The following is a 72,089-nucleotide window of genomic DNA, read 5'->3' as shown; positions in this document are numbered from 1 at the left end:
CTTACCTTTGTTCCTCTATAGTTATGGTTATTCCTCCATCCTTCTTGTTTCTTTGAGTTTATCTTTGATTTTCAGCAGTTTGGCTATCATGTGTATAGGTGTATTTTGTTTTTTTTATTCTTCTGAGCTTCTTTGATAAGTAATGTGGGTCTTATAGAATGAGTTTGGAAGTTTTCCTTCCATTTCTATTTTTTGGAACAGTTTGAGAATAGGGTTCTCAATTTTTAAGCACCAGGTCTACAATACAAGATTCTCTTTAAAAATGGCACTGAATTCAAGATATCCAGAGAAAACGTAAGGGATATGTATTTTTAAATAGATATAAGAAATAAAGTTTGCTCAAGTGGACATATTCCACAAAAATACAAAATCAATGATTGTTAATCAGACAAAACCATTACTTCCTCAAAAATTGAAAGATTTCTGTTTTAATATATATCTTGTTCTGTGATAGCTCAGTGAAAATGAATATTATTAAAACAAGAAATGCTATGTTCAAAAATGTGTAAGGCATTAGCCTTGGATGCTACTGTGACCATGACCTTCTTTCTTTGAAGTCCTCTGGCAAAGTATATGATTTCTTGGGTTAAAATATAATTTTAGCTCTACTTACTTCCATTGAGAATAGGTTTATGTTAAGATTTCCCATCAGTTAAAAAATATTTTATGGTGCATCTGGGTGGCTCAGTTGGTTAAGCGTCTAACTCTTGATTTTGGCTCAGGTCATGATCTCGTGGTTTGTGAGAACCTGCCCCGCGTGGGACTCTGTGCTGACAGCACAAAACCTGCTTGGTATTCTCTCTCCCTCTTTCTCTGTCCCTCTCCCAGTTGTGTTCTCTCTCTCAAAAGTAAATAAATAAACATTTAAAAATATTTTATAAATTAATATATATTAAAATAGTTTCTTCTTTTGGTGTACAATTTTGTGAATGTACATGTGTGTTCATTCATATAACTACTGCCAAACTCAGGTTACAGAACAATTTCAATATTGCCCAAATTTCCCCTTACCTTTTTTTTTTTTTTTTTTTGCAGTTATACCCTTTCCTCATTCCTAATTACTGGCAGCCACTCACTGTTTTTGTCATATAATTTAGGCTTTTCAAAAATGTCCTATTAATAAAATCATATAGTATATTACCTTTGAAACAAGCTTCTTTTACTCAGCATAATGCCTTTAAGATTCATTAATGATGTGGGTATTAAGAATTTGTTCCCTTTTAATGCTGATGTGTCATTTTAGGGATTTACAGTAGTTTGTATATTCAGTTTTTTAGAGACATTTGGATTTTTTCCAGTTTTAACCATTATCAATAAACTATAAACATTCATGTATAGGTTTGATTTTGTTTTGTTTTGCTTTGTTTGCATTTTCCAGAGTCAATACCCAGAATTACTAGGTCATATGGTAGTGAATGCTAAAGCTAATAAGAAATTGCCAAACTTTTTCTAGAATAGCTGAATTTTTCCCAGTAGCTCTGGATTGGATTAGAGTTCTAGTTGCTTCAGATTCTCTCTATCACTTGTTTGTCAGCTTGTTGTATTTTAAACATTCTAATAGGTGTATAGTGCTATATGATTGTTGTTTCAATTTATATTTGCCTTGAAGATGATGATGTTAAACATATTTTTATATACTTATTTATCATTCACATAACCTCTTTGATAAATATATGAAAAGACACTCAATAGTACTTGTCTCAAGATCATGGTGTTCTAAAAATCCCACTCCTAGATATTTATACAAGTGAATTAAAATTTAAGGTGGGAGGAACTTTTACATGTGACAGTATGAGGATCTCCACACACCTGGTTTTCAGTAAAACTGGTAAAACTTATTTTTAAAATAACCATTTAAAATCTCTGGAAATCGTCCAAACATATATACAGCTAATGGAGAAATGTTTATTCAAAAACCTATATTAAAATTCAGTAATAATATGAAAACTTTGTAGTATTTGAATGGACACCCACACCCTTCCTTTCTCATCCCTACTTAGCATGACAGAAACATTACTCTAGATTGGTGTAGCCAGGAACACAGAGATTTCTCTTCCCCCAGCTCTTCTGCTAGAACGCAGTCTTCCCATTATGGGAAAAATATCAGCCTATCTCATTCTACCCCTAGCTACCAGTTGTTGAGATAAATTCCAGGAGATTGAAACTGGCAGGTGGAGGCTCCCTTCTTCCACCCAGAATCCTTCTCATAGAATACTGTCTTATAATGGCATCACTGTGAATAATGGGTCCTGATTGTTCTTGCCCTCCCACATGATGTGGACCTTGTAAGATGGTTCTTCCCTTCTGGAAGAGGCAAGCTAAAAGGACCTGAGGCTATTGCTCCACCCCCACCAAATACCCAACTTCTAAAGTGGTGGTGTTGCTCAGAGATATAAGCCATTGTCCCAACCCCCAGCTTCAGAGCTCTGGCCCAGAAGTTTTGCCTGGGAGGAAAACAGACTTTTTGTTTTATTTTGTTTTGTTTTTTAAGACAGAAATTTTACTTAATTTTTTTAAATTTTAATTTAATTTTATTTTTTATTTATTATTTTTTATATATATTTTTTAAATTTAAGTCCAAGTTAGTTAACATATAGTGTAATAATGATTTCTGGAATCGAATTTACTGATTCATCACTTACATATAATACCCTTTAGTGATTCATCACTTACGTATAATACCCAGTTCTCATGCCAACAAGTGTCTCCCTTAATGCCCATCACCCATTTAGTGAATCTCCCCACCTAACACCCCATCAGCAACCCTCAGTTTGTTCTCTGTACTTAAGGTTCTCCTATGGTTTATCTCCCCCTCCGTTTTTATCTTATTTTTCTTCCCTTCCTGTATTTTCATCTGTTTTGTTTCCTAAATTCCGTTTATGAGTGAAATCATATATTTGTCTTTTTCTGACAGACTTAGTTTACTTTGCATAATACACTCTAGTTCATCCATGTTGTTGCAAATGACAAGATTTCATTTTTTTATTGCTGAGTACTATTCCATTGTGTGTGTGTGTGTGTGTGTGTATACACACACACACACACACACACACACACACACACACACCACATCTTTATCCATTCATCAATAGATGGACATTTGGGCTTTCCATACTCAGGCTGTTGTTGATGGTGCTGCTATAAACATGGGGATGTGTGTGCCCCTTAGATTCATTATTTTTGTATCCTTCGGATAAATACCTAGTAGTGCAATTGCTGGGTCTTAGGGTAGGGTAGTTCTATTTTCCAGAGTGGCTGTACCAGTTTGCATTCCTACCAGCAGTTCAAAATGGTTCCTCTATCCCTGCCTCCTAGCCAACATTTGTTGTTTGCTGAGTTGTCAATTCTAACCATTCTCACAGAAGTGAGGTGGTATGTCATTGTGGTTTTGATTTGTATTTCCCTGATGATGAGTGATGTTGAGCATTTTTTCATGTGTCTGTTAGCCATCTGGATGTCTTCCTTGGAAAAGTGTCTATTCATGTTTTTTGCCCAATTCTTCACTGGATTATCTATTTTTTGGATGTTGAGTTTGATAAGTTCTTTATAGACATTGGATACTAACACTTTATCTGATATGTCTTTTGCAAATATCTTCTCCCATTACCTAGGTTGCCTTCTAGTTTTGCTGATTATTTCCTTCACTGTGCAGTAGCTTTTTATCTTGATGAGGTCCCAGAAGTTCCTTTTTGCTTGTTTTCCTTGCCTCAGGAGGCATGTCAAGTAAAAATAGACTTTGAAACAGGGAGCTTCTAACCTGTCCCAAAGGAACTGACTTCATTTGCAACACAATGTGGAGAAATTCAAACCTAAGGCTACTTTGAGGAGGGTGGTAGATTCTTTGGAGCTCTTAAACTGGAGGCTGGCTAGTTTGCTTGAGAGAGAACCTGGTGTAGAACCAATCCCTTCAATGGAGCTTAACTTCCATTTGTTTAGTTTGTAGAACAATTTATGCCCCAGGGAATTGTTGGGAACAACACAGCAATAAGCAAATGGTAGAATTTAATAGACAGGTGTATTCAGGGAAAGAGGCCATTAAACAGGGCCCTGCCTAAACAACTTTTGTCCCAAAGTGTGGACATACACTAGAGTGTGTCCTGTGAGAAACAACATCAGAGGTTTAACACTGTATGGGGATGAGTGGGAGAAGTGGGACAGAAATGGACTTCACTAAAATAATGCAGCCAATTACTAAATAAATAAACACACGTAATAATAACGAGCCCCAGAGATGAGAAACCAGTACCTACAGATACTATATGGTATTGTCTAAAATGTTTGGTTTCCAACAAAAATTTGTGGCACATGAAAAGAATCGGGAAAGTATAACTGAGTCACTTAAAGAAGGTAAGGCAACAGGTTGTAAGAGCAGCCAGATGTTAGATTTAACTGAAAAAGACTTCAAAGTATCCATGACAAATATGTCTAGTAACTAAATGAAAATATATGATTAAAGATGTAAAGAGGATATGATAACCATGTCAAATCAAATAGAGAATCAGTAAAGAGATAGAAATTATTTTTCCAAAAAAGGAAAATTCTGGAGATGAAAGTATAATAATTAAAGAAAATTCACTGGAGGTACTTAACAGTATATTTGAACTGCCAGAAGAAAGAATTAGTGGACTTGGAGGTAGATTGGTAGAGATTATATAGTCTAAAGGACAGAGAGAAGAAAGAATGAAGTAAAATAAACATAGGCTCAGAGAAATGTGGATCACTGTTAATAGCACAACATATGTGTAATGGAAAGGAGAAGGGGAGCAGAGAGAGGAAGGGAAAAGAAAATATTCAAAGAAATAATAGCTGAAAACTTCCCAAACTTAATGGAAAACAGTAACTTACATATCTATGATGTTCAAAAAAATCCACATAGAATAAACACAAAGAGATTGTCAAATGCTAGAGTAAAATGCTGAAAGCCAAAGTCAAAGAGAATGGTTTCCTTATGTGATATGCCCAGAAAAGGAAAAAACAGAAAATAGATCAGTGATTGTTTGAGGTTGAGGAAGGATGTACAGAGATAGGGAAGTGATTGGTAAATGGCACAGTTTCTTTTTTGAGGTCATAGAAATGTTCTAAATTGTAAATTGTATATGCCTGTGGATATACTAAATACGATTGAATTATGTACTTTAAATGGGTGAATTATACATTTTGTGAGTTATATCTCAGTAAAGTTATTTAAACATAATTACATTTATACAAAGACCTATACATAAATATTTATAGAAGTTCTACAGTTCATAATCTTGAATAACTATAAACAAACCTGTCCTTTAACATGTGTGTGGATAGACAGTCTATGGTTCATTCTTAAAATGTATAATTGTTAGCAATAAAAAGTAAGAGCTGTTGATTGACACAATAATATAGAAAAATCTTAAGAATATATGGCTGAGTGAAGGAAACCAGACCCAAAAAGCTGTATTTTATATGTTTACAAAGCAAAAACATAGGAATAGGAAAAAGCACATCAAGGGAGTCAACCAAGATAGTGACATAGGAGGCTTCTGAGTTTTACTTTTTCCACAGATGCATGAATACATGGAGCAGTTCCTTTGGAAAAGATTCAGCATAGGTAAGTGACTCTTGAACATTGGACAAATGAGAAAACATCCACATCAAAATGGATAGAAGAGTCTGAGACACACTCTTGCCATGAATTCCAACCCCAATACAGTACAATACAATACAGAAGGAACCCACAAGTACTGGCTTTTCCCTGAGGAACAAAAGATTTGGAATCCACATCTAGTTCCCTAACTAGACTTCCACTAGAGGGATGGGCACCCAAAGCAGCTAGATTTGAAAGTCAACGGGGCTTGTGTTCACAAGATCCGTGGTACAAACAAAGAAGTAGTTATTAACAAGCTTGCAACCACTCATTGCTATCCCCACAGGGCTCAGTGCAAATTGAGCAGGCAAAATTATCCATCTGCCTCTTTCCCTGAGAGAAGATTATCTGAATACTTTAAAAGCTGCTGCCTGAAGGCCAGCCTTCTAATTTAGCAGGGTCAAGGATATAACAAAATTACCAGAAAATAATTAACAAATGTCAGTGGTAAGTCCAAACATATGAATAATTTCTTTAAATGTAAATGATGACATTATCATATAGAAAAAAAATAGAAAGAAAGAAAGAAAGAAAGAAAGAAAGAAAGAAAGAAAGAAGAAAGAAAAAAGAAAAAGAAAAAGATACAACTATCTGCTGCCTTCAAGAGACTCAGCTTTAGGGGTGCATATAGACTGAAAGTGGAGTGATGGAAAAAGATATTAAAGGTATGCAAATAGAAACCAAAAAAAGGGGTAGCTATACTTATATCAGACAAAATAGATTTTAAGCCAAAGACTATAACAAGAGACAAAGAAGGTCATTTTATAAGGGTAAAGGGGCTAATTCATCACAAAAATATAAACATTGCAAATATTTATGCACTCAACAAATAAGCACTGAACTACATAAAATGAATATTAACAGATCTGAAAGCTAAATAGACAATGATACAATAATAGTAGGGGATTTTATTTACTTTCACAGTGGATTGATCATCTAGACATAAAATTAATAAGAAAACACTGGATTTAAACCATATCTCAGGCTAGATGCAACCAATAAACATAAAGCAAACATTCCAATCAATAGTGGCAAAATACACATTCTTCTGAAGTGCACATGAACATTCTATAGGATAGATTGCATGTTAGGCCATAGAAGAATTCTCAATAAATTTGAGATTGAAATTATATTAAGCATCATTTTGAATCACAATAGTATGAAGCTACAAAATATATATAAGACAAAAACTAGAAAATTCAGAAATATGTGGAAATTAAACAGTTATGCTCCCAGACAACTGAAAAATAATCAAAAGAGAAATAAAAATATATCTTGAGAAAAATTAAAATAGAAATAAAACATACCAAAACTTATAGAATGCAATAATAGCAATTCTAAAAGAGAAGTTAGTAACAATAAATACCTATATTAAAAAAGAAAGAAAGATAAATGAACAACCCAAACTTACACTTCAAGGAACTAGAAAAAGAACAAATTAAGCCCAAAGTTAGCAGAAAAAAAGAAAATAACAAAGTTCAGAGCAGAAATAAAATAGAGACTAAAAGGACAAGAGAAAACATCAATGAATTTAAGAGTTTGTTTCTTTTTTAAGATAAACAAAATATAGAAACCATTAGCTAGACTCCCCAAGAAAAAGATAAAGGACTCAAATATTATGTATGAAAAGGAGGCATTACAACAGATAACACACAAATGCAAAGGATCATTAGACTACTATGAACAATTATACACCAAATATTGGTCAACCTAGAAAATATTAATAAAATCCTAGAAACATGTATTTCAGTACTGAATCATGAAGAAATAGGAAATTTAAGCAGACCAGTTACCAGTAAGGAGATTGAAAGTAATAAAAAACCTTTCAACAAAAAGTTCAGGGGTGCCTCAGTCAGTTGAGCGTCTGACTGTGCCTCAGGTCATGATCTCATGGTTCATGGGTTCAAGCCCTGTTTTGGGCTCTGTGCTGACAACTTAGAGCCTGGAGCCTGTTTCAGATTCTGTGTCTCCCTCTCTCTCGGCCCCTCCTCTGCTTCCAACCTCTCTCTCTCTCTCTCTCTGTCTCTCTCTCTCTCTCTCTCTCTCTCTCTGTCTCTCTCTCTCTCTCCCTCTCAAAACTAAACATTAAAAAAAAAGTTCAGGATCAGATGACTTCACTAAGTGAATTCTTCCAAACATTTAAAGAAGAATTAATAGTATCCCTTCTCAAGCTCTTTCAAAAAAAATAGAATAGAATAGAAGGAATACTTCCAAACTCATTTTATAGGGCCAGCATTATCCTGAATGCCAAAGGCAGACAAGGACACTATAAAAAAGAGAGCAAGAGAGGAAGGAAGGAAGGAAGGAAGGAAGGAAGGAAGGAAGGAAGGAAGGAAGGAACGGCCAGTATCTCTGGTGAACACAAAGGCAAGAATTCTCAACAAGATATTAGCAAAACCAAATTCAGCAGTACATGAAAATTATCATATACCATGATTAAGTATGATTTATTCCAGGAATGCAAGTATGGTTCAACATCTGTAAATCAATCAATGTGATACCCCATGTTAAGAAAATGAAGAGTAGGGGTGCCTGGGTGGCTCAGTTGGTTGGGCAGCTGACTACAGCTCAGGTCATTATCTTGCAGTCTGTGAGTTTGAGCCCCACATCAGGCTCTGTGCTGACAGCTCAGAGCCTGGAGCCTGTTTCCGATTCTGTGTCTCCCTCTCTTTCTGTCCCTTCCCTGCTTGCTCTCTGTCTCTCTGTCTCTCTCAAAAATAATAAACGTTAAAAAAAATTTAAAAAGAGAGAAAAGGAAGAGTAGGGCACCTACGTGGCTCAGTCAGTTGAGTGTCTGACTCCTGATTTCGGCTCAGGACGTGATCTCAGGGTGGTGGGATTGAGCCCTGTGTCGGGCTCTGCACTAAGTGTGAAAACTGCTTAAGATTCTCTCTCTCTCCCCTGCCCTTCTCCCTCTGCTCATGCTCTCTCTCAAGAAAGAAAGAAAGTATATGATCATGTGAATAGATAAAGAAAAATTATTTCACACAATTTAACATCCTTCACAATAAATACTCTCAACATAGTGGTTATAGAAGGAATATACCTCAACATAAGACAAGCCCACAGTTAACATAATACTCAAGAGCTTTCTGGGATCAAGAACATGATAGGAATACCCACTCTTGCCACTTTCATTCAAGTTAGTACTAGAAGTTCTAGCCAGAGCAATTAGGCAAGAAAAATAAAGGCATACAAATTGAAAGGAAGAAGTAAAATGGTCTCAATTTGCAAATGACATGTTTTATATAGTCCACCAAAAGACTGTTAGAACTAATAAATGATTTCAGTGAATTTGTAGGATACAAAATCAACAGACAAAAATTAGTTGTGTTTCTATACACCAACATCAAACTATCAGAGTGAGAAATTTAAACATATCCTATTTACAATAGCATTGAAAAGAATAAAATACTTAGAAATAAATTTAGCCAAGGGGATAAAAGATTGGCATGCTGAAAAATATAAGACATTGGTGAAAGAAAAAAATAGGAGTCCTATTTTTCAGAAAAAAAAAACAGAATCTGAAGCAGGCTGCAGGCTCTGAGTTGTCAGCACAGAGCCTGACACAGGGCTTGAACTCATGAGCTGTGAGATCATGACCTGAGCTGAAGTCGGTTGTTCAACCGACTGAGCCACCCAGATACCCCTGGTGAAAGAAAATTTTAAGAAGACACAAATAAATGGAAAGATATCCTGCATTCAAGAATTGGAAAATTTAATATTGTTAAAATGTCCATATTACTCAAAGTGATCTAAGATTCAATGCAATCTTTGTCAAAAGTCCAATGGCATTTTTCATAGAAATAGAAATAACAATTCTTTAAAACAATTTTTTTTAATGTATTTATTTTTGAGAGAGACAGAGACAGAATGTGAGTTGGTTAGGGGCAGAGAGAGAGGGAGACACAGAATCTAATGGAGGATCCAGGCTCTGAGCTGTCAGCACAGAGCCTGATGCAGGGCTTGAACTCACAAGTTGCAAGATCATGACCTGAGCCAAAGTCGGAGGCTCAACCAACTGAGCCACCCAGGCGCCCCAGAAATAACAATTCTAAAACTTAAAAGGAACCACAGAAAACTGCTGATAACCAAAGCAATCTTGGGAAAGAAGAACTAAGCTGGAGGTATCCTACTTCCTGATTTCAAGCTGTATTACAAAGCAATAGTAATCAGAACAGTATGGTATTGGCATAAAACCAGACACATAGATCAGTAGACCACACTAGAGAGGCGAGAAATAAACCCATGCATATATAGTCAATTAGTGAATAACAAAGAAGTCAAGAATATACAGTGCGGAAAAGATGGTCTCTTCAATAAATGTGGTTGGGAAAACTGGTTAACCAAATTCAAAAGAATGAAACTGGACTCCTATTTTATGCCATATATAAAAATCAACTCAAAAACGTTAAAGACTTGAAGACCTGAAACCACAAAACTCCTAGAAGAAAATATAGGGGATCGGCTCCTTGACATTGGTCTTAGCAATGATTCATTTTTGGAGATGACACCAAAAGTAAAGGTGGCAAAAACAAAAATAACCAAAGAGAACTACATCAAACTGAAAAGCTGCTGCACAGCAAAGAAAATCATCAACAAAATAAAAGGGAAACCTATGGTATGACAGAATTGCAAACCACATATTTGATAAGGGGGTAATATCCAAAATATATGAGGAATGCATATAACTCAATAGCAAAAAAACAAAACAGCAAAAACAACAAAAAAAAAACCCACATAACCTCATTACAAAACGGACAAAGGACCTGAGTAGACATTTTTCCAAGGAAGACGTGCAAATTGTCAACATTTACGTGAAAAAGTGTTCAACAACTTTTCATCAGGAAAATGACAATCAAAAGCACAATGAAATGTCACATCTGTTAGGATGACTATTATCAACAAGAGAAGAAATAACAAATGTTGGTGAGGATTTGGAGAAAAAGGAACCTGTATACTACTGATGGTAATGTAAACTGCTACAACCACTATGGAAAATTGTATGGAGTTTCTTCAAGAAATTATAAATAAAGCTACCATATGATCCAGTACTCCCACTTTGGCATATATATTCAAAGGAAGCAAAATCATAATCCTGAAGATATAACTGTACTTTCATGTTCATAGCAGTGTTATTCACACTAGTCAAGGGATGGATTCAACCCAAGCATTAATTGGTGAATGGGTAAGGAAAATGATACATATACATGTATATATATATATATATATATATATATACATATACATATACATATATATATATACACACACATATATATGTGTATATATATATATGTATATGTATATATATACATATATATATTATAATACATAATATATATATGGGAAGGGGATGAAAAAGAGAGACAATAGAGATACAATGCACACACCTACACACACACTCAGTGGAGTATTATTCTGCCTTTAATAAAGATTGCAATTCTGCCATTTATGACAACATGGATGAACCTGGAGGGCATTACACTAAGTGAAATAAGCCAGAAACAGAATGACAACTACTGCATGGTGTCATTTGTATGTGGAATCTAAAAAACAAAACAAAACAAAACAAAACCAAACCAGAAACAGAGGTTAGTTAAGTGTTTGCCAGCAGCTGGAGTATGGGGAAATGTGGAGAGGTTGATAAAAAGATACAAACTTTCAATTATTAAATGAATAAGGTATGAGGATTGAATTTAGAACATGATGTCTATAGTTGATAATGCATCATACAACTGGAATTTGATATGAGAGTAGAATTTAAATGTTCTCACCAAAAAAAAAAATAAAAGGGTGATCAATGTGTTAATTAACTTGGTGAAGGAATCCTCTCAATGTATGCACATATCAAATCATTACATTGCATACTTTTTTTTTTTTTTACAATTTGTCTATTGAACATCAATTAACCTGGAACAAAATAAACAATTTGGTGACTGTAAAGTTAGAGAAAGGGTAATGATTGAGTAGAATGGGGCCACATGAGAGAGATTTTGGGGTGATGGAACTGTTCTATATGAAACTGGATTAGTGGACATATGACTGAATTTGTCAAAACTTTTCATTGTGAATTTAACTCTATGCATATATATGTCTTGGGATATTCCTGAATGAAATGCAAATTGTTACATGTAAATGTAACCTCAGTGGAGGACATAGGAAGAAAAGTAGCTGACAGGTTTTCAAAAACAGGAGATCATGAAGCTAAAAACAAAAAGAATTTTATACAAATACTGTATGATAATTGGCTTTTTTTCTCATAGGGATTACATATTAGCAATTTGCTAATTAATTTTCATGTATACTGCTATGAATAAACAATAAATTGAACAATATTGAACAGTAAACTATAGAAAATGGAACTCAGGTTTCTCACTCTCAGAGTGAACTTTTATATAAGTGTGTCTAAAACTCATGGTCAGGATTAGTTACTAAGGAAAAAATAGGTTAGTAAACTAATAATTTTTATATTGTCTTGACAATGATTAATGTTGTGGAGAAAAGATCAGGAGGTAAAAATACAGTATTTGTCATTATACTCTAAAATATGAAATTGTTGCATTTTTTTAAAATCAGAGTTAAAATTTGGGGAGCTACAGAAGGTTTTAAAATAGAAAGGGAAGGGAAAGGAGTCTGCAATGTATTAGCTGATTATTTTTTATTTCACATTTCACTTAGTGCTACAATGATATTAAATTATTCTGTGCTTATCCACAGTGACTGAAATACTCTGAAGAAACAGAAGCCATTTGGTTTTTGAGTAAGATTAGTCTACACTATACCTGTAGGGGTCACATCAGAAGAAAATCAGAAGTAAAATGACAAAATATTTTTGGATTACACCAGGAATTCCAGATACTTTGTAGGTCTAAGAGAAATGGACATATAGGAAATTGTGCTGATTTAAACAAATGGAGGAAGGCTGCTCCTGCTGGCCAGGTCATACTTAAGTGGATTGTTAATTAAGTGGCCACCTGCACCACTCAGTGAGTCATCACAGAGGATAGATACACTTGTGGATGGAAACATCTTAATTTTATAAGTACCCATTGAAATTTTCTAAGACATTTTCAGCCTCCTGTGAACTGGCACAGTTTCTTGTGAAATTGAAGAGCAAAGCATACACAGTTAATAACAGAAGAAAAGCAAAGAACACTTAAGAACCAGTGCTCTACATTTAAGGCACCATATTTCCATTCTCCTTTTCAACTTAATTCTATTAGAATTATAGAGCTCTTGTAAATATCAAAAGGACCATTCACTGTCTTTGAGGGGAAATGTGCTTTGTTGGAGCATTACACTTAGGTACAAAAATCAAAGACTTCTTATGCTTCAGCTTTCCCGTCAAGAAAATAGAAACAAGTTAAATAATGGTTATCTTCTAGGGTCTTATTAGTAAAGTATAAAATTCTTTGACCCTTATGGAAGAAAATATGCACATCATTGTATAAATAAAAGAGGGAGAAATTAGCCATTTATGCAGCCCATGCAAAAAAATATTCAACTTCACTCACTAGAATTACATAAAATGCCCTGGGGAAGTTATCACAGAAGCTACAGAGGAGATGCACCATGGCTTAGAAAAGGAGCTATGCCCCTAGATATTTGAAAGGATAAAATTTAATTCTAAAGTACTGGAGAGGTCAGGAAATGGAGTTAATAGATATTACTTTAGCAGGCTATTTTTATTTGTACTTTTAAATCCCGTTGAACAACAGAAAATTCCCACCACACACTTTGTTGTGTCTTCCTGATGCTCCGACTATGGATATAAATGTTACTGAAAATTATTTCTTTAATCCACTATCCCAGAGGTGGAAGCAGGAAAGAGACAAGGCTGTACAAAGTTGGCACAGCTCTCACAGTAAGTAGTGTTGTTCTGTGCTGCATGCCAAAAGCTGGAATTGTTGCTGCTCTTATGAAAGGGAAAAACAAGTGGCTGCGCTTTCTTTGAAAATGAATACACCATTGGCCCCAGGGTGGATGTGGGATCACAGCCATCAATACACAGTGTTACACAGAGAAAGCATATTGAGTGAGCCCACCTTTGTGATGGGCAGTAAGAAGCCATGTGGGAAAAGGCTTTTGAGCACTGGGGTGCAGCTGAATCTGAAACCAAGAACTCAAAGTGTGAGAGAATGATTTGTAACCATCTGGGGGAAGTGGCTGCTGCTTACTGAGGAGCAGAGCCTGGTTGTATTGGGGTGAGTCATCTTCCTAGCAAAAGAATTGGTGTAATATAAGGACTAAATTTTTTTAAAGGACTTGCCATCCTCATTTAGAATTTTATAAGCAAGCGTGAAAAGAGGTCAGTGGTTATGCGAAGGCCTGCCAGGAACTGCAGATCTAAAAGAGCTAGCAGTGAAACAGGATGGAGTCCTATAACTTATCTCCGTAAAATTTTCTTTCCTTGTCTGTCCAGTATGGATGCATTACAAACAAACAAACAAAAAAACCCCACAACTATTTAGGGTCTTTGCTTGATTGTGTGAAAAAACTGTCAGTTGGTGTCCTGGATATTAGAAATGTGAAGTCTGTTCCTTGAACAAATGCAGAGCCTAACACTGGCTGGCCCATTATAGCAGAGAAATAAGTAAAATTCAAATCTAAATTTAGAGCCTGTAAAGCATAGATTGAATGGAATGTCAGTCTTATTGATCTTTATAAACCTCGTTTTCTCTATATACATTTTATATCTCTCATTTCTTCTATTTTTCCACATCTCATTTTATTTTGCTTCTTTTATCTGACCCAAATTGGACCTCTGTGCTATTTGCTATATTGGTTAGGATTGCATTGAATTGCATAAAATGACAGTGGCTTCACCAAATAAGAGTTTACCTTTGAAGTCTTTGAATATGGTGAGTCTATAAAGTGGTGCTATGCCCATGGTATCAAAGATGTTCTAGCCAGCTGCATTTTTCCTTCCAAACTATCCTTATCATAGAGCTTTCATACTCCTGGTTCCCAAATGCTGCTGTACCTATAGGCACCCTGTCCACCTTCTAGGAAAGAAAAAGGGCAAGGGTGTTAGAAAAAAGTCCAAAGGAACATGTCAGCTGAATTTTTGTACTTTTAAAATACTGGCATCTCTGTACAACAGATTGGCCCAAATTGATTTACATGGCAACCCTATTTGAAGGGGCTCAGACAAAATTGGGATTCTCCTTAGCCAAAGATGAATTATTGGAGTAGACAATTAATATGCACTGCAGTGGCCCTTTTGAGTCAACTCTTTTCTGCCTCTGGTTTTAACTATAACTGTGTGGTTAGACTGCAGTCTCTTCTATTGATTTATTATACAGTCCCTTTCTCAAAAAGCATTTAAATTATCTGATATTAACTCATTATAACAGTGGTTTTCAAAGTTTAGTGTGTATGTGAGTATGTACACTTGGGAAAACCCAGATGACTGGCCCTCCTGCTGACCACCAGCCTCACTTCCTTCCATACAAATGACCCCTGTTAGTAATTTGATATGTATTTTCTACATCTTTTAAATGCAGTTATATTGTAATTGCATGTATATGACTACTTAAAATATTACATAGCATTTAAAATATTTTATACTATCTGCATTCTTTGTTGCTTACCAACGCCTTAGTTTTTTTCCTACAAAGTTTGATTTTTTTAAAAATTAGAAATGTAGTCTTTGTAAAATAACTTAGCAACATTCAACCACCTTTTGAGTGTGCGCAGCATTACTCCTAGACATGCAAGTGATATAAATTGTAATATAAAATATACAAAAAACATTGACAATTCTTACAGAAAAATGTCTAATGTTTTAATCTCTTTAGAATAAGTCTTTTCTCTCTTACACTGAAAAATGTGGCAGTTTATCAGTTTTTCCAAAATTCATGACTAGTTATTAACTTGAGACTGTACCTTTAATAAAGGCTTTACAATAACTTGATTGTATTTTTATGATTATAAAAGTGATACATGGTTACCATAGCATATTAGAAACATAAATATATAAAAATTCAATGAGAATGACAGCTAATCAAACACTGAAAAGAGTTGGTATTGATATTTTTTCTTTACAGTATTTAACTTTATAACATTGGCATACATGAAAATATGTATAAATATGTGTTTTGAATCCTGCTATTTAAACATTTCAATTTACTTTTTTAACTTATTTTTTCTTGTGTCATTTAATAATTTGAGAATGACTTTTAATATTTCTATAATATTCTTTAATAATGGCCTTTAGTTTTCCTCCTTTCTTATTAGACATTTACTTTGCTTTAAAATTTACATCCTTGTTTATTGCCATAAACATTCTAATTCATTGTGATTATTTCCATAGGCTAGATTCCTAACAGTTATAATGCTGATCAAAAGGACATGAATATATTTATCTTCTGATACATATTACCAAATTGTTGTCTAGTGACTAAGAGTTTCAATAATAATGCAGTTTTTTTCAGCATGAAATGTCATTTGATATTCTCCAGATTCATCATATACCACGACCAGGTAGATTTATCCCTGGGATACAAGGATGGTTCAGCATATGTAAATGTATGAATGTGATATAGTGCATTAACCAAATGAAGGATAAAAATTATATGATCATCTCAATAGACGCAGAAAAAGCATTTGACAAAATCCCACACCCTTTTATGATAAAAACTCTTGGCAAATGAGGTATAGAAGAAAATTAACTCAATGCAATAAAAGCCGTATGTGAAAACCCACAGCTAACCTATTTAATGGTAGAAAACCAAAAGCCTGGAACAAGACAAGGATGCTCATTCTTGCCACTTCTATTCAACATAGTCTTGGAAGTCCTAGCTAGAGCAATTAGGCAACAAGAAGAAATAAAAGATATCCAACTCAGAAAGTAAGAAATAATTTTATTGTGAACTCTTATTTTGTTTTTCTTCTTAGGAAGTCTTTCAACATTCCAAAATACATATTCTTCTGTATTTTATACTTATGCAGTTTGTTTTTCTTTTTATAGATAATTGATTAACCTTCCAGGAGCTAATACTGAGGTAAGGCTAACTTGAATAGAATATACCATGTTGGGGTCTAAATTGAGTTTAAAAAATTTTTTTTTCAACGTTTATTTATTTTTGAGACAGAGAGAGACAGAGCATGAACTGGGGAGGGGCAGAAAGAGAGGGAGACACAGAATCAGAAGCAGGCTCCAGGCTCTGAGCGGTCAGCAGAGAGCCCGACGCGGGGCTCAAACTCACAGGCCGTGAGATCATGACCTGAGCCGAAGTCGGACACTTAACCGACCAAGCCACCCAGGCACCCCCTAAGTTGCCTAAAAACTTGTTAACCAGTTAACTCAGTATCATTTATTAAGTAATTATTGCATTTACTACTGGTTTGTAAAGACACATTTTTATATAGTATGCATACTTAACAGTAAAAATTCTGCAGATTTTTATCTGAATCATTTTTATCCCTCTATTCTTATTATAATACATTGTTTTAATACTCAAGGCTTTGTAAAGCATTGCTTGCTTTCATGCATCTTTATTCTTCCAGAAAAAGTGTAGAAGCATTTTACCAAACCCTAAAGAAAATGCTGCTATTTGTATTTTAATTTGTATGTTTTCAAATTTAGTGCTTCTATATCTTTAATTAAAATTTGAAATTTCTTACTTATAGATGCCACATAACTATTTATATCTTTCACGGTTAGTTTCATTGTATCTAATTTCCAATATGCAATGTTCTTTGGTAAAGGTGAAATTTTGGGAGGGGTCTCTATTCTGTTTTCTCAGCGGTCATTGACTTTGCCTTCCTTGATCACATCTGACGTAGGCATTAGAAAATATGCCTCATAGATGCTAGAGTACCAAGGGTTATTTAAGTTTCAAATCAAATAGGATCTCTTTTAGTCCAGGTGGATGGGATTTTGGCAGTACAAAACTTTTAAGTATTTAGCTTTTTATCTATTTGATTGCACTTAGTTCCATGTGTCAAAGCCACATCCAAAGTTGTTACATTGCATTGATTATTATCTGCCAAGCTGCTGCCTCTCTCTGTCTCTGTCTCTGTCTCTGTCTATCTGTCTCTCTCCCAACCCTTGATTAGAGATCTGGGCCTATCAGGCTTCAGGGAAGAATCATACAACTGGTCACCTTTTCTGAGCTGATTTGTACAATAAATTTTTTTTTTTCTGCAAAACCCATTCATCATTGAACCTTCTGTGTTATCTTAAAACCATCCAGAATTTTTGATAATGGGTGTTACAGCAGTGTCCTCTGTTTGACCTTTGCTCAAACGTCAAATTGGTTTAATTGGCTTTATCCATGGGGTGTTCATCTCAATTTTTATGGGATTGAGAAGTAGTTGCTTCTTTCAAACCTGACTCTTTTTTGTTTGTTTCATTTCTGCTTGCAAATCCAATGATTGTTTTCTGAAATTAACTTTTTCCTGTAACAACTGACATATACTGACAACAACATGCCGACACTTTCTATTAATTATCTGTTTTACGGGCTTTTTCCTTAGGGTTTCAAGTTTGTTAGGTATATGCTCTATCTTCCAAATTATTGTTGGCAAACTTTACCAAATGGTTTGCCACTGCATATCATGTATTGATATATTGCCATCTTTCATCTTCTAATACACAATTTCCTTATGTTGCCCAGTCCTTAAACCAGTGGGAGAAACTGAGGCACTAGGAGGTTGAGTAGATGTCCAGTAAAGCACATCTAGGAAGCGATGAAGCTGTCATTTGATACCAGATGGCTTAATTGCAGAGCCCAGTGTTAGCCACTGTGCTAAGTTTCTGTATTAAAGTTATACTGTAAAAGAAAAAAAGAAGAAAATACAATTTATTCTGTTTCATTAATTTATTTCACTTCTGTTATCCATGGTCTTATATAACATCAGATATTGATTATGGATATTATAGGTAAAAAAGAAAACCCATATGATCATAAAGTAAAAGTATATGTTCTCCTCTTCATTCATTATCAAGTAATATCTATATTTTGTACCACACACATATTAAACATAAAGACACACACACAGGACTCCAATTTTTTTTTATAAATATAAACTTTGTTTTTTTAAGAATAGGTCTAGACTTACAGAAAAGTTACAAAATACAGAGAATTTCTACACACCCTGAATCTAGTTTTCCCTATTATCAATATCTTTCATTAGTATAAATCATTTATTCCAATTAATGAACCAATATTAATGCATTACTAAAGTCCATACTTTACCTGGATTTCCTTAGTTTTTACCAAATATTCTTTTTTCAGTTTCAGGATCTCTTTCAAGATACCATGTTATATTTACTTGACATGTCATCTTCAGCTCCTCTTAGCTGTGAAAGTTTTCTCAGACTTTACTTGGTTTTAATGATCTTCACAGTTTTGAGGAGTATTGGTCAGGTATTTGTAGGATGGCCCCCTGTTGGGATTTGTTTGATATTTTTCTCATGATTAGACTGGAGTTATAGATTTTGGGGAGAAAGACTACAGAGTTAGAGTGTCATTTTCATCACATTACATCACATTCTATTGTGGCTATATGCTATTGACATGAGTTATTGATGTTGACCTTGATCACCTGACTGAGGTAGTGTTTCTCCACTGTAAAGTTGCTTCTCTTTCTTCCCTTTCCAGTAGAGGGACAATTTTCAAATATCTGGCCAATACTTCTCAAAACTGTCAAAGTCATTAAAAACAAAGTCTAGGAGACTATCACAGCCCAGAGGAGCTGAAACAGACATGGCAACTAGATGTAACGTAGATGGGTGTCAGTATCGATAAGCACAGCCCACACGTAAGGAGTGGGAAGGTGGAGAGTTATGTTCCAACTCTTTGGGGGCAAAGTATCTATACAAATTATCCAGTGCTTATAAATGTCCGTAAAGGGTGATTTTTTTTTATACTGCTAATAGTTTTCAAACTATGTAAAGTGACAGGTACTTGTTTTTGGAAAATGAATTTAGTTTCTCATCAGTGAGAGGATTTATGAGCCATCGTGACCTTTACAGAGTGAAAAGCACACAGCATGAGTCTCACAGAGAGGAAATAAAATGATAAATGAAGATGTATATATCATTGAGATTTATAGGTTGTATAGAGGCATATCTTTATGTTTACTTAGCAACATTTGAAGATAAATTATTTTATACATTTGGATAATAAGACTAAATGATGGCAAGATGCCAGTTAATGAAATCTCAAAATTAGAATGCTAAAGATGACTTAAAAATCCATCCTTCTTTTGCCTAAGTTTTCTTTTGTTTACAAGCTAACAAGAAATTGACTATTTTTATGTGTGTGGTACCCATGCCATCAAAACAGTAGCATTAAAGGCAAAATTTTGAATTTTTTACTAAAATATATATAAAGAAAAGCACATATTATAAGTATACAGCTTATTAAGTTTTTACAAAGTAAATATACCCATGTTACCAAGATGTAGATCAAGAAATACTACATTACCATCCCCATAGATGCCCCAATACTCCTCTTCAATCACTACCTTCAAAAGTAATAATTAATCTGATATATAACCCTGTAGATTATTTTTTTCTTCTTTTGTACTTCATATAAATTAATCACTATATATATATATATATATATATATATATACACACACACACACACACACACATACACACATATAATTTGTATGCCTGACCTCTTTTACTCAATATTCATGAGATTCAACCATTTTGTTGTATTGTGTGCATTTATAGTTTCTTTATTATAACTGCTACATAATATTCTGTTTAGGAATCTATACCATAATTAATTTATTTACTCTATTGTTGGATATTTGGTTAGATTTTACTATTATGAGATTATGAATAGTGCTGCTATTAGCATTCTTACATGTACCTTCTGGTGAACAGATGTATGTGTTTCTGTTACATATTCATGAAGGAATTGAATTGTTGGATCATAGGGTAAACCAATGTTCACCTTTAGAAGATATTGTCAAACAATTTTTCAAAATGGGTATACCAGTTTGCACTACCATTATCAGTGTATGAGAGTGAGTTCTAGCTGCTCCACATTCCCACAACCAATTTATTTTTTTGGTCATTTTCAATTTTGCTTCTTATTTATATATAGGGGCATATTATGGTTTTAATGTGTATTTCATCATTGAATAATATAATTGAACAATATTTTTTATTTATTGGACACTTTGATATCTTTTGTGAAAAATCTGTTTATGTCTTTTTTCATGTGTCTATGTCAATTTTCTTAAAAGTTGCCTTTTATTGACTTATAGAAATCTTTATATATTTTGGATGAAGGGCTTTTGTTGGGTAAATTTATTGCACATGTATTTCTCTAATATGTAAGGTCCAGTTAACAGTTTTCAACAGTGACTTCTAATAAAGAGAAGTTTTAAATCTTGATATAGATGCACACACACACACACACACACACACACACATTTATATTATTGATTTCTTATTCCCTCTTAAGAAATCTTTGCCTCTGCCTATGAGATAAAGATGTTTTTCTATATTTTCTTCTAAAATCCTTATAGTTTAATTGTATATTTGTGTCTACAATCTATGTGGAATCAATTTTTGAATTGGGTATGTAGTAGAGGGCAAGATATTTTTTTCCTTACGGATATCAAAATCAACATCAGTTTTTATTTTTTATTTTATTTATTTATTTATTTGAATGTTTAGTCTTTAGAGAGAAAGAGAGAGTCAGAGCATGAGTGGGGGAGAGGCAGAGAGAGAGACACACACACACACAGAATATGAAACAGGCTTCAGGCTCTGAGCTGTCAGCACAGAGCCTGATGCAGGGCTAAAACCACCACGTGACCTGAGCAGAAGTCCAACGCTTAACTGATTGAGCCACCCAGGTACCCTTCAACATCATCTTTTTAAAAACTGACTATTGTTGCACAATTGTATTGAAGTGGTCTTACATGTGTTGATATATGCCATTGATTTATTTGTCTACAGTTATGCCAATTCCACAGCATAATAAATAATATAGCTTAATTCTAACTAAAGCAGTATGGTACTGATATTTGGTAGTTTAAGTTCTCTAGCATTGTGGATCTTCAAGATTGCCTTGGCCCTGCTTAGAGTTTTGCTTTTTGAGTGAAATTAGCTTATCAGTTTTCAAACACATACCCTCATATAGGTAAGGGCTACATACAACTATAAATAAATATTATAATAAAGTTACATTTTATTATATAAACATAAATATAAAACGTGTATGTGTGTGTGTTACTTTAGAAGTTTTACTTGCCTCTTATTAGCTTTATTTTTTATATTATTTTTGCTTCAAAATTTTTTTAATGTTTATTTATTTTTGACAGAGAGAACACAAGCAGGAGAGAGGCAGAGAGAGAGGGAGACACAGAATCCAAAGCAGGCTCCAGGCTCTGAGCTGTCAGCACAGAGCCCGATGTGGGGTTTGAACTCACATACCACGAGATCATGACCTGAGCCAAAGTCAGACACTTAACCGACTGAACCACCCAGGTGCCCCTTATTATATTATTTCTAATAAATCAGTTAGATTTATTATACACTCTTTATTAGATTTATTAGTGGGCATTTGATGTTTTCTGATGCAGTCATAAATAGTAGCTTTTATAACTTATATTCTCTATGCACTGATATTATTATTAGAAATAAATTAATACATTAATTTGAACCCTATAAAATATTCAATGTTATTTCTGACCTATGAAAGTATCAATTTTATATTATTAAATATAATATATTTACTTTGAATCCAGTGACTTGATTATATTTACATATTAATTGTAATAGTTGGGCTGTTGATTCTTTTGGATTTTGTATTATCAGTTTGCAAATAATGATAATTTTATTTTTGTAAATTTTTATTGTTTTTTTTCTCCTTTTCTTACCTTATTGCATTGGCTAGGATCTTAATGCTACTTTAAGGAGTCACTGTATCTATCCAGTTGCTGCCAATGAGCTATGAGTCTGTTTATGGATTTTGCATTGGAATTTTGACTATATGCACAAAAAAAGTAGAGTTAGCTAAGGATTAAAAAAGAGACCATCTTGAGATTCTGATTTATTATATAGGAAATAATATTATGTATTTTTAAAAGAGCAACCCTATGAAATGACTATAACATTATCATAGGAGCTTTGATTTCCCTTGTATGACTTTTTATAATATGTATGCATACTTAATATTTGTACCTGCTCGACAATGGGTATTTGTTTTAGCACCTTAGTTAAATTTTAACTGTATTTGAGATTAGTAAACTTGTCTTACTTTTCTACATTCTCTACAGTTCTAATTGGGTAAAAAAAGAAAAATCAGATCCTTTTTATATATATTAATTTGATAATTATTTTGTACCAATTTCAATAACTTAAAGAGTTCTGTTGGCCTTAAATGTGGAAAAATAATGCATAATATAAGTACCATTAGAGCTTCTAGTAGCACCTCACAGCTGGGAAGCACTTAAAATTATTCACAAGACAATTTCAATATGTTATTTTACTTGAACCTTACATTTTTTGAGGTAAGTTTTTTAAAAGCTCTAGTATATAAACACATGATACATGCACATACTATGATTTCATATAATGATATCTAAATAATCTTAGCTTTACTACCATCTGGTGAGTCAGACTGCTTGGCACAGTAATAAAATAAGTTATACTGAGCACCTACCATGTACCAGACACTGTGTAAACTACTGTGTATTAAAGAGATTTCAAGAAACCACAATTTAATGATTTGAGGCATTTTGGTACCTGAGCTGAGAAGAGAAATTAAAATTCCCACTTCACAGCAGAGGGAGAATCCCATGGATTAAACTTTCCTTAAAAGAGAGTTTTATATCCAGATGGATTTATCCTAACTTTATTCCTCAGTACACTGGAAATAAAACAACATATGGCATAATACATATGGATTATTCTTTTTTTAAAAAAATATTTATTTATTTCTAGAGAGAAAGAGAGAGAGAGAGAGAGCATGAGTGGGGGCAGGGGTAGAGAGAGAATCCCAAGAGGATCTGCGCTGTCAGCACAGAGCCTGATGCAGGGCTCAATATCACAAACTGTGAGATCATGGTGTAGGTCAAAATCAAGAGTCAGATGCTTAAACAATGGAGCTGCCCAGGAGCCCCACACATATGGATTATTCTAAAAGCTTTTAGTTTAGTTCTCTGCCCTGGAGCCTTACCCTATAATCCCTCCTGCACAGTGTTTTTATAGAAGATTAACATTTCCCAAACACAAAATATATGACTTCTCAAAGCTTACAGTTTTCCCCACCCGAACCTATATCATATCCTATTCCCCTCTTTCTTCTTCTGAATAAAATGCACATTCTTCAGTCTAGCTATTGAACATCACCATTTTGAATTCTTACCGTATTTACCCAATTACTCCCCTGATGTGCACCCTCAGTTTCCCCACATGGATCACTGAACATAGAATGTTCATGATAAATCTGAAACCTATGCTTATCATGTCTTGATTCTCCAGTTGAAATGTTTTGTTTTGTTTTTCCTATCTTTTCCACCTATTCCAGTGATCCCTCAGTCTTTCTCCATCTTGGACCTTACTAAGATTTTGACTAAAGCTATGTCCCCTAAAACTCATCTATGCATTGGTCGATTATAAACCTTGATATATTCTAACCCTAATTACCTTTCAAGACCCAGCTTGTATTTCACCTCTGTGATGACTTCCTCAGCTGCATGTTGATTACTTTTCTTCTCTAAGTTTCTATAACAATGAATCTTTTGATAACAGCCTATGTGTGCTTTAATGTCCTAAAGGGCAGTCTTTTGTATATTTTATAGGCCTCTTCATATTTAGCGCAGAATACTTATTAACACTTGTTAAGTGAATAAGGATCTTTCCAATTACAATAAATAGTGTCCAAATCTTTTGGAAATATGAGGCAAATAAAAAATTTTGTTAAGGTCCATGATAATGTTTCTTAACCTTCAATGTATTCTGGAATATGCTGGAAATTTTAAAACATCCATCCTCTAACATGAAGATTCTGATTCAGTATGTCTGGAAGATGTCATGAGTTTTATTGTTGTTGTTTGTAGGCTCCACAGAGAATTCTCATCTATACCCATGGTTGACAACTGCTGTTTTTTTTTTTTTAATGTTTATTTATTTTTGAGAGCAAGAGAGACAGAGTGCAAGCAGGGGTGGGGCAAAGAGAGATGGAAACACAAAATCCAAAGCAGGATCCAGGCTCTGAGCTGTCAGCACAGAGCCTGATGTGGGCTCAAACTCATGGACTGCAAGATCATGACCTGAGCTGAAAGTCAAACACTCAACCAACTGAGCCACCCATGTGCCCAACAACTGCTGTTTTTAAAGCTGGCAATAAATAGACCGCTTCTCAATAATAGACTTTGTATTAGTAAAAAATAATGTGCAAAACTGTTGCATATTTTTTTTAAAAAATGCTTTGCTTACAGCGTGTACCACAATAGTTCTGTCTAGCCAAGCATAGTCATAATTATTAAAGATTAATCAGAAAAAGCCTGCAGATATAAGAAGCTTATCTTCATCAAATCTGTACAGTTGGGATAGTTCAGTGCTTACGATAGGAGAAGCATAAAATCCTATGCTGAGAACAAAGTAGGAACCTGGTAAATACTTGTTGATTACTTGAACTAAAGTCATTCTAGATGGGCTGTCTGTATTCTGGATTTTGAATATTGTCATTTTCTAGTAACTTTTATTTTAATTTTTTAAATTTGTTTAATGTTTATGTATCTTTGAGAGAGAGAGCACAAGAGGAGGAGAGGCAGAGAGAGGGAGACACAGAATCCGAAGCAGGCTCCAGGTACTGGGCTGTCAACACAGAGCCCAACATGGGGCTTGAACTCACCAACCTGATATCATGACCTGAGCCGAGGTCAGAGGCTTAACCGACAGCCACCCAGGCACCCCTTATAGTAACTTTTAAAAATCATTACCATGGACTTAAAGGGAGCTCATGCTTGAACCAACAAAAATTTTCCTATATTTCAGGTTTTTGTTTTTGAAAAGAGAGTAGTATAAAAGTAATTATATATTTTGTGTAATGTTGCAGAGAATGTCTATTGTACAAATCAAATCTTATCCTGAAATATAACAATTACATGTAATAAATGCTAATACAAAGTAGCTAACCTATATAAAGTGGAAAATAGTTCTATCCTTGAATATATTAGGTAGCTCTTATTCTTTTCTTTTCTTTTTATTTTTTTAATGCTTATTTATTTTTGAGAGAGGGACAGAATGTGAGCAGAGGAGGGGCAGAGAGAGAGGGAAACATAGAATGTGAAGCAGGCTCCAGGCTCTAGGCTATTAGAACAGAGCCTGACATGGGGCTGGAACCCATGGACCATGAGATCATGACCTCAGCTGAAGTCGGATGCTCAACCAACTGAGCCACCCAGGCACCCCTCTTTTTCTTAATTTCAGTAAACTATGTTGAATATTTTTTCCTGAAAAATAAGATGTTATTTAGTGTTTAGATACATATATGTGTGTGTTGTATATATGTATTTATGTATACACATATACATAATGCATATTATGTATATGTATATATATATGCATATGTGTGTATATGTATAGTAAATATTCAGGCTTTTTAATTTTCTGTTGTGTACATTTTCTGGGTATACATATACACACACACATATTTGCATGTATAAAATAGATAACCAAAGCCCTGAGTATCTACTATATAAAGAGCCTTTGTTCATACCATTATGGGGGCATCAGTATGCATTATATAATCATATTATGACTGAGGATGCTGGAGGTCTCATAAAGGCAAATATCAAACAGTGTTTTAGTTTGTAAAAAAGCTCAATCCCAACTTCTAGTACTTTTCTTATTATTAATGGGTATTTTTGACCCAAGATAATTTCACTTTTTTCTAATTTAGTCCAAATATTCACAGCATTCTGCTGCTCATAGGCATACTTATTCTCATCACATTTATAACTATTTGCTTGAAATTATCATTAGAGAAATTACAGAGCAGGTTTTCATAAGCATAATTATCTTTTCTATCTTCAGCACCTCAGCCTCTATACCTTATTTCTCCCTCTGTCTTGGTATGATCCTACATCACAAAGATATCATTTATAAGGTCATACAGATAAATTCCAAGCAACATTTAGCAAATAACTTTGTCATTCATTACTAGTAAGTATACACATATGAAATTCAGTGGAAAGAAGCACTTTATGTGAATACATTTACTGTTGTTAGTTCTGGCAGGAAAGAAAAGACAAATTTTTCCAAGGCTAATGCTTTATATTCATTGTCTGCAGTTCATGGTGATGATGTCTCTTTAACATCTCTTAAATTTTGTTTCTTTATAGACAAGACTTGTCCTCTTTTCATACAAGGGAACTTTCACCGTATTAGATTTTGTTGGCTTCTTCAGTATCTGTTTTAGAGCTGACATTCAGAACAAACCCAAGTGTATTGTTGAGTGAGGTAGGTGTGTGTGTGTGTGTGTGTGTGTGTGTGTGTGTGTGTTTACATTCATTTACTTTTGTTACATTTTCAGTTTACTTAAGTTGAACCCAGTGCCCTTAGGTACAAGTAGAACATGCCCCAACATAACAAGAAGAAAAACTCAACCTTGAAACTTGGGTTGATGTTGGTAAGGTAATATGCAGAATAGATCTGAGTCCCCAGTATTTCTTTATATGAACCCACAGATCCATGAAAACTTCTGTTTAACTATTTTGTATTTTCCCATACCAGCACCTTTTTGTTCATGCTTATTTTGCCTAAAACACCCTCTCTCCTACTTAGCATGTAAGACCTGATTCAAATTTCAGGTTATCCAAGACGATTCCATTGATCACACTTACTCAGTGAACTTTGATTCCTCTTAACTTTTATAGCTCTTATTCCTGATATAACATAATTAGAAATTTTATGCTCTCTGGTACTGAAGTTATCTTTATGTTTTTGCTCACCTTGCTTTGATGTTTCCATTTCCACTCCTTGAGTACAGGGTTTATAATCCATATTTCTTTGCATTCTCCTTAATATCAAGCACAACTTCATTCCCACGAAGATTAATTTATATGTGTTGGATGATCCACATTTTATGATAAGTAAAATAAAGCTCAGTTTGTAACTTCTGTATTAAAACTGGCAAATATTTACATGGTTTCATGCTTGAAAAGCATTTCTGAAATTCTAAATGCTCTGTTCTGATCCCTTTTACTGTCAAAACCCTAAGTGGTTCATTACCCACAAGCTGTAGTATAATGATTGTATGTTCTATAACAAAAAGTAGGATCCAGTCAGTTATGGGAATTAGAAATGGCAAAGAATTGTGGTTCTGCAAATATGTATTCATAAAAACATTCCAGTTTCAACAATGACCTAGTTAGAATTTTCTAACTAGCTAAAGGTAATTTACATTCCTACCCCCAAAAATAGCCTTGACATGGCATAAATGTTGGGATTATCTAATATAAAAAATTGATTGGTGTTCATGAATTAAGTCATATCAAATTCTTGTGATCCAAGCATCAATCAATCAGTCTAGATTTTGTGAATTCAGTACCATCAGAATTTGACCACAGCCTTTCCAGCTCATGATGACAAAGCAGAAAGCTGCCACAATTCTAATTTAAACTCACTATCATGCCATTAATATCTTTTAGAACAACTTCCACTGTTAGGTACATATTTGTTCCCACATACAAAAATAAACTCTGAAGTTTGAAGAGTTCACAGCCATAAGGGGAAGATTTTGTAGAGATGTAGCATTTATCTTTCTGATTAGGCTCAGGAAAAAAAATGCAGAGGAAAACAGTCTTAACAAAGTAAAATTAAATCATGGATTAGTTCTCTGGGTTACTAATGTACTTTAAACCCTGGAAATATTTATGACTTTGAGTTCAAAAGCATCCTAATATCACTGGATTATATTGTTTGGAGTTGGAAAAGAGAATCCTTTTGAACGGAGATTAACAATCACATTGAGGCTGCAGTAAATGGTAAGAATGATGACTCTGATAAATGGATAGGTTCCAATCAACTCCAAAGTCATGGCCTTTATATGTCTTTAGTCTTTTGTCTTTTTTTTAAAGATCTGGATAACTATCTTCAGCATGAAATACAGCTTCTTTAACAGTAAGCATAGTGGGAATGGCAAAACCTCTTAGATTCAAATATATATATATATAGGCATGTGTTTGATACTGTGAATGAGGTCCCCTATGAAAATTATCTTATCAAATTTCCATAGTCTGAGTTAGTTGCATTTTAAGATCTAGAATGAAAGGCTCTTTCAATATTGTAATTGTGAAAATTAAAGCATGATCATTGTATCACACTTAATTGGTTATAACACTTGCAAAGATGGAAAACATTCTACAAAGCGTAAGTTAAGAATTGATATTCTAAAGCTAGTTTACATAAACCAAGTGGTTTTTATGTTTCCAGCATCCATTGTTCTTTAAGGTTAACTGTCCATATTTTTATTAGCAATAAGATCACTTATTCAGAAAATATAACAGAATCAACCTTGATTTTAGTGGTACAAATATTTTGAGAGTGTACTTTTGTAAAAGAGACCAATATTACATGTTGTAATAATTCCGCTGTAAGGTAAAAATAATATTTTAGAAGCATAAATATGTATAGTGAGTTATTCTCATTATTTTTGGGCTCTTTATTTTTATGGTGACTCACAGAAAGTTTAAATGATTTGCTCCAAAACTCACAAAATATTCAAAGTGATGCTTAGAACAGTTAGTGATACTGATTCTGAGCAAGGAATATTTTTAAAGAAGGGATGTATTGTGCTCAGTTTAAGGTTTTGCATAATGAGGACTTGCCATGTCCACAGACATGTTGATTTGGGATGACAAGCTTAAATTGAAGAATCACATACTCTTCAGTAGCTTTCCATTTGGAACAGATCCAGTAGCCACCCAGAGAGCTGCCATACATATCTAGACTGGCATATATCTCACTATAGACACCATGGACTCTAACAGGATAGGACACCACAGTGCTACTGCAGTAGGTGATCAGTGAAGCGTGTAAAGGAAAAGCAGTAAGACTAATCTATAGTTACAAAACTAGAGTAAAATAATTTAGGTAAAGTTTTTCTCTAAAAATGTTGAGAAATGGGCTTCATGTCCTTTGGGTATACATATTTTTAGGTTTTTCAATTTAATAGCACAGCAGTGAAGTAGATGTGAAAGTGCAGCTTTCAAAAATATACTATATATATATATATATGGTATGTGTGAATATATATATATATATATGTGTGTGTATGTACGTATGTGTATATATATATATATATATATATATATATATATAACATACATCATAGAGTGTAATGGTTAAGAGCTCAGGCTCTGTTGTGAATCAGACTTCACTTTGATTTCTAATGGTGGCTTATAATCTACATGAGCTTGGGCAAGTTACTTAAACTTGGTAAATCTTCATTTCTTCATTGATAAATTTAGTAATGATACCAGCTTTACAGAAGAGTTCTAAGGCTTGAGAGAGAAATAACATAAAGTGCTTAGCACAGTGTCTGGAAAGGTGCTAAATATTATTTAAAGATAGTCCCTGAAAAGAAGATCGCAGGAGCTCTGGGGTGGCTCAGTTGGTTAAGTGTCTGACTTCAGCTCAGGTCATGATCTCATGGTTCCTGTTTGAGCCTTGTGTCAGGCTCCGTGCTGACAGCTCAGAGCCTGCATGGGATTCTCTGTCTCCCTCTCCCCCTGTGCCCCCCTCAAAAATAAATAATTAACATTAAAAAAAGGAAGATCACAGTTAACATATTGCTAGTTCCTCATTAAATTCAGTATTCTCAGCTCAGTAATGTTATATATGGCCTTGCCTATGACAGCAAAAACTACAGGGTTTTTTTTGGTCATTATCCATATACAATCCATCTAGTAAAATGGGTGGTGATTTAAGCATAAATACTTCCAAGAAAATCATATTAACTTCATGGTTAGGACCACCATGTCATGGACCATGTGTATTTAATAATTTAATAAACTTTAGTTTCTCATATGAGGAAAAAAATACATATCTGTTTCAGCATGCAAATGTGATATCTAAAATTATATCTAATACTGATTTGGAGATGAGATTTAGTTCATTAACATTTTAACTTTTTACAGTACTCATTGCTCCACACCAAAATTCTTTTTTTTTCCAATTTTATATCTTAATTAAAAAACTGAATTAGTAAAAATTAAGGAATCAATTTTGAGTAAAACTGTGTCACATGTTATGGTGCATTTGGTGGGTGCAATAAAAATTGTGACTATGTGACTAGGTAATTCTTTTAGAAATGTGAACTATAAGAAGACTGGTATTATAAGATGAGTTTTGATAGTGCTCCATAATGAGAGGCCAGTTGCAATGTATTTATTTCTAGGTGGATATTTTTGGTGGAAAAGGGTGAGAATGTCTATAATTTTCCCTGGAAATGATTGCTTTGGGAGTATATATTAGAGTAGAAGCTAGGCTTTATAGTTATTTTGTTATAGGATGATGCATTTTAACAAAAATGATTTAAATTCATAAAACTTATAATCTGTTTTAATTGGCTTAGAGTGTGAACTGACTCAAGACCAAAGTGTGCATAAGAACATCTGAAGAATGGTCTGGGGCCTGTCAGAGACCATTGCAGGTTCTCACAGGGAGTGAATGATTTAATCTGTGTTTGGTTTCTGAGCTTAGGGAGCAGAGCCTATACTATGAGCTGGTGGAGTAGGGAGTCTTCTAGAAAGTCTATAAAGGATTAACTTGTGTGTTTCCAGTTCCTTTTTATTTTGTAAAGGCAATAGTCAAATGAATATATCACCTAAATATCTTTACAACATTTTTAGCTGTATGTGCTCAAGATGAGCATATATACCATCCCCCTACATCCTCTACTCTCCTCTTTTTTGGCTATGATTTTAAAGCATGGGTGCAGTCATTTAATGCCAATCTAAATAACCAAGGCAAAACTTACACCTGTATTTTTTTTTTAACCTTCAGTGTCCAGAGTTGAATTATACATTAATAATAATCCTTACCAAACATAGTCACTATTGGTAAACACATGGCTTACTTGTATTTGTTCAGTTAGTTCTTTAGTAATTAATTTTATATAATACCAATCTACAAACCCTTCGTACAAAGAAAGAACTACAACTCTGAAAATAATTTACATGTGATTGTATCTCCCTCCATGTTTCTTCTCCATTCTCCCAACTCCAGGTAACAATAGTCTGACTCCTTTGTTCATAGTTCCCTTAATTTTGCTTTTTACATGTATATATTGCATGTAATATATGTAATTACATGTCATATTACATGTACATGTATTTCTAAAATGTATATTTTAGAATTTTTGTTTTAACTTTATACAAATTTCATCAGACTGTGCAAGAGTTTTGTGTTCTTTCTATTCACTTGTCACGGTAGTTAGTTTTCTTTAAGTTTTTATTTATTTTTAAGAGAGAGGGAGAGAGAGCAAGCGATCAGGAAAGGGACAGAGAGAGGAGAGAGAGAGAATCCCAAGCAGGTTCCATGCTGTCAGCACAGAGCCTACTGCAGGGCTTGAACTCACGAGATCCCGACCTGAGCTGAAATCAAGTCAGAGCCTTAACTGACTGAGCCACCCAGACACCTCTGTCATGGTAGTTAGTTTTGACTGCTGCATAATATTTCACTACATGAATATACCTTGGTTTATTCATCTACTGTTTTGTAGATGACCATGGGTAGGTAATTCCTAAGATTTTTCTGTTCGAGTAGTGTTACCACAAACATTCTTGAATGGATTTTTTATTGAAGTATAACTATGTTTTTAGAATAAGAAAAATTGAGTCTTTATATAGACTTTATGTAGTCTTTATATAGACTTTTTAAGTAGACTCAGTGTTTTCTTGAACCGTCAATTTAATCTGTAAATGAAACATGACAAATAATTCAGAATTCCTTTGAATATATAGCTATTAATAAGAAGGTGAAAATACCAGTATGTGCCTACATGATTTGGTCCCCCTTATGTTTTAGCTTCACCTTACACCATTTTTCCTATTCTTACACTCTAGGAATAATGGTCTTCTTTCAGTTCCTTGAACACATCAAGTACTTTAGCCTTCCCTGAGCACTTCAGCACCCACAAGGTGTTTTTCTTAGAACATTCTTCTCCCCTTTTGCTGAAATTTCCCTTTTTAATCTTCACTTGTCCTTTAAGATTTTTTGTTTAACTTCACTCCTCCAAAGGCCTTCTCTGGTAATTCCAAATATTTTCCCTTCACCCTTATATACTTTTTTATTATTTACATGAAAAAAGCTGTTTATTTCACTCATTTAATCACTCATCCATTTTTTTCATTTATTTGTTTAAAACTTATTATGTCCCAAATCCTGAGAATAGTAGTGAGGAAAAAAGAGAAAAGGACTCTGCTTTCACAGAGCTTAGAACCTGTTGAAACAGAAAGACACCAATCAAATAGCACACAGTCAAATGCAAAATCTCACCTGTCACAACCTTAAGAAGAAAGGTATGTGATCCTAAAGGAGAGGATTATGGTTCTATAGAATCAAAACCAGGAATATTTCCCCTGGTCAGTGGGTTCAGGGAGAGTTTCCCTGAAGAAATCATACTTGCAGCAAGATCTGTAGGAGGAAAAAGGGTAAAATAGGTGGAGAAGGAAAGAGAACAGCATTATAGGTACAGAAGGAAAGGGTTTGCCTTGCTTTGGGAGAGAGCATTGTAAAGCATATGTATAGATGATGGCCATTGCAGATGGGGCTAAAAGGAGGTTAAGAATGATGTGAGATGGAGTTAAAAGATGGAAAAAAAGCCCAACCATTCAAGGTATTCTTAGCCATGTTAAAATGTTTGTTCTTATTTGAAGAACAATAGGAAGCCATAGAAGAATTTTAACTAAGGTTGGATACAATCAGATACGCATTTTGAAAGGATTCCTTTGGTCACAATTTGGAAAAGAGGTGTCGTTGAATCAGTTACTAGGTTATTGCTTTAGTCCATGCAAAAACTGATGGTAGTTTGAGAGCGATTCTAGCGGTAGAGAGGCAGAAAAGAGACTGGATAATGCAATCTTAAAAAGTGATTAAAATGATTTTTTTGTAGCAATATATTAAAACAAACTGTTTATTTTTCCGTTAATGGCATTAGCAAACATGACCATTCAGAAAGTCAGAACATGAATAGTTATTTTGTTTTTAAAGACTTGAATTTTTTAGAGCAGTTTTAGAATCAATAAAATTGAAAGGAAGGCACAGAGATTTCCTGTGTAACCCTCGACCCCCACACATGCATAACTTCACCACCCCCCACCAGAGTGGTACATTTGTTACAAATGATAAAACTCCATTGACACATCGTAATCAAACAAAGCCCTGGTTTACATTCTTGGTGTTGTACAGTCTATGAGTTTGGACAAATGTGTAATATCCATCACTAATTATTACACAGAATATTTTCACTGCCTTAAAAACCTTCTATGCTTCATCTGTTTACCTCTACCTGCCACCCTAGCCCCTGGCCACCAGTGATCATTTTAATGTCTCCACAGTTTTGCCTTTTCCATAATGTCATAGAGTTGGAATCATACAGTATATAACCTTTTCAGAGTGGCTTCTTGCACTTAGTAACGTGTATTTATAGTTCCTCCATGTCTCTTTGTGGCTTGATAGTTCATATCTTTTTTCCCCAGTTTTATTTAGGTATAAGTGACAAATAAAAGCATAGTATATTTAACGTGTACAACCTGATGATTTGATATATATATGCATTGTGAATGGATTCCTACCATCAAGTTAACATATCCATCAACATATTTGTCTTTCTGGGTTTTTTTGTTTGTTTTTTACATAGAGAATACTTAAGTTTTACTCTCTTAGCAAATTAGAAATATAATATTAAAGACTGTAATCACCATGTTATATATTCCATCTTCAGAATTTATTCATCTTGTAAATAAAAGTTTATACCCTTTTACCAACCTCTCTATTTCTCACCAATGCCAAGCGCCTGGGGTGTGTGTGTGTGTGTGTGTGTGTGTGTGTGTAACTTTTTAAATCCATTTATCTATTGGTAGACAGTTGGTTGTTTCTGTACCTTGGCTATTGTGAATAATGCTTCGAAGAACATGATATTACAGATATGTCTTCCAGATAGTGATTTCATTATTTTGAGTATACATACAGAAGTGGAATTGCTGGATCATATGGTAATTCTATTTTTATTTTTTTTGAAGAACTTCCATACTGTTTTGCATAGCGAGTGGCTGTACCAGTTTATATTCTCACCAAAGTGTGCAAGGATTCCTTTTTCTCTGCATCTTTGCCAACACTTGTTTTTCCTCCTCTTTCTGAAAATAGCCAAGCTAACAGGTGTAAGATGATATTTTATTGCAGTTTTGATTTGATTTCCCTGATGATTAGTGATGTTGAACACCTTTTGGTGTGTCTGTTGGCCATTTGTATGTCCTCTTTGGAAAAATGTCTATTCATATTTTTTGCCCATTTTTAAATTGGGTTGTTTGTGCTATTGACATGTATGAATTACTTGTATATTTTGCATATTATAACCATATCAAATGTGTGGTTTGCAAATACTTTCTCCCACACTATAGGTCTTCTTTTAATTTTATTGATAGTTTCCTTTGCTGTACAGATACTTTTTATTTTGATGTAGTCTCACTTTTTTTGTTTTTATTTTTGTTTTTGTTGCCTTTAACTTTGGAGTCATATCTAAAAAAAAAAATCATTGCTAAGACCGATGTCAAGGAGCTTATCCCCTATCTTTTCTTCTAAGAGTTTTATAGTTTCAGGTCTTACATTTAAGTCTTTAATATTTTGAGTTAATTTTTGTATATGGTGCAAAATAAGAGTCCAATTTCATTCTTTTGAATGTATCTATCCAGTTTTCTCAGCACCATTTATTGAAGAAACTCTCTTTTCCCCATTATGTATTATTGAATCCCTTGTTGGAAATTAATTAATTGATCATATATGCATGAATTTATTTCTGGCCTCTCTATTCTGTTCTGTTAATCTCTGGGTCTTTCTTTTCTTTTCTTTTTTTTTTTTCCAACGTTTATTTATTTTTTTTGGGACAGAGAGAGACAGAGCATGAACGGGGGAGGGGCAGAGAGAGAGGGAGACACAGAATCAGAAGCAGGCTCCAGGCTCTGAGCCATCAGCCCAGAGCCCGACGCGGGGCTGGAACTCACGGACCGCGAGATCGTGACCTGGCTGAAGTCGGACGCTTAACCGACTGCGCCACCCAGGCGCCCCCCTCTGGGTCTTTCTTTATGCCAGTACCATACTGTTTTGATTAGTATAGCTTTGTAATATAGTTTGAACTGTGGTTTTTGCTTTTCTTTATCAAGTATAACTTTGCTTTTCTTTATCATGTATATTGGCTATTCAGGATCTTTTGTGGTTCCATACAAATTTTAGAATTGTTTGTTTTAATGCTGTGAAGTGTTGTTGGAATTTTAATAGAGATTGCATTGAATTTTAGATCACTTTGGGTAGCATGGGCATTTTACATTATTAATTTTTCTAGTCTATGAACATGGAATATCTTTCCGTTTATTTGTATCTTCTTCAGTTTAATTCATCAGTGTCTTATAGTTTTCAGTGCAGATATTTCAACTTCTTGTTTAAGTTTATTCCTCAGAGGCACCTGGATGGCTCAGTCAGTTAAGTGTTTGACTCTTGATTTCAGCTCAGGTCATGATCTCATGGTTTGTGAGATCAAGCCCCACATCAGGCTCTGTGCTGACAGTGCAGAGCCTGCTTGGGATTCTCTCTCCTTCTCTTTGCCTCTCCCCAGTTCATGCATGTGCTGTCTCAAAATAAGTAAAAAACATTAAAAAAATCTTTATGTTTATTCCTCAGTATTTTTTTTCTCCAGGATACTGACAACAGCAAATGCTAGTAAGGATATGAAACAATGAGTGAGAGTTTCTGTTGCCTCACATTCTTACCAGCATTTGGTGTTGTCAGTGTTCTGGATTTTGGCCATTCTGATAGATGTGTACTGGTATTTTATTGTTTTAATTTGTATTTCCTTTCTTATTATCTCTATATCTTATTTGGTAAGGTGTCTTCTTTCGTGAAGTGACAATTTAGATATAATACCAAAGATGTAATCCATATAAGAAAGAATTGAAAAGCAGTTTTTAATTGAGTTAATTTCTTATTGTTGACTTTTAAGGGTTATTTTTATAGTATTTTAAGTAATATATATATATATATATATATATAGTCCTTTAATATCCTATAATATATATATATTACACAATATATTGCTTAATATATTCATAATATATTACATTATATATTAACACATGATATATTAATTATATAATATATTGCTTAATATACATGTACATACATGTACATTTATGTGTATATATATACATATATATACATATATATGTGTATATATATATATATATATACCCACACACATATCTATAGTCATTTATCAGATATATCTTTTGTAAGTATTTTCTCCTAGTCTGTGGCTTATCTTCTATTTCTCTTAATATCATCTTCCACAGAAGTGTTTAATTTTAATTAAGTACAGATTATCCATTCTTTATCAATTGTGCCTTAGATATTGTACGTAAAACATCATTGTCATGCCCAAGTTCCTGTAGGTTTTCTCCTATGTTAACTTCAAGGAGTTTTATAGTTTTCTGTTTTACCCTTAGGCATGATTAATTTTCATTTAATTTTTGTAAAAACTATAAGATTTATGTCTACATTTATTTTTTGGCATATGGATATCCAGTTGTTTCAGCACAATTTGTTGAAAAGACTATCATTGTTCCATTGTATTTTCTTTGCTCCTTTGTCAAAGATCAGTTGACTATATTTATGTGGATCTATTTCTAGGCTCTCTATTCTGTTCCATTGATCTATTTGTCTACTATTTTGCCAATACCACACTGTCTTGATTATTGTAGCTTTATACTAATTTTTTTTAACAAAAAGCCTTTTTATTTAAATTCATTAGTTAACATATACTGTCATATTGTTTTAGGTGTAGAATTAGTAATTCATCATGTGCATACAATACCCAGTGCTCATCACAACAAGTAGCTTTGTACTAATTCTAAAAGTCAGGTAGAGTAGTGCAGTCCTCCAGCTATATTGTTCTCCATTGATGTTGTGTGGGTTACTCTGAGTCTTTTGCTTCTTTGTGTAAACTTTGGAATTAGTTTGTCAAAATCCACAAAATAACTTGCTGGTGTTTTGATTGAGATTGCAGTGAATCTTTAGATCAAGTTGAGAAGAGAATTGGCAACTTGAAAATAAGTATTAATAAATATTTAGTCTTCTGGGGCATCTGGGTGACTCAGTTAAGCGTCCAACTTCAGCTCAGATCATGATCTCACAGTCTGTGGGTTTGAGCCCCACATCAGGCTCTATGCTGACAGCTCAGAGTCTGGAGTCTGCATTAGATTCTGTGTCTCCCTCTCTCTTTGCCCCACCCCTGCTCATGCTCTGTCTCTCTCTCTCTTTCTCAAAAATAAATAAATATTAATTTTTTTAAATATTTAGGCTTCCTACCCATGAACATGGAGTATATTTCCAAGTACTTTGTTCTTTTATTTCTTTCATTAGAGGTTTGTAGTTTTCCTCTATAGATCTTGTACACATTTTGTTAGATTTATATCTAAGTATTTTATATTTTTTGGTGCTAATGTAAGTGGTATTTTGTTTATCTAAAATGTTACTCATTGATGGTATTAGGAATATGATTGACTTTTGTATATTAACCTTTTATCGTACTACATTGATTCAATCACTTTTAGTTCCAGGACTATTTTGTCTCTTCTTTTAGGTTTTCTACATAGATGAACATATCATCTACAAAGAAGGAGAGTTTAATTTCTTCTTTTCAATCTGCATAACTTTAATATCCTTATCTTGTCTTATTGCATTAGTTACCATTTCCAGTACAATGTTGAAAAGGAATGGTGAGAGGGGGAAATACTTGGCTTGTTCCTGTCTCAGTAAGAAAGCTTGTAGTTTCTCACCATCAAGTTTAATGTTAGTTGTAGGTTTTTGTAAATATTCATTGTCAAGTTGAGTAAGTTCCCATCTATTCATAGTTTGCTGAGAGTTGAAATGATCTTTTAAATTCCAATACCTTCACATCTGTCTATGTCCCTAGATATACTACTGGCATATCAAATGCTTAAGATAATTGAATTGGTTGTGACATTACTTAAATTTCAGGTATTAGAATAATGGGTGCTGAAAATAAAATTTTTGAATGATTGAAAAAATCATCTTACAGAAAAAACACTAACTTTCTTGAGTAACAAAAAAATATGCTCTAATCTACTTGCAATTATAACGGACTATAATTTGACTATAGTCAAAAATTGGAAAACTCTACCCAGATGGCAAAGCTAAATTTGCCAATTCAAATTATGTGTAAATGATAGCAAATTAATCAAAGGAACTATTTTAGTCAACGTGATTCATTTTGATCTGCATATTTGAAATAATTTCTTCTCAAAGCAGAGTAGTTTTGACAATGATAATTATTAGTTTTTGTAATACATTAATAGTTAACTTCTAAATTTGTTTTTAAATTACTAAGTTTTAAACCATTTTAACAGTGGAAATTGAAAACTATTTAAATAACAATATGGCCAAGCAAACAGGACTTCTATTTAGGAATAAAAAATATATAGTTTCCAGTCTAAATGCTATGTATAAACAAACAGTCATTTAACAAATACTCATCAGTATATGTAGCATATTGAATATAGTTCTTTAGCAGTTGTAAATTCAATGTTTAATATTAGATATTTATTTTTATTTAAGTATAATTAACATACAGTGTTATATTGGTCTGCAGTATACAGTATAATGATTCAGCAACTCTGTACATTTCTCAGTGCTCATCAAGATAAGCATATCCTTAATCCTCTATCTATTTCATTCATCCTCCCACCCACCTTCCATCTGGCAACCACCAGTGTGTTCTCTGTAGTATTTTCAAATGAAATTTAACAGACTTTTTAGGGCAGCACTGCCTAATACAACTTCCTGTGATGGTGGAAATGTGTTATATTCCATTGTCCACTCTGACAATATCTAGGGACACGTAACTACTGAGCACTTGAAATTTGTCCAAGGTGATTGAGAAACTAACATTTAAAACTTTACTTGATTTTTATTAATTTAAACTTAAATTATAATAGCCACATGTGGTTAGTGCTGAGTATGTCAGACAGCAAAGATCCAGGAGATTCAGTTTTTCAATTGATCGATATTGAAATAATGGACAGAAAACACTCATTCTCTTAAGGTTAGACAATGCAGACAAAAATCCAACCATTTGGTATTTGAAAAATTGCCATTAAGTAACTTCTAACAGTTTTGGTAAATTTTCTCATGTTTTTAATAGAATTCATAGAAGAGAAAATTTCTGTCGAGTATAGCTTATGGATGAATGAGAGATTCACTATACCTTGAAGAATGGCTGGGAAGAATTCAGGGGAGATTTATTAAAGTAATCTTTGTGGGTTTGTTGTCATCCTTGTTGAGAATAGCTACTGTAGATATGAGCTTAATATTTTAAAAATGATAGTATTCTGACAAACTAAGAACTAAAAAAGTATATTTATTGAATTAACTGAAAAGTTAATAACTTAATCAACATTTATTTATTACTTCACTGTTTCTGTAGGTCAGAAACCCAAGCATGACTTAGCTGAGTCCTCTGTTATAGGGTCTTTCAACAAGGCTGCTAGTCAAGGTGTTGGTTGGAGCTGCAGTCTTATCCAAAGACTCAATTGGGGATGGATACAAGGAACTGATTCTAAGCTCAGTCTTGTGGTTATTTTTAAGATTTAACTTCTCAAGGATTCTTATTAGTCTCCTGATTTCCATCCTTGCTGAGGGTTGGCCAAATACTATTCCAGGTTTCTTTCCATCTTGCTCCCTCCATAGGGCAGTTCACAACATAGCAGTTTGTTTCATTAAATCAAAAGCTGGAAAAACCAGAGGTAGCAATTGCAAGCAAGATGAGTATTACATTTTTTGTGACTTTATTTCAGAAGTGATATCCCATAACTCTTACTTTAGAAATACGTCACTAGGGGCGCCTGGGTGGCGCAGTCGGTTAAGCGTCCGACTTCAGCCAGGTCACGATCTCGCGCTCTGTGAGTTCGAGCCCCGCATCGGGCTCTGGGCTGATGGCTCGGAGCCTGGAGCCTGTTTCCGATGCTGTGTCTCCCTCTCTCTCTGCCCCTCCCCCGTTCATGCTCTGTCTCTCTCTGTCCCAAAAATAAATAAAAAACGTTGAAAAAAAAATTAAAAAAAAAAAAAAAAAGAAATACGTCACTAGGTCCAGTCCACAAAAAAGTGGAGAGGATTACAAAAGGGCATAAATACTATGAGATGGGGATTATTGGTTGCCATTTCATAAGCCTCCTAGCACATTAACTAACCGAGATGCCAGACTTTTTTTTAGGAAGCATGTGATATCTCCCAATACCATTTGTCAGAAGAACTGCCAAGAACTTCTGTAAATATTAAAAATAAATGGAAAACTATGAAGCCATCAATGTGATTTTTATTTACAATAAATTCATGCTTACAACCAAAATTCTATGAATATCCGTTCTTAGTACTGTCAGCTGTGTTTTTATATGGTATCAGTAACTGAATAAAAAGTAAAATTTGGAAAAGTTCTAGAGGAATTTTTAGTTATTCAGCTCTGAATGCCATTTATTGTGTTTTATTTACTATTGTCCAATGGCTTGATGGTTTGCAGGCTTCTAAGGCATTACTAAGGTGATGATGATATGTGGCCTTTGCTACAAATTGCACACAAACCTATAAAGAATACTTGTCTCTAAACAAGATTAGCTTCTGAGTTGAGACTGGAAAAGGTACCCTAGTCTGGGGAAAGTAATTTATCATGGTCCTAAGGCCTAGGAAACTGGTCATCCATACAAAGCAGTTGTTAATTACAAAAGAATCCATACATTTCATTCCTATGAATTTCAGTTAGGGATTTCGTAAAGTGTTGGAAACTGTGTATCCCTGAAATGGCAGAATTTAACTCTTATAAAATTCTAATAACTCTATGTTGTTGTATTCTAAAAAAAAATGAAGAGGAATTTAATGACAGAGGGATATGCACATCCTGTATTAGTTTCCACAAGATAGTAGAAAAGTTAAGATCAAATACTTGAAGAGACATAGTTCTAATACCATGCATGCCCTCTTTCTCTTAGAACCAGTCATTCCCCCTAGAACTTTCAGTCTCCTTAATATCTTTGAAGTACTTTAGCCTAGCATATACATTATTCTCTTTTTCTTTCTGTTCACAGTATATAATCCCATCAACAGTGGTGAAATCTTGTCATCTTTTCTTCAACAGATAGTACCTCCTAAACTTCCACTTTCCATATAAAAATCATATACCAAAGGTTACCAATAATCTACAAATAAAATTAAATCCCCTGAATATTTACCTTCTCCAGCATTGAATCCCTCTGACCTCTTGCTCCATTTTTACACCCTTACCTTACACTTCTACCTAGACTCATCTCCCCATGACCAACCTATAGTTTTGAAGTTTGATTCCTTCTCTGGCTTTTTAAGTTTAGGAGTGCTTTAAGATGAGGCTTCAGCGTTTTGCTCTTCTTTGTCTAGACTCTGTTTAGTCACTGTCCCTTGAAAAAACTACCCACTTTAGTGATCACATCTGAATTGATAACTCCAAAATCTACATCTCCAGCATTGCCATCATCTTCTCTGAGTGTAAGTCTATGTGTACAGCTGCATGCTGAGTATTTGCACTTAGACAAATCTGTTACCTCCACTAAAAGACCATTGGCACTGAATTATATTATATGCTAGAATAAACAAACTTTTCTTTAAAGTGTTGTCTACTTCTGTAAAATTTAGCATTTTCCTCTCAGTTAGCCAACCTTAAAATAAAAGTTGTGTTTGACTCTTGACTTGAAACATCGAGATTATTTGACCTGTCTTGCCTGAAAATAAGTATGATACGAAGACCTATCTCAGATGTTGTTGTAAAGATTAAGTGATATAAAACATTCAAAGTACTTAGCATAGTGTCTGACATGTAATAAGCTCTTTTGTTGTTATAGTACAGAATGTGCTGCTTTAGTATTCGAATATGTACTTAAAAAAATTATAGTATTATTGAGATTCCAGTCAAAATATCTATGAAATATTTTTCAGAGCTTCACAAAATATATCTATATAGGCAAGACTAGCCTAGCACATGTTGAAAAAGAATAAGGATAGGGACATACCATATAAGTTATTATAAGGTATTTTTATAGCTTAATTATGTATCAGGTAAGCACCTATTTATATAATAAGAATTTATAAATAACATGATTCAGGAAATCACAAATAAAAGGTACATATTGTCTGGACCACAAGAAAATTAAACATTTTGTTCATAAAACCTCAAACTCAAATTAAAAAGGTGAACAATTCCATAAAAAAGAAATATTTTTCTCCAGTATTTTAGATATTATATCCATAACATATTAGACTGTCTCTATTATAGCAATATGACCAGTATTGATAGAGACCATTAACAAAAAGAAACAAACTATAATTACAAAAAGAAGGACAAACTATAATTTCATGAGTGAAACTTAGGATCTCGTTGAGGTTTTAATTTCAATTTCTTTTACAAGTTAATTTAATTCAATTTTTTTAATTTTCTGTTGATCATCTTAATTTTTCTGTAAAACTCACTTTTAAAAACCATTGGAAAAATACAGTGGTGACTAAGGACAGTAGTTTGAGCAAACTACCTTCAGTTATATATTCCTGCCTGAACACTTTAGCAGATGGTGCCTTTTTTATCAAAATATAATTGACATACAATATCTTATTAGTTTCAGGTATACATCAAAGTGATTTGATATTTTCATACATTACAAAATAATCCCCACAACAGGTCTAGTTACCATCTGTCACCATAAAAAGTTATTACAATACTATTGACTATATTCCCTATGCTGTGCATTACATCTCGATGACTTATTTATTTTACAGTTAGAAGTTTTTACCTCTAAATTCCATTCACCTGTTATGTGTGTCTCCAACCCCTCATACCTCTGGTAACCAACAGTTTGTTTCCAGTATCTATGAGTCTGTTTCTGTTTTGTTTTGTTTTGTTCATTTGTTGTTGCTTTTAGATTCCACATGAGTGAAATCGGATGGTTTTTCCTGTCTGATTTATTTCACTTATCATAAAACCCTCTATGCCTATTCATGTTGTTGCATGGAAAGATTTCATTCTTTTTTATAGCTGAGTAACATTTCTTGTGTATACATACCACGTATTCCTTGTCCATTCATCTATAGATGGACGCTTAGGTTGCTTCCATATTTTGACTATTGTAAATAATGCTGCAGTGAACATAGGGTGCATAGATCTCTTCCTGGTGTTTTTGTTTTCTTCAGATAAATATCCAGAAGTGGAATTGCTGGAACATATGGTAGATTTATTTATTTGTTTGTTTCTTTTACTTCATACTGTTTTATATAGTGGCTGCACCAAGTTTACATACCTACCAACAGTGTACAGGGGTTCCCTTTTTTCCACATCTTTGGCAACACTTATTATTTTTTGTCTTTCTTTTTTAATTTAATTTTTATTTTTTTTAAATTTACATCCAAATTAGTTAGCATATAGTGCAACAATGATTTCAGGAGTAGATTCCGTAGTGCGCCTTACACATTCAGTCCATCCCCCTCCCACAACCCCTCCAGTAACCCTCTGTTTGTTCTCTATATTTACAAATCTCTTCTGTTTTGTCCTCCTCCCTGTTTTATATTATTTATGTTTCCCTTCCCTTATGTTCATCTGTTTTGTCTCTTAAAGTCCTCATAGGAGTGAAGTCATATGATTTTTGTCTTTCTCTGACTGACTCATTTCACCTAGCATAATATCCTCCAGTTCCATCCACGTAGTTTCAAATGGTATGATTTCATTCTTTTTGATTGCTGAGTAATACTCCATTGTGTGTGTGTGTGTGTGTGTGTGTGTGTGTGTGTGTGTGTGTCTATACACACTTCTCTATCCATTCATCTATTGATGGACATTGGGCTCTTTCCATACTTTGGCTATTGTTGATAGTGCTGCTATAAACATGGGGGTGCATGTGTCCCTTCGAAACAGCACACCTGTACCCTGTGGATAAATGCCTAGTAGTGCAATTGCTGGGTTGTAGGGTACTTCTATTTTCAGTTTCTTGAGGAACCTCCATACTGTTTTCCAGAGTGGCTGCACCAGCTTCCATTGCCACCAACAATGCAAAAGAGATCCCCTTTCTCTGCATCCTTGCCAACATCTGTTGTTGCCTGAGTTGTTAATGTTAGCCATTCTGACAGATAAGGTGGAATCTCATTGTGGTTTTGATTTGTATTTCCCTGATGATGAGTGATGTTGAGAATTTTTTCCTATGTGTGTGGGCCATCTGGATGTCTTCTTTGGAGAAGTGTCTATTCATTTCTTTTGCCCATTTCTTCATTGGATTGTTTGTTTTTTGGGTGTTGAGTTTGAGAAGTTCTTTATAGATATTGGATACTAACCCTTTATTTGATATGGCACTTGCATATGTCTTCTCCCATTCTGTCTGTTGCCTTTTAGTTTTGCTGATTGTTTCTTTCACTGTGCAAAAACTTTTTTTATTTTGATGCAGTCCCAGTAGTTCATTTTGCTTTTTTTTCCTTGCCTCTGGAGATGTGTTGAGTAAGAAGTTGCTGCGGGCAAGATCAAAGTTTTGCCTGCTTTCTCCTCAAGGATTTTGATGGCTCTCTGTCTTACATTTAGGTCTTTCATCCATTTTGAGTTTATTTTTGTGTATGGTATAAGAAATTGGTCCAGGTGCATTCTTCTTCATGTTGCTCTCCAGTTTTCCCAGCACCACTTGCTGAAGAGACTGTCTTTATTCCATTGGATATTCTTTCCTGCTTTGTCAAAGATTAGTTGGCCATAAGTTTGTGGGTCCCTTTCTGGGTTCTCTATTCTGTTCCATTGATCTGAGTGTCTGTTCTTGTGCCAGTACCATACTGTCTTGATGGTTACAGCTTTGTAGTAGAGCTTGAAGTCCGGGATTGTGATGCCTCCTGCTTTGGTTTTCTTTTTCAGGATTGCTTTGGCTATTCAGGGTCTTTTCTGGTTCCATACAAATTTTAGGATTATTTGTTCTATCTCTATGAAGAATGCTGGTGTTATTTTGATAGGGATTGCATTGAAAATATAGATTGCTTTGGGTAATATCAACATTTTAACAATATTTGTTCTTCCTATCCAGGAGTGTGGAATCTTTTTCCATTTTTTTGTGTCTTCTTCAATTTCTTTCATAAGCTCTCTATAGTTTTCAGTATATGGATTTTTCGCCTCTTTGGTTAGATTTATTCCTAGGTATCTTATGCTTTTTGATGCAGTTGTAAATGGGATCGATTCCTTGATTTCTCTTTCTGTTACTTCATTGTTGGTGTATAGGAATGCAACTGATTTCTGGGCGTTGATTTTATATCCTGCAACTTTGCTGAATTCATGAATCAATTCTAGCAGTTTTTGGTGGCATCTTTTGGGTTTTCCATATAGACTATCATGTCATCTGCGAAGAGTGAAATTTTGACCTCCTCCTGGCCCATTTGGATGCCTTTTATTTCTTTGTGTTGTCTGATTGCAGAGGCTAAGACTTCCAATACTATGTTGAATAACAGTGGTGAGAGTGGACATCCCTGTCTTGTTCCTGACTTTAGGGGAAAGCTCTCACTTTTTCCCCATTGAGGATGATATTAGCATTGGGTCATTCATATATGGCTTTTATGATGTCGAGGTATGCTCCTTCTATCCCTACTTTCTGAGGGTTTTTATCAAGAAAGGATGCTGTATTTTGTCAGATGCTTTCTCTGCATCTATTGAGAGGATCATATGGTTCTTGTCCTTTCTTTTATTTATGTGATGAGTTACGTTGTGTTGCAGGTATTGAACCAGCTCTGCATCTCAGGTATAAATCCCCCTTGGTCGTGGTGAACAATTTTTTTAATGTATTGTTGGATCCGGTTGGCTAATATCTTGTTGAGGATTTTTGCATCCATGTTCATCAGAGAAATTGGTCTATAGTTCTCCTTTTTAGTGGGTTCTCTGTCTGGTTTTGCAATCAAGGTAATGTTGGCTTCATAGAAGGAATTTGGAAGTTTTCCTTCCATTTTTATTTTTTGGAACACCTTCAAGAGAATAGGTGTTATTTCTTCCTTAAATGTTTGGTAGCCATCTGGCCCTGGACTCTTGTTTTTTGGCAGATTTTTTATTACTAATTCGATTCCTTTACTGGCTGCAGGTCTGTTTAAATTTTCTATTCTTCCTGTTTCAGTTTTGGTAGTGTATATGTTTCTAGGAATTTGTCCATTTCTTCCAGACTGCCCATTTTATTAGCATATAAATGCTCATAATATTATCTTATTATTGTTTTTATTTCTGCTGTGTTGTTGGTTGTGATCTCTCCTCTTTCATTCTTGATTTTATTTATTTGGGTCCTTTCCTTTTTCTTTTTTAGGAAAAAGTTTTATCACTGGCTAGTGGTTGATCAATTTTGTTAATTCTTTCAAAGAACCAGCTTCTGGTTTCATTGATCTGTTCAACTGTTTTTTTGGTTTCGATAGCATTAATTTCTGCTTTAGTCTTTATTATTTCCTGTCTTCTGCTGGTTTGAGGTTTTATTTGCTGTTCTTTTTCCAGTTCCTTAAGGCATAAGGTTAGGTTGTGTTTCTGAGATCTTCCTTCCTTCTGTAGGAAGGCCTGGATTGCTATATACTTTCCTCTTATGACTGCCTTTGCTGTGTCCCAGAGGTTTTGGGCTGTGGTGTTATCATTTTCATTGACTTCCATATACTTTTTAATATCCTCTTTAACTGCTTGGTTAGCCCATTCATTCTTCAGTAGGATGTTCTTTAGTCTCCAGGTATTTGTTACCTTTCCAAATTTTTTTCTTGTGGTTGATTTCGAGTTTCATAGCGTTATGGTCTGAACATATGCACAGTATGAGCTCGACCTTTTTGTACTTACTTAGGGCTGATTTGTGTCCCAGTATGTGATCTATTGTGGAGAATGTTCCATGTGCACTGGAGAAGAATGTATATTCTGCTGCTTTAGAGTGAAATATTCTGAATATATCTGTGAAGTCCATTGGGTCCAGTGTGTCATTCAAAGCCATTGTTTCCTTGTTGATTTTTTGATTAGATGATCTGTCCATTGCTGTGAGTGAGTTGTTGAAGTCTCCCACTATTATGGTATTACTATCAATGAATTTCTTTATGTTTGTGATTAATTGATTTATATATTTGGGTTCTCTCACATTTGGAGCAGAAATGTTTACAATTGTTAGGTCTTCTTGGTGGATAGACCCTTTGATTATGATATAATGCCCTTCTGCTTCTCTTGATACAGTCTTTATTTAAAGTCTAGATTGTCTGATATAAGTATGGCTAGTCTGGCTTTCTTTTGTTGACCATTAGCATGATAGATGGTACTCTAGCTCCTTATTTTCAACCAGAAGGTGTCTTTAGATCTAAAGTGGGTCTTTTGTAGACAATATATAGATGGATCTTGTTTTCTTATCCTTTCTGTTACTCTGTGTCTTTTGATTGGAGCATTGAGTCCATTGACATTTAGAGTGAGTACTGAAAGATATGAATTTATTGCCATTATGATGCTTGTAGAGTTGGAGTTTCTGGTCATGTTCTCTCGTCCTCTCTAGTCTTTGTTACTTTTGGTCTTTTTTTTTTTTTTTTTTTGTCTTTTCTCTCTTCAGAGAGTCCCCCTGAAAATTTCTTGCAGGGCTGGTTTAGTGGTCATGATCTCCTTTAATTTGTGTTTGTCTGGGAAACTTTTAATCTCTCCTTCTATTTTGAATGACAGCCTTGCTTGGTAAAGAATTCTTGACTGCATGTTTTTCTGATTCAGCACATTGAATATAACCTGCCACTCCTTTCTGGCCTGCCAGTTTTCTGTGGATAGGTCTGCTGCAAACCTGATCTGTCTTCCCTTGTAGGTTAGGGACTTTTTTTCCCTTGCTGCTTTCATGATTCTCTCCTTGCCTGAGTATTTTGTGAATTTGACTATGATATGCCTTGTTCATGGTCAGTTTTTGTTGAATCTGATGGAGGTCCTCTGTGTTTCCTGGATTTTGATGTCTTTGTCTTTCCCCAGGTTAGGAAAGTTTCTGCTATTATTTTCTCACATAACCCTTCTACCCCTGTTTCTCTCTCTTCCTCTTCTGGAACCCCTAAGATTCTGATGTTATTCCTTTTTAATGAATGACTGATTTCTCTAATTCTTAAATTGTGCTATTTTGCCTTAATCTCCCTCTTTTTTTCTGCTTCATTATTGTCTATAAATTTGTCCTCTATATCGCTGATTCTCTGTTCTGCCTCATCCATCTTTGCTGCCGCACTATCCAATCGTGATTGCAGCTCAGTTATAGCATTTTTTATTTCATTCTGGCTATTTTTTACTTCTTTTATCTCTGCAGAGAGGGATTCTAATTTATGTTTGACTCCAGCTTGTAGTCTTATTATTGTGATTCTAAATTCTGGTTCAGACATCTTGCTTGTATCTGTGTTGTTTAAATCCCTGGCTGTTGTTTCTTTGTGCTCTTTTTTGGGGGGGTGAACTCCTTCATTTTGTCATTTTGAAGGGAGAGAAGGAATTAATGAGGTAGAAAAATTAAAGATAAAAAATTAAAATTAAAAAAATATTAAAATTAAATTAAAAAAAACACACAAAATCAAATAAATGATTCTAAATCCTAGGTGTGTTTTGGTCTAGGCATTGAAAGTGGTTTGACAGATTAGAGAAAAAAAGTGGGGGGAGGAAATCGTTTGAGAATTTGAAGAAATGAATACAGTGAAGTAGACTAAAATGAGATGATGGGAGTAAAATAGAATTTGAAAAAATTTACACAAAAGTAAAGATATAGTAGAAAAAAATTAAAGAAAAATATTTTTTTTTTAATTTTTTTTTCAACGTTTATTTATTTATTTTTTTTGGGACAGAGAGAGACAGAGCACGAACGGGGGAGGGGCAGAGAGAGAGGGAGACACAGAATCGGAAACAGGCTCCAGGCTCCGAGCCATCAGCCCAGAGCCCGATGCGGGGCTCGAACTCACGGACCGTGAGATCGTGACCTGGCTGAAGTCGGACGCTTAACTGACTGCGCCACCCAGGCGCCCCAAGAAAAATATTTTTAATAAAGATGAAAAATAAAAATGAATTTTTTTCTCTTTCTGTATTCAAGAAAAATAAAAGAAACAAAAAGTGAAAAAAGCGAGAGAAAAAAGGAAATAGTTTGAAAATTTGAAAAAGTGAACACTGTTGTTGACTAAAATGAAATGATGGAAATAAAATAGAATTTGAAAAAAATTACATAAAAGCAAAAAATATAGTAAGTAAATTAAACAAAAGATTTTTAATAGAAATTGAAAGTAAAAATGAAGTTTTTCTCTTTCTGCATTCGAGAGAAAGAAATGAGATGAAAAATAGAAAAGTGAGAAAGAATAAGGAAATCCTTTGAAAATTTGAAAAAGTGAGTACACTGAAGTAGATTAAAATAAAATGATGGAAGTAAAATAGAATTTGAAAAAATTGACCCAAAAATAAAAAATATAGTTAAAAAATAAATATATATTTTTTATTAAAAATTGGAAATAAAAATGAATTTTTTCTCTTTCTGTAATCCAGAAAAAGAAATGAAGTGAAAAAGAGACAAAAAAAAAAAGAAAGAAAGTTGAATAGATGGCCTGCTAACAGATTGAAATAGGACTGAAATTACTTTTTTTTTCCCCTAGAAGTCAGACTTCAAAGCGCTTTATAGTCCATAAACTAAGCAGGCGGTGATACTTGTGTTCTCTAAGAGCAAGTTGGGCGGGGCTCAATGTAACAGCTCCATTCTCCACTAGATGGTGCTGCTAGCCTCCTGGGGTGGAGTGTTGTGGTGCTGTAGGTGCATATGCGCTTGCACAGTGGCACTGAAAATGGCATCATTCAGCTACCCTGTCTCTAGTATTGGAAGTCTGTTCTCCCCGATCTGCAGTCGTGCACCTGTTCTCTGTTTTCAGCTTTCGCCCACTCCCTGCTTTTTCACTGTCCATGACCAAGCCCCCAGGCAGTACCTCTCTCCTGAGTTTTGTTTCATATGCGGCTGTTTTCCCCAGCCCCTTACTTCTGATGGACTGTGGCTGTGACCCATTCTGTCCCTCTGCAGGAGGGTCTCACTGAACAATGGCCAAATGTCGGCTGCACCCAGGAATGAGCTATGGAGTTGCAGCCTTTGCGCTCCCTTTGTTTACAGTCTTAGTGGAATTTAAACCCTCTCCTTTCTCCTTTCTCCCTTTTTAGTTTAGTCCCTGTGGCTGTTTCTAATTTTCCACTTTCTCTCCAGCTGCATTTGGGGAGGGGTGCTTTTCCCTTATTTTCCCCCCATTCTCAGTCTCTGTCTCTCTCCACCTGCAAAAGCACCTCCCTTCCCATGGCTTCTCGCTCCCCAAGTTCACCTCTCTGCACCATGTACCTACTGAATTCTGTGGGTCAGGTTGTGCAGATTGTTGTGTTAATCCTCCAATCAGTTTTCTAGGTGTGTAGGATGGTTTAGTGTTGGTCTGGCTGTATTTCATGGACTGAGACACACAAAAAACTTCCATGCTGTTCCACCATCTTGGTTCCTCCTTGTCTTTTTTTTTTTTTTTTTTTTTTTTTTTTTTTAATTTTTTTTTTCAACGTTTATTTATTTTTGGGACAGAGAGAGTCAGAGCATGAACGGGGGAGGGGCAGAGAGAGAGGGAGACACAGAATCGGAAAGCGGCTCCAGGCTCTGAGCCATCAGCCCAGAGCCTGACGCGGGGCTCGAACTCACGGAGCGCGAGATCGTGACCTGGCTGAAGTCGGACGCTTAACCGACTGCGCCACCCAGGCGCCCCCTCCTTGTCTTTTTGAAAATGGTCAATCTGAGAGATATGAGGTGATATCTCATTGTGGTTTCAATTTGCATTTCCCTGATGGTAAGTGGTGTTGAGCATCTTTTCATGTACCTGTTGGCCATCTGTATGTCTTTTTTGGAGAAATGCCTATTCAAGTCCTTTGCCTATTTTTTTAATAGGAATTTTTTGTGGGTTTTTTTTATTTTGAGTTACATGAGTTCCTTATATATTTTTGTTATTTACCCCTTATCAGATGGTGTCTTTTAAAAGAACATTGTTTATAAGTTGATTGAGAAAATATTGCCCCATGCCAAATTAAATTCTTATCTGTAGAAATGTCTAAAGTAAGTTGAATGACTGAGAGACAACAATGCTTTATGTTTTGCTAGAGTAGAATTAGAGCAAAGATAAGAGAGTTGGGTTTTCTAACATAGTCCGATTTTAACTAATACTAATACTCTGAAAGCACTTTATTAACTTAGAGAAGCATAGACACATAGGGGCTCAGTAAAAAGAGACCGACTCTGAACAGTTTTGCTGTTAGTAGAAAAAGAACCCAAGGGTATTCAGAAATGATCTAAGTATAATAAATATAAAATAAAATATGACTGTCATGTATCTATTGTTGAAAAACAACTTATATTTTCATATTTAGGCCAAATTAGAGCTTTCTAAACAAAAATTACTGGCAACCAAGATAAAAGGATATTTGACTGGCAAACATGCCTTGGAAGTTGGAGACCTCCAGAGAGGTTTACTGTCTCCCCTGGAGCCTTTTATTTACATTCCAAAGAGCTACAGACATCTAGGGACCTTCCCTTCTCCAAGAGAGGATTTGTCTATGTTAGAAAATTAATGTCTTTTCCTCTCTCTGGAGGGAATAAGTGGCTAGTGTGCTAGAGTTTCTATATAAATTGTAAAAATAATAATTTCTGGTTTCCTCTCCTGTTTTAGAGACTCCCTCTATACATGAAGGGAACCATTTTCTCTCTTTACATCACCTCAAGGAAGAGAAAGGGACATGGACAACTTGTGTGGTTATTGCTGTAAATGATCTCTGATGTAGAAACCTGGTATTTATTTATCTTGTATTAAAAACTTAATATGTGTTTATATCTTTTGTGGATATTAAAAGTTACACAGCTCTAAAGTAGAGGGATCGGTTCTCCTTTTGTTGTTAATCGATGTTGCAACTTGTTATTGTATGCTTATTGTCACAGAATGTGTATATAGTAATGGCTATTTGCATAGTATTGTGGGCACCTAATGTCTTTAGGGAGCACAGAGCTTAGAGAAAGGGGAATTGCTAGCAAATGTGGAGGCAAATGAGACCAAATAAGAAAACAAAATAATAATACTTCTGAGGCTTGAAGCCATGATACTTACCAACATTTAATAAGCTGGATTTGCAAAGTGCACAGAGGAGTGGTTCCTAGATAGAGTTTAAAACCATTCAGAAATGTGAAGAAGGAGATAAATATGAGTTCATTGTAATGATTTTTTTTTCATAATGAGAAATTCATTCACTCTAAAGGACTGGCCTTTATTCTGAGATTTGCTTTATACTTTTTGTAGTTGAAATATTCTTTTAAACAATAATGATAATGACAAATTTTATTTTATCTGTTGGTTCATTACACGGTGGTAAAATGTCCCTAACATTGTTTTCAAATTGTATCAACAGTGAAAGCACAGTCTTGGAACCACTACATTAAATGCTTTGTGTTGCTTCTTGGGCTTCTATCTACAGCTCTAGCAGAAGCCTTAGATGGAAGTGGATGTACTGAGCTAGGATGTGGTAGGATGAACCCCAGGTCTGGATAGCTCAGAGAAATGTCAAAAAACAAACAATTAAGTCGTTGTTAAATTTTAAAGTAGAAAATGTGTTATTGTCTTCATTTTTACTTAATATATGTGTTTAGTGTTTCTTTAAGAAATGAGACCTAGGAAAAGTTTTACATAAATACAACATCAAGACAAATCAAATTCTTTCCTCTGTTTTTTCTTAAAAGTTAGTACTCATTTCATCCTGAAGTTGAAAAACATGTTTAAACAAACTGAACACTATTACTGAACATAGTTTTATGAAAGTCCTTGAGAAAACTTCAGACTTTAACTTAGTTATATACTGAATTCTCTAAGATTGATAACCATCAGGTCCAGATACCTGAGATGCTTAGGAGCACTGGACTTTGAAAGATTTAATTAATAACCAAGTCTTGTCTATTGAATTTACTGTCTTTGTCTGTCTTCAGTGAGTTGGAGGGAAATTTAGTTTTAATTTTGATACTGGCTTCCACTTTTACTATTTTGCTCATTAGTTAATCTCTATTTCAAGGGGTGAAGACTCTGGTTTTTACTCTGTATCCCTCAGTGTATATGTTCAATAAATATCTTAGTAGACTTGGGGAAGAATCAAAATAGGGAGAACAAATGTCCACCCTATCAATAATGGTACCTGTAGTAAACCATAAGACTCTGAACTCGAGGCCACAGTTCTGGTTCCAGTTATATCCACGTGGATACTGCTTTCTTCGGGTTTACCCAAGTCAGTGAATAGAAAAATCATGAAGCAATAGTAAAATAATTCCAGAGCTCATTTTCAAAAATTTGTGACAGAGATCATAGTATGAATATAATGTCATCCAAAATGTTTCTATCTTTTCAATTTTCTACCAGTTTTAATTCCATTTCCAGCAGCTTCTCCCAAAATGGGCCCTTGTCCTATAAGAGATCCCTTATAGTTCCCAAAGGATAGCTCCTTAACATAAAGAAAGGTCATGTGTGCTATGCTAATAATCAGTAATGGCAAACATCAAGCTTTGTGGATGTGTGTAGAAGTGTATGAAGGATGTCCAGCTGACTACTACAGGTATTAAAAAATGTGCAAATGGTGATTTAATTTTTGCAAAATATTATTTAAATATATATACCTTAAATACACATATGTATATCCAAGTTATACAGTAAGCATTCAGCAAAGAGTCTAGATCATTTAAATGCTGTTCTTCAAACTCTGTAAAAAGAACTTGATCTTAGCATAAACAAGTAAATCTTAAACAATCCTGAAACTACATTGTATTGATCATATCTGGAGTTAGTTCAATATTATAAATCTGATAAAATAGAGCCCAGGGGTGAATAATTGAGATAATGTATGTACAATCAAAGTAATAAGAAGGATGATCAAGATACAAGGAGAACTGGACAGATATTAGAGAAGACTGTGTATATCATTGAGAATGTGTGTATAGCAAAATGCTGGCTTACAAGTTTATCTTCATATTTCAGAAGAGCTATTGTGTTAAAGATATCTGTGTATTTGTATATGTGCCTACCTGTGTGTATCCTGGGTTACTTCAAAGGAATTAGGTACTAAGGTCAAAGGGGAGAGGGAAGATACAGAAAAGTGGATTTCTGTATAATTCAGTAAAAAATCTAAAATTTTTAAACTGTTTAAATTTTGATTAAATGACCTTATGCAGTAGTAAAACTCCTTTCTTGTCCTCCAGTCTCTCCAAAATTTCAAGCAGAGGTCAGAGTGTTTGAGTAAATATACATTCCAAATCTAATTTTCTAAAATAGTAAGAATTAAGTACAAAGTATTTTCCTGAGTGTGTATCTATCATAAATTCCTGTACTTATATTACCATTAAATATTAAGCTATAACCTGATTTTAATTTTTTAAATGTTTATTTACTTTTTGAGATGCGTGCGCGCGCGCACATACACACACACACACACACACACACACACACACACAGAGTGTGAGCGGGGGAGGGGCAGAGAGAGAGAGAGGAAGGAAGAGAGGGAGACACAGAATCTGACGTAGGCTCCAGACTCTGAGCTGTCAGCACAGAGCCTAATGTCGGGCTCGAACCCAGGAACCATGAGATCATGACCTAAGCCAAAGTCAGATGCTAAACCAACTGAGCCACCCAGGTGCCCCACCCTGATTTTAATAATTACAAAAAGTTGGATTATTTTAAAAACTTTTCAAAGCAGGGGATACAAATAAACTCAACTTCTTCACAAATGTGTTCACTAGTCTGGACTTATGCCAACTCCTAATTTGGCATAATTGATATGCTTGTTTTATCATTCCTCAACCTTCATCAAAGCTTGAATGACTTATTACGTTGCTCCTTAAACCTTACCCCTGACTCTTTCCAATTTTCCTCATACAGGGAAGCAGTAGAATATGAACACATATTTTTACAAACTACAGAGTCTGGCATCTGGCTTGACAACTTACTAGCTTTGTAACCATGGATAAGCACATCACCATCTGAGATGTTTTCATCTTGTGTGAACCAGGGCCATACTCTCTCAACCTCTCTTTCTTTCCCTTTTCTCTCTTCATGGAAAGGGTTCCCTCCCCTGCGCTGTAACACCACCTTTTTTTCTCTCCCCTAATTCACTTCCATGCACCTTACATCTGCCACACTGCCTCCCTCCAACTGTGGAGATCCTTCTGCCAGTCCTCAGATGGATTTCCTGGGTAGTGTTCTAAGTAATCTGACCTCAATATGCTGTGTCTGAGGGAGGAGGAAAGCCCAGGGTGCCCCTACTTTGCCATCTTAACTCCTCCCCCACCTCTCTGAGATGTTTTCATTTACTCACTTATTGTGAGTATCAAATAGTATAATGCATATTATATAATATTTAGCATGGAGCCTGACACAAAATATTACCTACTAATATTTGCAATATTCAAACCAATTGATTTCCCTGAGAACAAGTAGGGTACATATTCTCTAAGTTTTGGATAACTTTTAGAGTTTCAGTGCTTGAATGTTTTCTAAGTTTTCAGTGTGTGTTTTTCATTGGAATATTTTCCTAGAGTTTATTGGTAACTAAGATAAACACAAATTTGTGATAAATATTATTAGCACTGTGGTACAGAGGGTGGCTATATAATCTGTTGTCCCACCAGGACCTTCTGTATATAAAATTTACATAAACATCTGAATTCTACAATTTTGTATATATGTAAATGTTTTGTGGAAAATATACTAATTTATTTATAAATATTATTGAACTTCAATTAGCATTTCACATTAAATATTTTTTTATCCATAAATACAAGTATAATCACTATAATACCAGGAGGGTGAGGGGTCCTTGAAATTTCTTAACTTTAAGAAATTGGCCTCAAGGATCTATGATATCAAATGTGACAATATGAGTAGATAATTCTATATAATACTTGAGCATATATCAAGAAACCTATCAATTTCCATTATTCATATAATTGTATGAACAATGATAATCAGAAATCCTGTTTAATGGTCATTTAAAGATGAATGATCCAAGTGTCTTTTCACAGTTTGAAAGTAGGTAAAACCAGAAAGGAAAAAAGAGAGGAACCCTTTCAAGGACCTCATCCATCTCTATATAATCTGTAATGTGTGCCTTCCTCCATTGTAATTAAGTCACTCTAGTCGAACTCAACTAGCTAATAATATTTTTTAAATTTATTTTCTCAATTTTGGTTTGATTTAGGATCCTTAATATTTAGGAGAAAACTGATTGAGTTTGTATAAAACCCAATGCATTAGCAGCTGTCTCTTCCTCTTCCAGTATTTCCATTTTTATTCCTTGCACTGACTCCAATGATCTTATGCTTAAAGTTGCATTTATAGCATTCTCTGGGGAAATTTTTTACAGCTATGTTCTGAAGCACGCAGCAGATCAAGAAAATAGTTGCTCAGATATGTGTGAAAAGAAATAGCAGGTATGCCAAGATATTGGGGGGGAAATGTGTGAAAGCTGTATTTCTGTAGACAGAATGTGAGTTAGGTCAGCTATATTTAGGAATTCACCTGATTGTACCTATTTCATTTAATTAAAACACAAATTAAAGTCTTATATGTCCAAAAGAAGATTGGGTAAATTAGATTAACTCTTTATAGCCACTAAGGTAATATTTACCCCCCAAAGGTAAAGGCAATGTAAACATGCTGTAAAAGACACTATGTCTAGCACTTCATTTCCTTTCACAAGTTTAGCTAAAGGAAAAGAAGAATGGAACCAGCATGTCAATTATATGTCAATAACTTGTACATACTTATATTGTAGAACAGGAATTTGAAAAAACAAGCCTAGGGGCGCCTGGGTGGCTCAGCTGGTTAAGTATCTGACTTCAGCTCAGGTCATGGTCTCTCAATCTGTGAGTTAGAGCCTGGCATTTGGCTCTGTGCTGACAGCTTAGAGCCTGGAACCTACTTCAGATTCTATGTCTCTCTCTCTGCTCCTCCACCCACCTCTCTCTCTCCTCTCAAAAATAAAAGTTAAAAGTTTAAAAAATTAAAAATAAGAAAACAAGCCTAAATTAAGAGGTAAACAGGCCTGGATTTCAGTCTGTCACTCATGAGTTAGTGGGGTGTTGGACTAAGGACCTGAATTCTTGCTTGCTTTATCAAAATAGTCTGGAGTGTTTTTGTTGCAAGGGACTGAAAATCAACAAACAAGTTTCTTAGAGAAGGGCAAGGGTGAAGCTCAAAGTAACTTGAACCATCACAATTTCCCTCTTCACTTTCCTTTACCTCCTTTCTCTTAGATGAGTTTTCTCTTCATAGCTTTCCACAAGAAAGCAAGTCTGTGTTTCTTGTATCTAATTGGAAACATCCCTACATAAATTGAAACTGGCCTGCATAAATTGCCTACATATAAATACAGGGAGATAGAATAGTATAATTGATAGCCATTGGAATGCCATGGCTGAAGTGAGGAGAGGAGTGGTCCCCAAATAATATGTAACCATACCTGGAACATTTACATAGAGATTTTCTTTGTCTTTCATTCCCTCTATTAAGTATGACATAATGGCTGGAATGACTCTAATATCTTAGTTCTACTGGATCTCTTGTCTCTGTAGTCAAACTGAGTGTATTTTATCTCTTTAAGAATTTTTTTTGAAATCCAAGTTTGTTCAATAAGAAATTGGTCTCCAAAGAAGAAGATGGCATGATGTGGTAAATAAGCACACATTTGTAGATTCATACAGACAAGTTCTGATCTCCCTTCTGCCACCTGCTAGCTCTGTGCCCTTGAGTAATTAATTATTCCCTAGCTCAGTTTCCTCATCTCTAAAGTAAGGATAAGATAATTTTAAGAATTCAATAATGGGGGGCCTGGGTGGCTTGGTCGGTTAAGCGTCCGACTTCGGCTCTGCTCATGATCTCACGGTCTGTGAGTTCGAGCCCCGCATCGGGCTCTGTGCTGACAGCTCAGAGCCTGGAGCCTGTTTCAGATTCTGTGTCTCCCTCTCTCTCTGCTCCTCCCCTGTTCATGCTCTGTCTCTGTCTCAAAAAATAAATAAACGTTACAAAAATTAAAAAAAAAGAATTCAATAATATTTATGAATGGCTTAGCAGAATGTTTGGAAACCAGTAAGTAAATGATAATTATTATTAGCATAGTTCTGGAGTTCCTTTATCTTCCGAGGAATCTTTACCTGTCAATTCATTCCACCCAGGAGAACCTAGAGCCTTGAAGATGACCAGCAGATATTCACTGAGTATTACCATTTAGTATTCTTGATCTTTAAACATTTCCTATGCAGATAGGTTTTTTTTTCCCCGAAAGAGTATAAACCAGTAAGTTTATACTCTTATAAAAAGTTCATCAGCTGTGAATCCTAATTTCATTTTTTTAATTCACATATGTTTTGATTTTGAAGTCTTTAGCTTCTTCCCTCATTCTATCTAGCCCAATCATCTGATTCATAAATCTAAAATGAAATGCTGTATCTCAATATCACAGCTTGCTTGCAGAGAAGTAAATGATAAAGACTACTATAAGAACTCAATTTTTAATAGGGAGCTATAATTACTGATGGAATCAGGTTGTTGAAAAGGACATATAGCATACTAAATGTTTTCATTACTCATATTAATCAAAGTTGGTCTTCAATATTTCAGTGACTCTGAAAGTTCTGTTGACAATTAAGTTTAAAAATAAGCAAATTTCTTTCATAGTGAGGACCCATACCACCCCAAGGCATCTCTTAAATATAACCTTTTAACAAGTGTGTGTGTTTAAAAAAAACCTTTTTAACAATATTCTGTCCCCTACGTTGGAGTAGGCATATGCAGGAAATAACAGATATAGGTTACTTGATTGTGTGGTGCTTATATTCTGTTGGGAAGAAGATACTAGAAAGAGCAGTAGGAATCAGTGGCTGAGGAATCAGTTATGGGAGTGCATTGTTCAGATCTTCTTTCAGGACAGAGTATCCATGCTGAGGCTGCTTTCTCCTCACACTCCTTTAGCTAATAACCCAGCAAGGTGGGGGTACTTAGGCCATTTCACTGCCCAATGTGACACTCATCTAGTGGGAAGATTTTGCTCTGGGGCCTCCCATCAGTAGGAGAAAACCATCAAGGCTTTCTCTGAGCTGCACTATACTCTGAGGTTCTTATTTTCCAACCCTCCTTTCTCCTTTCCTTTCACAGAAGTCAAACCTGCATTAGGATCTGAAGGATCCTTCCACTCTCCTGTACATTCCCTCTTTATTTTTCATAAATGTTTCATTTAATAAATCTTTTGTGTGACTAATTCCATCCTGGTGTCTGTCTCTCAGAGGAAATGCACTGATACAATATCCAAATAAGCATTAAAGTAAATGCTCCTTAGATTGGAGTCCCAGTTTTATAGGGATATTAAAATCATAATGGAATCGTTTAGTTCTTTTCAAAGGGCCTAATGAAAACCATATGTTTAACCTGACTGGTTCTGCATAAATTATTATTTATAGTTACAATTAGTTCGCTAGAAGAAAAATGAAGTGCTCAATGTTTTGGGTTGCCTTCCTATCCACAACCTTGTTTGTAGAATGGATTTTCCCCTTCAGCTTTACAACCCCTTAGCCTTAGTCACAGGTGGTTGGACCAAGGGCCCTCCAGTCCCTGGAAAGACAGTCCTTGTCCTAAGCTTAGATAATAACATTTTCTGTGGGAAGAATATGTACAGTAAACACAAAGATTGTAGCATATGCATGGTATATCCTATAGCTGGAAGAACTTACAGATGTGTGTTAGATTGTTGGTTTGAGTTCTATACAAAAGGATGACAATCATGAGGAAAAAGATTAAAAGCAGAGAAGAGATAATAAAGACCTGAGAGAGAGAACAACCTTGCTTTCCTTTTGCATTTCAATCTCAAGTCACTAAGTTCTGCCTGTATATGCTCTATTAAGTGTCATAGGAACCTAACGAAATGTTAAAATGATTAGGGTATAAGTCATAATTCAATGGTAGTAGAAGGTAAGCTTGAACTGATTAAGTGGAGCAAGTTACATAAAGTAAGTGAATCCAAGGATGGGATGAAAAGTGTGAAATGTATACTAGAGATAACATGGAGTCAATGAGATCCAGAGATCCTCTCAGGAAGTAGGCAGATTAAATTATATAAGTTAAATTATATCCCTATAAGTCGAAGATGTTTATTCTGTTCAACAGATGATGTAAACATTGTTGGGGTTCTAAAGTCCTAGTCATTTAGGACCTTATATAATGGCAAAATGCAAGTGCATTTACACTGCACTTATAAATCAACCGAGTCAAGAGATAATACAACTGGTTTTAGGGAGGAACTTCACAGAAGAAAGAAATGTCATTTCTTTGGTGTTATTGAGGTGGAAAATGTTTGAAATAGATATTTAATGATAAATACTGATTTTATAGACATTCTGCTAGAGGAGACTGCATGAACAAAGTAGTAAGAAACATATGGATGAGAGTTAAGCAAAGACTAATTGTTTTGATTAAAACATAGGTTCTATACGGTAAGTGGCAAAGCAGGTATAGTCTATTTTATGGAGGGTCTTGATGTTACCATTAAAGACATCCTGAAATAAAAATTGACAAAACTTGATGACTGCTTGTAAATGGTGGACCAAGAAGAGGGAAGATTAAAAAAAGTTTCTAGCTAGAAAGGGTTGAAAAGTGGAAGTCCAGGGGCACCTGGGTGGCTCAGTCAGTTGAGCATCCGACTCTTGGTTTTGGCTCAGGTCATGATCTCACGGTGATTGAGCCCCACATCGGGCTCTGTGCTGACAGCATGGAGCCTGCTTGGGATTCTCTCTCTTCCTATCCTTCTGCCCCTCACCCACTTGCACTTTCTCTTTCTATCTCAAAATAAATAAATAAATAAATAAATAAATAAATAAATAAATAAATAAATATTAAAAAAAGTGGCAGTCCAATTAACTGAAATTGGGGAATCAAGTGAAAGAATAATTTTAGAGGAAGATTCAGCAGTGCAGATGTGAAATAATGAAACTTTAGGGCAAGAGTGGTAAGCCTGAGAGAGCTACATAGGCTTCCTAAAAAATTCAGTTAGGTTTCTTTTTCAAAATCCAGCCCTCACTTTTAAGCATTCTTTCTCACCGTTTATTGCAGCCTCTGCCACTCAAGAGTCCCTATGCTTCCCACCTTTTATTTTATCTAATATAAGCCCTTTCACTACAGAGTGAATATATTTGTATAAATATCAGATTCTCCCAAGATTATTTATAGTTTAACCTTATCATTATTCCCTGTAAGGAATGTGAAATATCAGTGATCAAGCTAAGAGGGGTAAGCTTTGGCATATGAGGAAAGAACCCTCCCAACTCTGCGAAAATGAAACCATAAGACATCCTGCCAATTCTGCTTGTTATATACAGGGTATTCATGGCCTGTAACCTAAAAATATGGAGCAAGAGATAAATGTGGAAGTATAGATTGATATGTAGATTCAGGAGTTATCAACAAAAAAGAAAGGAAACTAATTCATTTATTCTGCAAATATTTATTAAATATTTGCTATGAACCAAGCCTTCTTCTAAGTGGTTGGGATACAATAGTGAAAAAGCATAAAAATGCCCGCCCCTGAATTTTACATTCAAAAAGAGAGAAAGACAACAAAAATGTATTAATAAGCAGTTAATGAAAACATTTATATGTAAATAATTCTATTCAAAATTGTTAAGTATGCTATACAACAGGAAAAGGAGATGGAAGGACTAAAGAGCAGGGAGGAGGGATGTAATTTTAGGTAGTCAGGAAGGTACCATTAGAAAGGGAACATTGGAGCATATTTGCATGGGATGTGGTGATGAACCAGGTGAAAATCTAGAAGAAAAGGTGCTTTCTAGCAGAGAAAATACCAGTGTTGCCATCACATTGATAGATGGAAAGAGAGGTGAAGTGAAACAGAATTATCCCTGTTGCTACAGCTGGTTCTACGATTGTAAAAGGTATTCATCATTTTCCTCCTGCACTGCACATTGTACAATTCAGTAACCTTAAACAGGCACCACAGCTGGTCTGGATTGCTTGTTTGCCTATTGGTGTGACCTAGACCTTCCCCTAGAGTTTGAATCCTAAATCGTCCTGGCTTCTTGGGCCATTGCTGCAGCTGTCCATTTATTGTTATCACTGGGCACAGAAACACCAAGCAATTCCCCAGTAAATGCTCTGGATTCCAGGCATAGGCCTCCTTGATCCCACTGCATGGGAGTAACACTTGCTCAGGTACATGACTAGAAGCAGTTACCCTCTCCTGATAGTACAGTTAGTATCAGTAGCATAAAGAGGCCAGGGTGACTAGGGTAGTAGAACCCTTGCTAAGTCTACTAGCTGAATTGTTCTTGCTTAAAACTAGCACTTCTAATCAGCCAGAGCCTAAGGTCATGGTAATGAAAAGATACTTTCTTTAATTGGTTCACTGCAAGTGAAAGTGGAAGAGGCAATCCTACTTCTATCTCTTGGTTTCCAGATCCATGTATTTAATCTATAGAAGGAAAAGCACCATATATAGACTATTAGACCAATCCATATACTATATCCTGGAAGACAGTCTGGAGAGTGCTGTCCCTAATCTGGTGCATTACTTGAGCCATTAACAGACCATTCCACTGCGCAACTTAGTCAACTGCTTCTAAGTAATGGAGTATATAATACTAGTGTATCCTATGCTGTGCAACTATCATTGCCTCTAATATACTTTAAGATACGTGCAGTGCCCTGCAGCAATATTTTATGGAATATCATGCTAATAGATCAGCTATTCTGTAGGCCCTCAGTTAGTGTTACTACACAGGGCTTGATCCCACAACCTAAGCCAAAATCAAGAATTGGACGCTCAACCAACTTCATCACCCATACACCCCCAACGTCAAAGTACATTTAAAAAACCTTTTCTACATTTATTGAGATGTTGGTATTCCACTACTAATGTGATGTATAGTGTACAAAAATAGTGTCTAATATTAAACCAACAAAGTATAATGGTATATTTTACTTTATTGTATAGATTAATTTTTTGTTATGTAATTGAAATTTAATCCTTAGCGTTTTTATGTGCCTGTACTTATGCCTCTGTAGGTATTTTTTTGGTAAACTTAACAGAACTTTTTATCAAATACATTAGATTCATTTCACTGGTTTCATAAAAATCAATTGTCAAATGTACTATGTTTTGTGCTCATTTTCCTGAGATTTTGAAAGAATATAAAAGTGCATCTTGTCCTTTTTTATTGTCCTTTATTATTATTTAATATCATTTAAAAATTTTAATTATACTCCTTATCTAGCTATTAAATTTTGACTCAATTTTGAACACTTATTTTACAGAAAATAACGTAGTTTAAAAAAATTTTTTTTAATGTTTATTTATATTTGAGACAGAGAGACAGAGCATGAACGGGGGGAGGGTCAGAGAGAGAGAGACACAGAATCGGAAGCAGGCTCCAGGCTCTGAGCTGTCAGCACAGAGCCCGATGCCGGGGCTTGAACTCACGGACTGTGAGATCATGACCTGAGCCGAAGTTGGACACTCAACCAACTGAGCTACCTAGGCGCCCCCAGATATAATGGAGTTTAATGAAATTTTAAATAATTAATTGTTAGCATGCATTTGTATACTATTATAATTAATATCTATGCATATATATGTATTTTCTTTTCCATCTTTAGGAATTATGGTTACAAAATGGTGTATATATCTTAAAAAGTAATGATCATAATATAAGTAACACTTTGAGTAGTGCAGAGAAAAAAAGGGAGAAAGTGTTAGAAAATCTATTTTTAAGAAATATTTCATAGGTATTGATTTTGCATAAGGTATCTTTAAATAGTTTAAAAATACAGATTCAAATGCGTAATGCTTTTTACAATCCTTATGGTAGAGAGTTTTAAAGCAGCATGTATCTGATGTTTATTAATTTCATAAAAGAGAAAAGTTTTACTTACCCTTATCTAAATCCTGTCTCCCATATACCTTTTTCCATCCTTTGGGGTTGGAAGGACGTTACTAGATGATTGACAATATCACCATCTATTCCATTGAAAGGTAAAGCCTCTTCTTGTACAGGGCTGCAGACTGATCTTTTGGCTTCAACCACAGTCATACAAGAGGGTGGCAGCAATATAGTTTCCATAAGTGGGGCAACAGCAGTGCAATTTCAGTGGGTCAATAAAAAACTTGGTTCATCTTTTTTCATACTGCTCATTGATATTCAAATAATGTGGCATTCAATCTTATTCTAAGATCATTTTGTTATAGAAAATATACATCAGTATGTTAACAGTAGTGATATCTGAATTTTGTGTTTCCAGAATGTTTTATTAACTTTTGCTTTCATTATTGATATCTTTTAGTTTTCTATGATTATTGCATATGACTGTGTATTAAAACATTAAGGAGAGGTATAATATGAGCAAAATACTACTGGAAACATATCTACTAAAATATATACAACCTGAAAAGTTAAATTATGGTTATTCTTTTCTTTCTCCTCTGCTAAATGTTTATATACTTTTAAAAATAGTAGTTAGAAAAAAGTCAGTTTTTTACAAAAATGACTGGAGAAACAGCTACCAAAGATGGAATGAATGTGATAAGTTGATATGGCGGAGAGAAAGAAAAATATCCCATTCTACTCTGACCAGCAACCTTCCTACTCTGAAAACTTTTAAGCTTTCTGTATCCTGAGCTTTTGCTCATGATGTCCAGTGTCAATGCCCCATTTTATTTTGTGTTTAAATGTTATTTTTGTTGTTGTTTTTCCTAACTCCCTGTCTTTTTATTTGTATTCGATTTTGATGATATCAGGTTCCCAAACTCTCTATAACCACTGCTCACTTGATAAGGTTTCCCTTTTCCAATTTATTTATCACTGTTACTTTACAATCATATCCGATAAGGATGAATCTTTGATACTTTCCAAGCAGAGTATTTTTGGGGATTATGGCAATTAATCAATTAGCGATTGAGCAATCTTGTTATAAATAATCTCAAATTCATTGTAAAATATGAGTTTATTGAAAAAAATAGAGTTTAAAATCAGTGTTTATAATAATGCCTGGAGGTAAATAAGTGGTAAAATCACTGATACATGACTAGGCAGGCAAGCTTCTTCTATAAATTTACACTTAAGAAGTGGTTAACCAAGCTGTTTTCATGTATTGAGGAATGTGGGTCATTTAAAGAGGAATTAACTGTTTTCTAAAATCAATAAATTATGGAATGATGAGAAGATATTTTGTAGTGTCCTCCATGGGCACATTAATGCTTTTCTAGAGACTGCATAATTGCTTTGCTCAATTATTTGAAGACAAGATTGGAATGCCTCCTTTGAATGGAAACCAAATTAGAACTGTGTCAAACTCCACAGCAGCCAATCTCCAGGGGCTTTTGTGCAACAGTCGCTTCTTGGATTCCTGCAATGTTCCATTTGCAGCACTTAAATTGATTCCATTTAGGAATCTTTCAGAAATCAAAGATGATTGCTCATGTATTTCTATAATTTTAGCCACTATATACAACTGTGGATTAGAAATTGTCACCAGATTAAGTTTCTCTCTCTCTCTATCATACATACATATACGTTTATATATACCCAAAATATGTGTTTGTATATTACGTAATGTACATATGTATAATAATTATATAACATATAAAATTTATATTATGTATAAGTTTTATTAAAAATATACAATATATATAAATTAGACAAAAAAGCACTTTTTTTGAGATGGAACTGCTTTCACATTTATTTTTTGTCCTCTGATCACTAGAATCAAATATAAGAGACAGAGATGGGGCACCTTGTCCAGCTTTCTAGTTGTAGCAAGACCAGCCATAGTTTTTGTTTGTTTGTTGTTTGTTTTTACACAGGACCTACTGAAAATAGCAAAGAATTTTGGTGGGAATAATTGAAGCTCATCCCATAGCTTTGTACAATTAACTTTATATAATTATACTTTAAGGGCTACAAAGTATAAACAGTGGGGTGGTCACTTTCTATTTCATCTTAAAGAAGAGACAACCCATCTCCAGTGAGATCAAGAGAATGGTTTCTGTTCTGGATTTCTTATTCAGACTTATCTTAAAGTATTTATTTTTGAGAGAGAGAGAGAGAGAGAGAGAGAGAGAGAGAGAGAGAATGAATCCCAAAAGGCTCCATGATGTCAGCACAGAGCCCGACATAGGGTTCTAACTCACAAACCATGAGATCATGACCTGAGCCAAAACCAAGAGTCGGACACTTAACCTACTGAGCCACCCAGATGCTTCTCTTATTCAGACTTTTAAACAATCTTCCCATATGTTCCAGGGATACTAGATTCTATCTTGAGAATACTGTTTCTAGACTCAGTGCTTTCATGCTCATTTTTACACTTGCTTTCAGTTCAGAGTCTGCATCGTTTAATTTTTATGGAAGCTTTGGTTTTCCTCTTGTAAGCTCTGTAAATGGTTGGTTTTATCAGTTGGTTCATGGTGCCGCAGTTCTAGGAATCTCTCTACTACCTTAGTACTAACTGCTATAATGCATTCCCTTTGGTTTGGTCATTATTCTGTGAGAACTGTTGTGTTCAGGGGTTATTTTAAGTTCATACTAGAGGGGCACACTAGTTTTTACTTAGAATCCTAGCTGAAAAATCTTTTTTTTTTCTCATTGAGGAGTGCCTTGATTAAAACATAATTCCTGGTTGGCAGCAGGCCAGGGTGGTGTTGTCTATGCCTTTCTCATATATGCTGTTGTGAGCCACCAGTCTTGCTGGTCTGGTGACCAAAACTGAAGTGAGGAGACCAAAAACACAGCCTAGTCCATATAGATAAAACAACCAGACCGCCACCTAGCTCTTAGAAGCAATACTTAATGATAAAAACATAATGCAAGTGAGACATGGCACCTATATAGGGCAGCAAGTGATCAGGTATGAGGGAGTGTGCTCTAAATGGCTTTGTGTATAGTACACATAGCCAGGGGAATATATGCACAGGGCAGGGAGGGAAAGAGAATGGCAATCTTGTTTTATCCTGTTCCTGTAAGCACTGACTACTCTATTGGGATGGAATTGAGTAGAAATCTAGGGGCATCAAAGAACCAGGAATAACTGAGAAAAACAGACACTAGCAAAACCAAAGCAAGCTGACAGATTAACTTATGAAAGTTGTTAAAATTTAAGTACTCTTTTGAAGGTCATCTAATAGGGGATGCTCTTTTAGTTGTGAAAATCAGAAAATTTACCATAGAAAGAAAGTGAAAATAAGGCTATTATAAAAAACATGAATGCAACTTACAGAATCTAAAGGCTTCAAGGAAAGTACAGTTGGGTTTCTTGGGATGTACATTTGGAAACCACAAAACTAGGCTACTTTTTCATCTCTCAGGGCTATGTGATACTTCTCTGCTTATTGTCTTGCAGGTGAAAATGTCAAGTAATTTACTCAGGGCCTTCTACCTCCTCCCTCACTACTCTAACGTTATACACCCCATCTCTATATTTATTAATTGACATTATATGTAAGAATTTCTTGGAAACATCCAACCTACCAAGACTGAATCATAAAGAACTAAAAAATATGAACAGATAAAAAAGAGTAAGGAGATTGAATCAGTAACCAAAATCCTCCCAATATAGAAAAACCCAGGACTAGGTAGGTTCATTGGTAAAATCTACCAAATATTTAATGAATTACCAGTTCTTCTCAAACCCTTCAAAAAATCTGAAGTGGAGATTATATTCCCAAACTCATTTTATGAGGCCAGCATTACTCTGATACCAAATCCAGACAAGGACACTATAAGAAAAGAAAACTACCGACCAATATCCTTAATGAATATAGATGTAAAAATTATCTACACAATATTAACAAATTTAATTCAGCAGCTCATTAAAGAGATCATGCACCATGATCAAGTGGGATTTATCCCTGGCATACAATGATGTTTTAACATACAAAAATCAATAAATGTAATATACTATATTAATAAGGGAAAAAAGATAAAATCATGATCATCTCAATAGATGCAGAAAAATTTTTTGAAAAAATGCAGCATCTTTTTGTGATAAAAATTCTCAGCAAATTGGGTGTCAAAGGTACATGCCTTGATACAATAAAAGACAAAATATTACAAGCCTACAGCTAATATCATACTCAAAGGTAAAAGCTTGAAAATTTGTATAAGATAAAGAATAAAACAAAAGTGCCCATTCTCACCACTCCAATTCAACATAGTAGTGGAAGTCCCAGACAGAGCAATTAAGGAAGAAAAAGAATTTTGGGCAACTGAGTGGCTCAGTTGGTTAACGCCTGACTGCGGCTCAGGTCATGATCTCGCAGTCATGAGTTTAAGCCCTGGATCGGGCTCTGTGCTGACAGCTCAGAGCCTGGAGCCTGCTTCAGGTTTTATGTCTCCCTCTCTCTCTCTCTGCCTCTCCCCTGCTCACACTCTGTCTCTCTTTCTCTCAAAATCAAGTTATAAAACAAGTAAAAATAAAAAAAAAAGAATTTAAAAGGCATCCAAATGAGAAAGAAAGAACAAAAATTATCTTTGCAGATGATATGATTTTAAATATAGAAAATCCTAAGGACTCCTCCAAAAAGGAACTAATAAATTTTGTAAAGTTGTAGGATACAAGATCAATATGTAAAAATCAGTTACCTTTCTATAAACTAATATTAAGAAATAAGAAACAGAAATTAATAAAGCATTCCCATTATAATAGCCCCAAAAAGAATAAAATACTGAGGGACAAATCTATCCAAGGAGGGGAAAGATCTGTATGCTGGATACTATAAGATACTGATGAAAGAAATAGAAGAAGACACAAGCAAATGAATCAAAAGAATTATTATTGTTAAAATGCCCATACCACCCAAGGCCACTTATATTTAATACAATTCATATCAAAACTCCCATGGAATTTTTAACAAAAATAGAGAAAATAATCCTAAAATTTGTATGGAATCAAAAGATGCTGAATAGCTAAAGCATTCCTGAGGAAAAATCCCCAAAGCTTCAGGCATCACACTTTCTGATTTTATCCTACACTACAAAGCTATAGCAATCAAACCTTAGCAAGGTATTGGCATAAAATAGATGCATAAGCCAATGGAACATAATAAAGAGCCCAGAAGTGAATCCTTGTATACATGATCAACTAATATTTCACAAGAGAGCCAAGGTTTAACAATGGGGAAAGATAGGCTGTTCAATAAATGGTCTTGGGAAAACTGGATAACCATCAGAAAGGAATGAGGTTGCAACCCTATCTCATACCACTGACAAAATTCATTTGAAATGGATTACAGACTTAAATATAGGACCTGAAACCATAAGACTCCTCAAAGAAAATATTTGTCTTGGCAACAGATTTTTGGATATGACACCAAAAGTACAAGCAATAAATAAAAAGTCAATGGGACTACATCACACTAAAAAGCTTCTGCACAGCAAAAGAAGCAATCAACAAAATGAAAAGGCAACCTATGGAATGGGAGAAAATATTTGCAAGTCATATATCTAAGGGATTAATATCTAAATTTATAAAGAACTTATACAACTAAATACCAAAAAACAATTGATTAAAAAATAGGCAGAGGAACTTGAATAGTCATTTTCCCCAAAAAGATATATAAATAACCAACAAGTATAGTAAAAGATGCTCAACATCATTTATTATCATGAAAATGCAAATCAAAACCACAATGAAAGATTACCTCACAGCTTTTAGAATGACATTTATCAAAAAACAAGAGATAAGTGTTGGTGAGGATGTGGAGGAAAGGGGAACCTTTGTGGTTGGTGAAAATGTAAATCAGAGCAGCCATTATGGAAAACAATATGGAGGGTCCTCAAAAAATAGAACTACTGTATGTTCTAGCAGTTCCACCTCTGGGTATATAACCAAAGGAAATTAAATCATTAATTGGAAGAGATATCTGCACTCCCATATTCATTGCAGCATTTTTCACAATAGCCAAGATAAGGAAACAACCTAAGTGTCCATCAAGGGATGAATGGATGAAGATGTGAAATACACACACACACACACACACACACACACACACACACACACACAGAGTGGAATATGACTGAGCTATGAGAAGGAAGGAAATCCTGGCATTTGAAACAACATTGATGAATCCCGAGGGCATGATGCTAATGAAATAAGCCAGACAGAAAAGTACAGATACTATATGATATCACTTATATGTGAAATCTAAAAAAGCCAAACTCAGAAACAGAGTAGAATGATGGCTACCAGAGGCATGGGAGTGGAGGAAATGGGGAGATATTGGTTGGAGAGTACCAACATCCAATTATAAGACAAATAAATTCTGGGGATTTAGTGTACAGCATGATGATTATAGTTAATAATACTGTGTTATATACTTGAAAGTTTATAAAGAGTAGATTTTAAGTGTTCTTACCACAAGAAAGTAATGGTATTATGTGACATGATGGAGGTATTAGTTAAACCTATGGTAATGGGTTTATGGTGGTAATAATTTTGCAATATATAATGTATCAAATCAACACATTGTACACCTTAAACCTACACCATGTTGTATGTCAATTATATCTCAATAAAGCTGGAAAAAAAGAACATTATGATATTGGTACATTTTGTCAGAGTAACAGGGAAAAGGTACTAATGGATGTAAGACACCTGAATCCTTTATAACACTGCTTTTCAGGATTAGAATTTTTCACAGATTCATGGTCACTAAAATCACCAGGTAGGGGTGCCTGGGTAGTTCAGTCGGTTAAGTGTCCAACTCTTAATTTTGGCTCAGGTCATGATCTCACAGTTTATGAGTACAAACCCTGCGTCAGGCTCCAGGTTGACACTGCAGAACCTGCTTGAGATTCTCTGTCTCCCTCTCTGTCTCTGCCCCTTCCCTTCTCTTACTTGCTCTCTCTCTCAAAATAAATAAATAAACCTAAAAATAAACAAACAAACAAACAAACAAATAAATAAATAAAATCACCTGTTAGAGCAAGCTTTTACACATAGAAAGTATACAAAACTACCAATGCTAGGTAGAGTCGTCTTAACAAAGATCATAATTTAATTAGTTTGTGATGGTATTTTGTTAGTGATATATTTTTAAAACTACCCTGTAGTTGAGAATTATTGTATTGGAATCCAAACTTAAAATGTTCCGCT

The sequence above is a fragment of the Lynx rufus genome, unplaced genomic scaffold, assembly GCF_022079265.1.
Source record: "Lynx rufus isolate CCGP_SWC_20201006 ecotype Redwood Valley unplaced genomic scaffold, mLynRuf1.p SCAF_5, whole genome shotgun sequence".
Taxonomy (NCBI): domain Eukaryota; kingdom Metazoa; phylum Chordata; class Mammalia; order Carnivora; family Felidae; genus Lynx; species Lynx rufus.
This window is presented reverse-complemented; position numbering follows the sequence as displayed.